The 72089-nt window shown below is 40.9% G+C and overlaps 2 protein-coding genes and 1 pseudogene across 2 annotated transcripts in view; 2 read left to right on the top strand and 1 right to left on the bottom strand.

The window, feature by feature from the left end:
* LOC123742411 (CD209 antigen-like protein C) overlaps window positions 1–9214 on the top strand; it is a 24585-nt gene extending 15371 nt beyond the window's left edge. The window contains exons 5-6 of the mRNA XM_045716408.1: window positions 7861–7955; window positions 8237–9214. Coding sequence (XP_045572364.1) covers window positions 7861–7955; window positions 8237–8402 — 261 coding nt within the window. The 3' untranslated portion in view covers window positions 8403–9214. The remainder of the gene's footprint in view (window positions 1–7860; window positions 7956–8236) is intronic.
* Window positions 9215–34183: 24969 nt separating this feature from the next.
* On the bottom strand, window positions 34184–35987 carry LOC106602239 (ecto-ADP-ribosyltransferase 5-like; annotated as a pseudogene).
* A 16603-nt stretch (window positions 35988–52590) lies between these two features.
* Window positions 52591–67178, top strand: LOC123742409 (CD209 antigen-like protein C). Its single transcript, XM_045716407.1, has 6 exons — window positions 52591–52814; window positions 53080–53181; window positions 53286–53477; window positions 53573–53715; window positions 66002–66096; window positions 66324–67178. The coding sequence occupies exons 1-6, from the start codon at window positions 52673–52675 to the stop codon at window positions 66469–66471; spliced, it is 822 nt and encodes a 273-aa protein (XP_045572363.1). The 5' UTR covers window positions 52591–52672; the 3' UTR covers window positions 66472–67178.
* The last annotated feature ends 4911 nt before the right edge of the window (window positions 67179–72089 follow it).

The raw sequence follows: 72089 nt of genomic DNA, 5'->3' as shown, positions 1-72089 counted from the left end.
AAACATGTCAAACGTTGTATAGCATAAATCATTAGGGCCTTTTTTAACCAGAACATGAATAATATTCAAGGTGGACGAATGCATAGCCTTTTATAACGTATTGGAACGAGGGTACCCAACATGAAGTAGCGCGCCAGGTGTCTAATGGGACATCACCGTTCCATGGCTCTTGTTCGGTCAGATCTCCCTCCAGAAGACTCAAAACACTTTGTAAAGGCTGGTGACATCTAGTGGAAGCAATAGGAAGTGCCAAAATATTCCTAAACCCCTGTGTTTTTCAATGGGATAGGTTTAAAATCAATACAACACATCAGGTATCCACTTCCTGTCAGAAAATGTCTCAGGGTTTTGCCTGCCAAATGAGTTCTGTTATACTCACAGACACCATTCAAACAGTTTTGGAAACTTTAGAGTGTTTTCTATCCATATATAATAAGTATATGCATATTCTAGTTACTGGGTAGGATTAGTAACCAGATTAAATCGGGTACATTTTTTTTATCCAGACGTGCAAATGCTGCCCCCTAGACCCAACAGGTTAAATGCTGAGCTGTAGTCGATGAACAGCATTCTTACATAGGTATTCTTCTTGTCCAGATGGGTTAGGGCAGTGTGATTGCGATTGCGCCGTCTGTGGACCTATTGGGGCGGTAAGCAAATTGGAGTGGGTCTAGGGTGTCAGGTAGGGTGGAGGTGATATGGTCCTTGACTAGTCTCTCAAAGCACTTCATGATGACGGAAGTGAGTGCTACGGGGTGGTAGTCATTCAGCTCAGTTACCTTAGCTTTCTTGGGAACAGGAACAATGATGGCCCTCTTGAAGCAAATAAGTAATATATTATACAACTACTATTAAACTACTACTATTATACTACTACTAATTTACTATGACTTATAATACTACTGTTATACTACTACTACTATACTACTACTACTATTACTTTACTACTAATGCTATACTACTATTACTACGCTACTTCTACTACCACTACTATACTACTCCTACTATTATACTAGTATTATACTACTACTACAACTATTATACTACTACTATATTATTACTACTCCTACTACTATAGTGCTACTATACTAGTATTACTATAATACTACTACTACTACTACTATTACTATAATACTACTGCTACTACTACTACTACTACTACTACAACTATACTACTAGTATGCTACTACTATTATACTACTATTATCATATTACTATTACTATATTACTAGCGTGGAACCCCGTATTATCGGCATATTCAACATTGTTTAAGAAATATTTTACCTTCAACTGTGTTATCCTGTGATCAAGCCATCAATATTTTGTGATTATTGGTGTCGTAAAAATGTTAGCTCACGGGTTAGCAATTAGCTTGTTTGACATTTCAGTGGAGATACTACTACTATCAGCTTTTCGATAAACGGTTTAGCAAAACAATACGGCATACGGTCCCCAGTTATTGGCCACCTTACTATTTTGTTCAATTACAAGACATATACATTACATTTTGTTCAGAAAAGAGACACCAACTTGGTCTCCGAAGTGTTTACTAGATAGTTGACTAGTTGGCTAGCCTTCAGGTTTAAAAGAAAATGAATTACCCATCGACTTTTCATTGCATAGCCCAGTGCACCCTCCTGTGGACTCTTCAAAAGGGTTCTTCACCAACATCATCTTCAGTGTTGTAACCAAATGTCTCATCATTTGTTTTACAGATTAATCTTTTGTTTTGAGAAAGTAGATAAAAGATTAATACTAAAATATAAATGAGTATGAATCATTTACGTAAAATAAAACTTTCATTTCAGTAATGTGCATTGACATACACAATGAATACACTGTTGGAGTTTGTGTTGCAGAAGAAATACACAAGATGGTTTGAATAAATATATATATTATATATAAGACATAATTTAGACGTCATTTTTTTCCTAATAAATAATTGCATATGAAAACAAACAAAACAAACAATTAAATATTGACCTGCATCCCTATAGTGTTACAGAAAGCACAATAAAACCTGCAGTGGAACCAGTGCTGTCAGAAGTCACAGCACACCCATGGCACCTTGGACTCACACTCCTGCGGGGAGATTGCAGGCAGATAACGCTCTCTGCAGCGAGCACTGCAGGTGGTGTCTTGGAAGAAGGAAGAAGCCACTGCTCCAAAACCGCCATAAAAAAGCCAGACTACGGTTTGCAACTGCACATGGGGACAAAGATCATACTTTTTGGAGAAATGTCCTCTGGTCAGATGAAACAATAATAGAACTGTTTGGCCATAGTGACCATTGTTATGTTTGGGACTTCCAAATGGACAGTGACCCCAAGCATACTTCCAAAGTTGTGGAAAAATGGCTTAACCTGTTATGGCTAGGGGGCAGTATTTTCACGGCTGGATAAAAAACGTACCCGATTTAATCTGGTTACTACTCCTGCCCAGTAACTAGAATATGCATATAATTATTGGCTTTGGATAGAAAACACTCCAAAGTTTCTAAAACTGTTTGAATGGTGTCTGTGAGTTTAACAGAACTCAAATGGCAGGTCAAAACCTGAGAGATTCCTTTACAGGAAGTGGCCTGTCTGACCATTTCTTGAACTTCTTTGCCATCTCTATCTTTTACAAAGGATCTCTGCTCTAACGTGACACTTCCTACGTCTTCCATGGGCGCTCAGAGCCCGGGAAAAACCTGAATGTCATCATCCCAGCCCCAGGCTGAAACACATTATCGCCTTTCTCAAGTGGCCGATCAAGGGACTGTGGGCTTAGGCGCGTGCCTTGGCCGCCCCCGTCTTTGTGATTTTTCCTCTGTTTGCCGAAAAGGAGATTCCCGGTCGGAATATTATCGCTTTTTTACGAGATAAATTGCAAAAAAATTCATTTTAAACAGCGGTTGACATGCTTCGAAGTACGGTATTGGAATATTTAGAATTTTTTTGTCACGAATTGCGCCATGCGCACGACCCTGATTTACCATTTCGGATAGTGTCTGGGACGCACGAACATTCGCTATTCGGATATAACAATGGATTATTTTGGACAAAACCAACATTTGTTATTGAAGTAGCAGTCCTGGGAGTGCATTCTGACGAAGACAACAAAAGGTAATCAAACTTTTATAATAGTAAATCTGATTTTGGTGAAGGCTAAACTTGCCGGGTGTCTAAATAGCTAGCCCGTGATGGCTGGGCTATATACTTAGAATATTGCAAAATGTGCTTTCACCAAAAAGCTATTTTAAAATCGGACATATCGAGTGCATAGAGGAGTTCTGTATCTATAATTCTTAAAATAATTGTTATGCTTTTTGTGAACGTTTATCGTGAGTAATTTAGTAAATTGTTAGCAAATTCCCCGGAAGTTTGCGGGGGGTATGCTAGTTCTGAACGTCACATGCTAATGTAAAAAGCTGTTTTTTGATATAAATATGAACTTGATTGAACAAAACATGCATGTATTGTATAACATAATGTCATCTGATGAAGAACATCAAAGGTTAGTGCTGCATTTAGCTGTCTTCTGGGTTTTTGTGACATTATATGCTAGCTTGAAAAATGGGTGTCTGATTATTTCTGGCTTGGTACTCTGCTGACATAATCTAATGTTTTGCTTTCACTGTAAAGCCTTTTTGAAATCGGACAGTGTGGTTAGATAAAGGAGAGTCTTGTCTTTAAAATGCTGTGAAATAGTCATATGTTTGAAAAATTGAAGTTTTTGTATTTTTGAGGAATTTGTAATTCGCGCCACGCCTATCATTGGATATATGAGCAGGTGTTCCGCTAGCGGAACGTCTAGATGTAAGAGGTTAAGGACAACAAAGTCAAGGTATTGGAGTGGCCAACCTGTTGGGGACCCCTTCCCGCTCTGATCCCGGTATTGGGATTTATTGTCAAGAGACCATGGCGGGAAATTCAAAACTGCAAGAATCTAATAATTTCAATTTCTCAAACAATCAACTATTTTTCACCATTTGAAAGATAAACATCTCCTAAATCCAACCACATTGTTCGATTTCAAAGAGGCTTTACGGTGAAAGCATAAAGTTAGGTTACGTTAGGAGAGTACATTGAAAATAGCTGTGTGTAATGTTTTGTCAATTCAAAGACAGGCGTCACCAAAAGCAGATAACCAGCTAAAATTATGCACTAACCTTTGACAATCTCCATCAGATGACACTCCTAGGACATTATGTTATACAATATATGCATTCTTTGTTCCATCAAGTTCATATTTATATCCAAAAACAGCATTTTACAGAGGCGGTGAAAATCAGATTTTTTTTCCCTCAAATGGTTCCGGTGAATCAGTGTTACAATTTACAAAATTACTATTCGAAAACATTGGTAAATTATAATATTGTCATTCAAAGAATTATAGATTAACATCTCGTAAATGCTACCGCATTGCCAGATTTCAAAATAACTTTACTGGGAAATCACACTTTGCAATAAACGGGGTACTATGCTAAGAACAATAGGCTAGGATATACAGGTTAGCACCATCTAATATCAATAATACTATTGTCAATAATCCCTTACCTTTGATTATCTCCATCAGAAGGCACTTCCAGGAATCCCAGGTCCACAACAAATGTGGTTTCTTTCGACAAAGTTCATAATTTATGTACAAATAACTCCAAGTTGTTCCATGTTGTTAGTGCTTCGGTAGGCTACTCAAAAGTAGGGCGGGGGGGGGGGAAAGTCACGACGAAAAGTAAAAAAAAAAATCTATTTACGTTCGTTCAAACATGTCAAACGTTGTTTAGCATCAATCTTTAGGGCCATTTTTAACGTGAAACATCAGTAATATTTCAACCCGACCTCTCCTGTGTCTTGAAAACCGTTTTTTAAAAATGTCTCGCCTCACATGAACTCACATGAACGCCCAGGTGCTTGCAATAATGAAGTGACGACATCCCAGGGACGTCAACTTCTCTTCCTTGTCATCCGGTCCCTGTTCATCATAGACGCTTCAAACAACTTTATAAAGATCGTTGACATCTAGTGGAAGCCGCAGGAAGTGCGAAATGAATCCTTTGTCACTGTGTGATCTATTAGAAATGACTCGAAAATAGTACAGCCACAAAATTCTCATTTCCTGGTTGTATTTTTCTCAGGTTTTTGCCTGCCATATGAGTTTTGTTATACTTATAGACACCATTCAAACAGTTTTAGAAAATTCTGAGTGTTGTCTATCCAAATCTGTTAATAATATGCATATCCTTATCAAAATTGGAGTAATCTGATGGGGGCGTTTCTACTTTGAACCATTAACTTCTTGACACCAATCAGTGTCATCTGATGAAGATTGTTAGTGCATAATTTTAGCTAGTTTTCTGCTTTTGGTGACGCCTGTCTTTGCTTTGAAAATGGTTGTATGTAATGTTTTGTCAATGTCCTGTCCAAACATTTATGCTTTCACCGTAAAGCCTTTTTGAAATCGGACAACGTGGTTAGATTAAGGAGATGTTTATCTTTCAAAGGGTGTAAGATAGTTGTATGTTTGAGAAATTTGAATTATGACATTTAATAGTTTCAAATTTGGCGCTCTGATATTTCACTGGCTGTTGATAGTGTGTACCGGGGGTGGGACGCTAGCGTCCCACGTAGCCCACAGAAGTTAAAGGGAGTGCTCCTATCCGCAGCTTGTTACCTGTAAAAAAAAGACACCTGTCCACAGAAGCAATCAATCAATTAGATTCCAAACTCTCCACCATGGCCAAGACCAAAGAGCTCTCCAAGGATGTCAGGGACAAGATTGTAGACCTACACAAGGCTGGAATGGGCTACAAGAACATCGCCAAGCAGCTTGGTGAGAAGGTGACAACATTTGGTGCGATTATTCGCAAATGGAAGAAACACAAAGAACTGTCAATATCCCTCAGCCTGGGGCTCCATGCAAGATCTCAACTCGTGGAGTTGCAATGATCATGAGAACGGTGAGGAATCAGCCCAGAACTACACGGGAGGATCTTGTCAATGATCTCAAGGCAGCTGGGACCATAGTCACCAAGAAAACAATTGGTAACACACTACGCCGTGAAGGACTGAAATCCTGCAGCTCCCGCAAGGTCCCCTTGCTCAAGAATACATATACATGCCCGTCTGAAGTTTGCCAATGAACATCTGAATGACTCAGAGGACAACTGGTGAAAGTGTTGTGGTCAGATGAGACCAAAATGGAGCTCTTTGACATCAACTCAACTCGCCGTGTTTGGAGGTGGAGGAATGCTGCCTATGACCCCAAGAACACCATCTCCACCATCAAACATGGAGGGGGAAACATTATGCTTTGGGGGTGTTTTTCTGCTAAGGAGACAGGACAACTTCACCGCATCAAAGGGACGATGGACGGGCCATGTACCGTCAAATCTTGGGTGAGAACCTCCTTCCCTCAGCCAGGGCATTGTAAATGGGTCGTGGATGGGTATTCCAGCATGACAATGACCCAAAACACACGGCCAAGGCAACAAAGGTGCGGCTCAAGAAGAAGCACATTAAGGTCCTGGAGTGGCCTAGCCAGTCTCCAGACCTTAATCCCATAGAAAATCTGTGGAGGGAGCTGAAGGTTCGAGTTGCCAAACGTCAGCCTCGAAACCTTAATGACTTGGTGAAGATTTGCAAAGAGGAGTGGGACAAAATCCCTCCTGAGATGTGTGCAAACCTGGTGGCCAACTACAAGAAACGTCTGACCTCTGTGATTGCCAACACGGGTTTTGCCACCAAGTACTAAGTCATGTTTTGCAGAGGGGTCAAATTCTTATTTCCCTCATTAAAATGCAAATCATTTTATAATATTTTTGACATGCGTTTTTCTGGATTTTTTTGTTGTTATTCTGTCTCTCACTGTTCAAATAAACCTACTATTAAAATTATAGACTGCTCATTTCTTTGTAAGTGGGCAAATGTACAAAATCAGCAGGGGATCAAATAGTTTTTTCCCCCACTGTATATTACTTTTTGAAAACTACTTTACTACTACTACTATACTACTGCTACTATTATACCACTAATATTATACTATGACTATTATGTATACTACCATTATACTGCTGCTATTATACTACTACTATTACACTACTACTATTATACTACTAATATTATACTACTACTTTTATACTGCTACTATTATACTGCTACTATTATACTATGACTATTATACTACTACTATTATAATGTGATGTAAAGTACTTAAGTAAAAATACTTGAAAGTACTACTTAAGTAGTTTTTTGAGGTATGTGTACTTTTACTTTCTACTTACCTTTCCAGCAGTGGTGTAAAATGTACCCAATTGTCAAATTAAAGATAACTTAATAGAAAAGGACTGAAGTAAAAGTGAAAGTCACCCAGTAAAATATTACTTCAGTAACAGTCTAAAAGTATTTGATTTTAAATATACTTAAGTATCATAAGTAAAAGTATAAATCATTTCAAATTCCTTATATAAAGCAAACCAGACAGCATAATTTTCTTGTTTTTTTAATTTACGGATAGCCATGGGCATGCTCCAACACTCAGACATAATTTACAAACAAAGCATGTGTTTAGTGAATCAAAGGAAGTAGGGATGGCCAGGGATGTCCTCTTGATAAGTGTGTAAATCTGCCAATTTTCTTGTCCTGCTAAGCATTCAAAATGTAACGAGTACTTTTGGGTGTCAGGGAAAATGTATGGAGTAAAAAGTATATAATTATCTTTAGGAATGTAGTGAAGTAGAAGTACTATTATACTACTACTATTATATTATACTACCACTATTATACTACTACAACTATTATTATACTACTCCTATTATGTATGTCTCTGCCGTGGAGATGAAATAATGGCCATTGTTTTTCTGCCAAAATGATTTTATAGATATTCATTAATGGATTTAAGAAGAATGTCTGGATTGGTACTTATAAAAAAGACGGAATCTGGCAGTGGGTTGACAACACACCGTTTACAACTACGTGAGTGATCGACAGTTCTGAATTACTTTTACTATCTGTTTCTCTGTTGTGTTAATGATCATTTTTACAGTCCGGGAATCTAATCCCCAGTCAGCTCTGTCTCTCTCTCTCTCTCTCTCTCTCTCTCTCTCTCTCTCTCTCTCTCTCTCTCTCTCTCTCTCTCTCTCTCTCTCTCTCTCTCTCTCTCTCTCTCGAATGGTAGAGAGGTGACGAGGTTAACAGACTGATTCTCAATGATGTTTTAGACGATTTTCAACTCTGATTCACTCTGTGGTTTATAGGTATTGGATGGAAGGGGAACCTAATAACTTGAATGACAAGGTGGCTTGTGTTGAGATCTCACAGACAGCAACAGACCCATTGAAGAGTTGGAAGGTCGGACCATGTGTTGAACAACACTGGGTCTGTGAGAAACCAACCAAATGTAATTATTGGTTATCCCCGTGATAGGCTTAAGATGCTTCTCTCTCTCTCTCTCTTTCTCTCTCTCTCTCTCTCTCTCTCTCTCTCGATGTTTACTGGTAGTGTCTAGTAGTTATCATGTTGATGGTTGGAAACAGTGCTGAATGGTTAAGTGATAATTCCACCTAGTGGTTAAAGTGAGATATCAACTCAATAAAGGTAAAATAGTGGTATTATAGACTTGCCAATGGCTCTTTTTCAATGAAACCTTCCTTTATTCTTCCTCGGATCCTCCTTCCTCTGCTCCTCAGAACACTTTGGATAATATGGTCCAAGAGGAGTGACCTTGGACCTTCTCCTCTAATAAGATTGAAAGGAGGAGAGGAAATAGGAGGAGAGGAGATAGGAGGAGAGAAATCTAGGAAAGACTAATTGAGATAGAGCCTTAGTGTCAGAGAGACATAGAGGAGGAAGAAGAAAATTAAGAGAATAATAAGAAAAAAACATTGAATTGTTTTAGATTTAGAAGATAGTATGTATTCATGCAATCTGTAAAATAATTGTATTAATACTTTTTATTAGTATGTAAGTCGCTCTGGACTTCTGCTAAATGACAAAAATTTAAATGTAATGTAATTTGCCATAGGCTTATGCTTGTTTTTTTATTTCTTTTATATCTTGATATTTTTTTTGCATATTAAATTGTTAGCATAAATTGCTTTAATCATAACAACAAAGTAAAGTAATAAAGGACCAATGTTCTTTAACCAGCTTCCTGATTGAATGTGATTGGATTGTCAAAACTGTGTCATTTGCAGTTGGACACACACAGAAAGCAGAATAGTACTGAGAGGGCACACCCGAATGAACGCATGAGCACACAAACAAGTCTGAAGTTCCCTTTTTACAACCTCTGAGAAAGATGCAAATATCGATTCATAGGTCATAATAGTTTATAATGGAGGAAACCATCTTGTTCATGAGAGTCACAACTTTCAGTAGAGTGGTTCTAATAGTTGATAGGCATTATTGTGAGAAGACCGATTTTTGGGACGTCTCATGGTCTGATAAACACCGCTCTAGCTCTGCCACGTTTCACCAGAGATGTGGAAGTGTGATATCGGCGGATTTCTTTATTATGTTAATTAGGTTTCGGCAGGGCAGGACCATTGTAGACCAAGGGTTAAGTAATAAAGGGACATTGTCCCATCAGGTCTACTAGCTTCCTGCTTGTATGTGATTGGATCATTAAAACAGTGTGACATACACACATACACACAAACACATACAAAGTTCCCCTTTTAAACTAATGAGAAAGATGCAAGAATAGATTTCCCCCACACACTTCTGAATAACAGTATATATAGAAAAAAGGCCCCTATATGGCATCAGGCCATTGGTGATGTATGTGATGAAATATGTGGCTGGCCACAGAGTACAAGCCATAACGTGACCTCTTTTTGAAGGCTGGGGTGTCAAAGCCTCAGTAATGCTATATGATCTTTTGTATTTTTTTATGTACCATCATCTTTGAAAAACAAGAGAAAGGACATAAGTATTTTTCCAGCCGAGCCGCCAGAGCCGCCCGCCTGTCCGGAGCCGCCAGAGCCGCCTGCCAGTCCGGAGCCGCCAGAGCCGCCCGCCTGTCCAGAGCCGCCAGAGCCGCCAGAGCCGCCCGCCTGTCCGGAGCCGCCAGAGCCGCCCGCCTGTCCGGAGCCGCCAGAGCCGCCCGCCTGTCCGGAGCCGCCAGAGCCGCCCGCCTGTCCGGAGCCGCCAAAGCCGCCCACCTGTCCAGAGCCGCCCGCCTGTCTGGAGCCGCCAGAGCCGCCCGCCAGTCCGGAGCCGCCAGAGCCACCCGCCAGTCCGGAGCCGCCAGAGCCGCCCGCCAGTCAGGAGCTGTCAGAGCCGCCCGGGTGGGCCTTCTTACGGCGGCAGCTCAAGTGCGGGACGTGGCCTCTGTTCCACCCTTGGCGTCGCCCTCTTAGGTGGCACACCTGGCCGCGCCGAAGGTCTGGTGGGCGACCCTGACTGTGCCAGGCCCTGGTTGCGCCTGGCTGGCGGGCGGCGATGGCTGCGCCCGCCTGTCCGGAGCCGCCAGAGCCGACCGCCTGTCCGGAGCCGCCAGAGCCGCCCGCCTGTCCGGAGCAGTCAGAGCCGCCCGCCAGTCCGGTGAGTCCTGTGCCTATGCCTAGGGCCAGGCCTCTTTCATGTCTCCCCAGCCTGGTGAGTCCTGTGCCTGTGCCCAGGTCCAGGCCTCCTTCATGTCTCCCCAGCCTGAGCCGCCCACCAGCCCGGAGCCGCCAGAGCCGCCCGCCAGACTGGTGAGTCCTGTGCCTGTGCCCAGGGCTAGGCCTTCTTCATATCTCCCCAGCCTGGTGAATCCTGGGTCAGTGCCGCCGGAGCCGCCAGGGATGTCCGCCAGCTGGGCGCAGCCAGGGACGCCCGCCAGCCGGGCGCAAGCAGGGTCGCCCGCCAGCCGGGGGCAGCCATCGCCGCCCGCCAGCCGGGCGCAGCCATCGCCACCCGCCAGCGGGGCGCAGCCATCGCCGCCCGCCAGCCAGGCGCAACCAGGGCCGCCCGCCAGCCGGGCACAGTCAGGGTCGCCCACCAGACCTTCGGCACGGCCAGGTGTGCCACCTAAGAGGGCGACGCCAAGGGTGGAACAGAGGTCACGTCCCGCACTTGAGCCGCTGCCGTAAGAAGGCCCACCCGGACCCTCCCCTTCAGTGTCAGGTTTTGCGGCCGGAGTCCACACCTTGGGGTGGGGGGTACTGTAACGCCCTGGCCATAGAGAGCGGTTTTTGTTCTTTATTTTGGTTAGGCCAGGGTGTTACATTGAGTGGGCGTTCTATGTTCCTTTTTCTATGTTTTTGTATTTGTTTGTTTTGGGCCGTGTGTGGCTCCCAATCAGGCACAGCTGAAGCTCGTTGTTGCTGATTGGGAGTCACACATAAGGAGCATGTTTTTCCTTTGGGTTTTGTGGGTAATTGTTTCTGTTTTGAGTATTTTTCTAACAGGACTGTTTGCTGTCGTTTTTGTTCATTTTTGTAGTGTTCTCTTGTTTTTTTATTAAAATTCTAATGATGAACACATCCTCTGCTGCACCTTGGTCTCTCTCTCACAACAGCCCTTACAGGAATATATTGAGATGCAACTTAAACAACCGATACGTAGACATACATAGGTTCAGAGTGGTCTCTTCGTGGATCATTTGTTAGAGATAAGGTTAACCTGTTGGGTCTAGGGGGCAGCATTTGCACGTCTGGATAAAAAAAATGTACCCGATTTAATCTGGTTACTAATCCTACCCAGTAACTAGAATATGCATATACTTATTATATATGGATAGAAAACACTCTAAAGTTTCCAAAACTGTTTGAATGGTGTCTGTGAGTATAACAGAACTCATTTGGCAGGCAAAACCCTGAGACATTTTCTGACAGGAAGTGGATACCTGATGTGTTGTATTGACTTTAAACCTCTCCCATTGAAAAACACAGGGGTTTAGGAATATTTTGGCACTTCCTATTGCTTCCACTAGATGTCACCAGCCTTTACAAAGTGTTTTGAGTCTTCTGGAGGGAGATCTGACCGAACAAGAGCCATGGAACGGTGATGTCCCATTAGACACCTGGCGCGCTACTTCATGTTGGGTACCCTCGTTCCAATACGTTATAAAAGGCTATGCATTCGTCCACCTTGAATATTATTCATGTTCTGGTTAAAAAGGCCCTAATGATTTATGCTATACAACGTTTGACATGTTTGAACGAACGGAAATATATTTTTTCCCCTCGTTCATGACGAGAAGTCCGGCTGGCTTACATCATGTGCTAACGAGACGGAGATTTTTGGACATAAATGATGAGCTTTTTTGAACAAAACTACATTCGTTATGGACCTGTGATACCTGGAAGTGACATCTGATGAAGAGAATCAAAGGTAATGGATTATTTACATAGTATTTTCGATTTTAGATCTCCCCAACATGACGTCTAGTCTGTATCGCGAACGCGTATTTTTCTGGGCACAGTGCTCAGATTATTGCAAAGTGTGATTTCCCAGTAAGGTTATTTTTAAATCTGGCAAGTTGATTGCGTTCAAAAGATGTAAATCTATAATTCTTTAAATGACAATATAATATTTTACCAATGTTTTCTAATTTTAATTATTTAATTTGTGACGCTGACTTGACTGCCGGTTATTGGAGGGAAACGATTTCCTCAACATCAATGCCATAGTAAAACGCTGTTTTTGTATATAAATATGAACTTGATAGAACTAAAAATGCATGCATTGTCTAACATAATGTCCTAGGAGTGTCATCTGATGGAGATTGTAAAAGGTTAGTGTATCATTTTAGCTGGTTTTATGGTTTTGGTGACCCTGTCTTTGACTTGACAAAACATTACACACAACTCTTGTAAATGTACTGTCCTAACATACTCTAAATTTATGCTTTCGCCGTAAAACCTTTTTGAAATCGTAAAACGTGGTTAGATTAAGGAGATGTTTATCTTTCAAATGGTGTAACATAGTTGTATTTTTGAAAAATTTGAATTTTGACATTTATTTGGATTCAAATTTGCCGCTCTTGAAATGCACCTGCTGTTGATGGAGTGCACCACAGGTGGCACGCTAGCGTCCCACCTAGCCCCAAGAGGTTAAAGCTTTTTTTGACTGTCTAAACGCTGACGGGATTGTTTTCCGTCCAGGTACTACATTTAAAGTAAAACTGCCCTTAAGTTCTGAAAATTCTTTTTTTTCTTCCCGTATGAGAAGAGTTGCTATATTTATTGAATAATCATTTTTATCCATACAGTTAGAGCGTATTAAGGTGGAACTGATCAGTAAGAGTAATGCCATGGTTGACTATAGTGAGGTGTAGGTACACAAGGTCTATTATACCAGGGACAAACCCTGAGGTTGAAATTGCGGACTATAAAGTTAGGCTAGCAATATATTACAGAAGAACGGTGTAGACCCTGTGGGAATCAGGTAGACATACATTCCGACAGACCACGATCGTTAATGTAGGGGACATAGAATCTGGGTATAAAACCTGCCATTGCAGAAATTAATAGAGCAATATTTTCAGGGTGGATGGATAAGATAAGACCCATTTAGAAACCCCCTAAGGAATTCCTGTTATAACTGTGTTTCTCTCACTGTGTGTGTTTGTGTGTGTGTGTGTGTGTGTGTGTGTGTGTGTGTGTGTGTGTGTGTGTGTGTGTGTGTGTGTGTGTGTGTGTGTGTGTGTGTGTGTGTGTGTGTGTGTGTGTGTGTGTGTGTGTGTGTGTGTGACTACAGGAGGCCTTGAGTGCGCGAGGGAGCAAAGAACCAGGCATTCCGTACCCTCCTACTGGAGCCTTGAAGGTCATGGTAGATAAATGGGGTAGGGGTATTCTGGAACAGGTACCTCTATGGGATAGAGAGGGTGGTTTTCCTTTGACAGGGACACTAAGTGTGACGCTGTTAGACGAGATAAGACAGAAATTGGTAGAGAAGGAAGGTCAACTAGGGGAAAAGGATAAAATGGACTGAGTGAAATTCAGGAATTTTGAAAGGTTAGCTGACAAATGAAAGATATGACAGGGCCCATTTCGGGGAAAACCCTTTCAGAATATGGTATTTCAGACTGAGGAAGAAGAAATGAAGCAGAAAGATGAAACAGTGACAAAGAATAGGAAGGATGATGATGACAGACTGCTATTGGTGTTTATTAGCAGACCTGAGTGGCGTATTCATTCGGGCACACCATATCAAAACTTTTTACGTTGGCAAATGAAAACAAGTTTTTCTTATTAGACAGGAACAGTTCCTCCCTGATTCAGTCTTCTTTCTTCCATTTCGTGCATAATGAATACCGCCCAAATACTTTAGCTGTGCTTGGTTGAGCTTGCCTGGCTTAATGGAACCAATAGACTAGCCCCAAACGCTCAAAGTATTTGACAGATTTCAAATAGTTTTTAAACCCAGCTCTGGTTATTAGTTATTTTTTAAAGCATCCAGAGACATTATTAAGATGTATACATCCAATATGTTAATCAGTGATATTGTCACGTCCTGACCAGTGAAAAGGGTCATTTGTCATAGTAGAATGGTCAGTGCGTGGCAGGGGGGTTGTTTTGTGTGTTTTGGGTTTTTTTGGTTCTAGGGATATTTGTTGTAGTTTTCTATTTCTATGTTTCGTTTTCTATGTTTGGCCGAGTATGGTTTCCAATCAGAGGCAGTTGTCTTTCGTTGTATCTGATTGGAAGCCATACATAGCCAGCCTGTTTTCCTTTGGGTTTTGTGGGTGATTATTTTCCGTTTAGTTATTGTACCTGACAGAACTGTTGAGCGTTTATTATTTTGTTGTTTGAAGTGCAATCATTAAAATCTAAAGATGAGCACTATACACGCTGCGCCTTGATCTAATCCTTTCGACGCATGTGACAGACATAGAGTAGTAAGAGACCATATAAGAGGGTGTGTGTCTGGTGTTTGTATTTGTGTTTGTATTTATTAAGAATCCCAATAAGTACTTACCATGGCAGCAGTATTTACTCTTTCTGGGGTTTAGCATAATTAAGGCAGTTCTACAATTTTAACATTACAATACATTCACAAAATAATTCACAACACATTGTGTGCTGTCGTGACGTTGTATTAGTTAATGTGACGACTGTTGCTCATCGAATGACTAAAGGTTACTAATTGCGTGATTAAATGAATCAAGCAATTATTAACTCATTAACCTGGGGCACCATGGGAAAATTTGTTTTATTGAATTTCTATTTCCCAAATTAACTCAAAGAATATCAGAATATTGATTTTACAACAATCGCTAATTAATCAGTTTCCTCTACAGTCTCATTCTGAACGTCGCATAATCCGGGAATCTGCACGGACCCGGGTCCCACCAATGAGTTCGTACCACACCAATCTTAGTTGATTATATATTTACTAGAAAGTTAAAATGATGATAAAAGATACACATACACAAAACACAGTCTAGGCTATTGATTAGAACTTAGTATAACGGGCCAACACACTATGGCGCGTTACCCAAAATGGGGATTTAAAAGAGAGAGAAAAAGAAAAAGTACATGAGAGAAATATACATTTGGGTGCATTTGTCAGCTATGCTTATTTTAACCCTAACCTTGCCCCGAACTGCCGCTCGTATGGGTCAGAATATAATGAAGTAATTACGTGTTGGAGGTCTCAGATGGGAAGCTCCGCGTGGGTCGTTTAGGCTTCTCTCCGGCGCAAATCTCTGGTTGTCCTCACGATGTCAGTGTACTTTTGGCTTAGTGGTCTGGTTCCTCGCCCTTGCTCTGGAAGGGGTCTTCTGAGGACAGACAGCGCTGTAGCTCAGAGCTCACAGCGTAGGAGTGAAACAGCGTAAAACCACGATTCGATGGAGAGTGGAGGCGAAGTGGTCCGGCTTGAATTCACCTGCTTAGACACAGCTATTCATCCGTAGTACTAAGTTCTAATCAATAGCCTAGACTGTGTTTTGTGTTTTGTATGTGTATCTTTTATCATCATTTTAACTTTCTGGTAAATAAATAATCAACTAAGATTGGTGTGGTACGAACTCATTGGTGGGACCCGGGTCCGTGCAGATTCCCGGATTATGCGACGTTCAGAATGAGATTGTAGAGGAAACTGATTAATTAGCGATCGTTGTAAAATCAACATTCTGATATTCTTTGAGTTAATTTGGGAAATAGAAATAACTGCCTTTAGGGCAATTCTCTGGGCGTACCAAGTTACGAGGCAAGGTCTGGATTTTACTCAGATCCAATTGAGACAACTAACTTCACATTTCATCTTTACCAAAACATTCTCTTTGATTTGGACATTTTCCACACAACATACAATGTATAAACATCAAGCATAGGCTAGGAAAACTCTTAAAGTTACGATGTTTTTGTAATAACGAAAACTATTAAATCAAATTCAAATCAAATGTATCTTCTTACATCAGCTGATATCTCAAAGTGCTGTACAGAAACCCAGCCTAAAACCCCAAACAGCAAGCAATGCAGGTGTAGAAGCACGGTGGCTAGGAAAAACTCCCTAGAAAGGCCAAAACCTAGGAAGAAACCTAGAGAGGAACCAGGCTATGAGGGGTGGCCAGTCCTCTTCTGGCTGTGCCGGGTGGAGATTATAACAGCACATGGCCAAGATGTTCAAATGTTCATAAATGACCAGCATGGTCAAATAATAATATTCACAGTTGTCGAGGGTGTAACAAGTCAGCACCTCAAGAGTAAATGTCAGTTGGCTTTTCATAGCCGACCATTGAGAGTATCCCTACCACTCCTGCTGTCTCTAGAGAGTTGAAAACAGCAGGTCTGGGAAAGGTAGCACGTCCGGTGAACAGGTCAGGGTTCCATAGCCACAGGCAGAACAGTTGAAAATGGAGCAGCAGCACGGTTATTAACCTTTAATAACAAAACAAAAATGACATACATTTTCATATTCCATCTATCGTCATGACCACCATTGTGGCTGACAGAAACCATTGTTCTAAAGTCCCTTTATTGCATGTTTAATGTTCTGAGGCTGGTTCTCCATAGTGAGAGGACAAAGGAATTTTGTCTCTGGCCTAAGATTTACCATGGGCGTCAGGGGTCATAAAACCCCCACATCTTCATACCCCTAGATCTCTCCTCCTCTGTTGGGGGTGAGAGATAATCTGTAGGGTTGTGGTCTCCTGTAACCTGACCTGATCAGGACAGTCATGACAGTGCCCTCAGGCCCCTACTCTACTACCACATATCTACAACACAAAATCCATGTGTACGTGTGTATAGTGCGTATGTTAACGTGTGCATGTGTCTGTGTCTATGTTTGTGTTGCTTCACAGTATGTGCATGGAACTTCCCCCAGTAGAACAGGAAGTTACTCAGGAATCAGATAAAAAGGTGAGAAGAAGTGAGAAGAACTATAACCAGCCATGACATTTTGTATTTTATTTTCATTTAACCTTTATTTAACTAGGCAAGTCAGTTAAAAATATGAATTATTATTTACAATGACGCCCTACCAAAAGGGAAAAGGACTCCTGTGGGGACAGGGGCTGGGATACATTTTTTAAAATAAATACAATATAAATATAGGACAAAACACACATCACAACAAGAGAGACAACACAATACTATATAAAGAGAGACCTAAGACAACAACATAGCAAGGCAGCAACACATGACAACACAGCATGGTAGCAACACAACATAACAACAACATGGTAGCAACACAACATGGTAGCAGCACAAAACATGATCCAAACATTTTTGAGCACAGTCAACAGCACAAAGGGCAAGAAGGTAGAGACAACAATACATCACACAAAGCAGCCACAACTGTCAGTAAGAGTGTCCATGTTTGAGTCTTTGGATGAAGAGATTGAGATAAAATGGTCCAGTTTGAGTGTTTGTTGCAGCTCGTTCCAGTAGCTAGCTGTAGCGAACTGAAAAGAGGAGCGACCCAGGGATGTGTGTGCTTTGGGGACCTTTAACAGAATGTGACTGGCAGAACGGGTGATGTATGTGGAGGATGAGGGCTGCAGTAGATATTTCTGATTGGGGGAAGTGAGGCCTAAGAGGGTTTTATAAATAAGCATCAACCAGTGGGTCTTGCGACGGGTAAACAGATATGACCAGTTTACAGAGGAGTATAGAGTGCAGTGATGTGTCCTATAAGGAGCATTGGTGGCAAATCTGATATGGGTAAGACACCAGATAGGACTGCATCAACAGAGGAATGGCCTTGAGAGCTCATTTATCAATACTACTTAACCCATCAGAGTCTAATTCCTGTTTAACCCTTGTGTGGTGTTCGGGTCTTTGGGACTCATTTTCAATGTTTATTAAAAGAAAAATTATATAATTCATTATTTTTACAACCTGAGACACATTGGCCTTGGCTCATTTTCTGTGAATAACATGTCAATTAACACATTTTCACTGAGTGCACACTGTGCACCCCCTACACATTTATATTAAATATGTGGTGTTCGGCTCCACTGGACCTGTGGGTAATAAAAGTGTGTAAAAGTGTGTGTGTAGGTGAAAACAAGTAAACATATTACAAAAAGGTTTGCTGTGTGCCTACACTCTGTCTTCCTCCTCCCTGGGCCTGCTGTTTCAAAATAGCACCAAGAAACTGTCTGTCTCCCTGCCTATCTCCTGCTTCTCTCGCACTCTTTTCCCTTTGTATCAAATCAAATCAAATTTTATTGGTCACATACACATGGTTAGCAGATGTTAATGTGAGTGTAGCGAAATGCTTGTGCTTCTAGTTCCATTAATGCAGTAATATCTAACAAGTTATCTAACAAAATCACAAGAACTACCTTATACACACAAATGTAAAAGGTTGAATAAGAATATGTACAAATAAATATATGGATGAGCGATGGCCGTGTGGCATAGGCAAGATGCAGTAGATGGTATTGAATACAGTATATACAGTGGGCTCCAAAATTACTGGCACCCCTGACTGGCAATGCACCAACAATACTTAAAATAATATAAACAATATAATTATAGAGATAATCTCAAAATACCAACATGTGAGAAATACTGTACTTTATGAATGTTTCAATGGAACACACCAAAATCATACAATCATTTAATAAAATATACATTTCACCAAAATCAAGGTTTCACAATTATTGGCACTCCTCATTTAGTACTTAGTGCAACCACCTCTGGCAAGGATAACAGCATGGAGTCTTTTCCTGTAATGTTTGACAAGGTTAACCTCTTGGGGCTAGGTGGGACGCTAGCGTGCCACCCGTGGTGCACTCCATCAACAGCAGGTGCATTTCAAGAGCGGCAAATTTGAATCCAAATATATGTCAAAATTCAAATTTTTCAAAAATACAACTATGTTACACCATTTGAAAGATAAACATCTCCTTAATCTAACCACGTTTTACGATTTCAAAAAGGTTTTACGGCGAAAGCATAAATTTAGAGTATGTTAGGACAGTACATTTACAAGAGTTGTGTGTAATGTTTTGTCAAGTCAAAGACAGGGTCACCAAAACCATAAAACCAGCTAAAATGATGCACTAACCTTTTACAATCTCCATCAGATGACACTCCTAGGACATTATGTTAGACAATGCATGCATTTTTAGTTCTATCAAGTTCATATTTATATCCAAAAACAGCGTTTTACTATGGCATTGATGTTGAGGAAATCGTTTCCCTCCAATAACCGGCAGTCAAGTCAGCGTCAGAAATTAAATAATTTAAATTAGAAAACATTGGTAAAATATTATATTGTCATTTAAAGAATTATAGATTTACATCTTTTGAACGCAATCAACTTGCCAGATTTAAAAATAACCTTACTGGGAAATCACACTTTGCAATAATCTGAGCACTGCGCCCAGAAAAATACGCGTTGCGATACAGACTAGACGTCATGTTGGGGAGATCTAAAATCGAAAATACTATGTAAATAATCCATTACCTTTGATTCTCTTCATCAGATGTCACTTCCAGGTATCACAGGTCCATAACGAATGTAGTTTTGTTCAAAAAAGCTCATCATTTATGTCCAAAAATCTCCGTCTCGTTAGCACATGATGTAAGCCAGCCGGACTTCTCGTCATGAACGAGGGGGAAAAAATATATTTACGTTCGTTCAAACATGTCAAACGTTGTATAGCATAAATCATTAGGGCCTTTTTAACCAGAACATGAATAATATTCAAGGTGGACGAATGCATACTCTTTTATAACGTATTGGAACGAGGGTACCCAACATCAACTCGCGCGCAAGGTGTCTAATGGGCCATCATCGTTCCATGGCTCTTGTTCGGTCAGATCTCCCTCCAGAAGACTCAAAACACTTTGTAAAGGCTGGTGACATCTAGTGGAAGCAATAGGAAGTGCCAAAATATTCCTAAACCCCTGTGTTTTTCAATGGGATAGGTTTAAAGTCAATACAACACATCAGGTATCCACTTCCTGTCAGAAAATGTCTCAGGGTTTTGCCTGCCAAATGAGTTCTGTTATACTCACAGACACCATTCAAACAGTTTTGGAAACTTTAGAGTGTTTTCTATCCATATATAATAAGTATATGCATATTCTAGTTACTGGGTAGGATTAGTAACCAGATTAAATCGGGTACATTTTTTTTATCCAGACGTGCAAATGCTGCCCCCTAGACCCAACAGGTTAATAAAGTACAGTATTTTTCATGTTGTTATTTTGAGTTTATCTCTATAATTATATTGTTTATATTTTTTGAAGTATTGTTTGTGCATTGCCAGTCAGGGGTGCCAGTAATTTTGTAGCCCACAGTACATATGAGATAAGTAATGTAGAATATGTAAACATTATTAAATTGGCATTATTTAAAATGACTAGTGATATCTTTATTAAGTCAACATATTTAAGTGGCTGTCACAGCTGTCTTCAGAAATGGACCAAAATGCAGCAGAGTTAGTATTCATCCTTCAATTTAATCAGAACGAACACTATACAAGAACAAAAACAAGTAAACTGACAGCCAACAGTCCTGTCAGGTGCAACCACACTAAACAAGAAACAATTACTCACAACCCCAAAGAAAAACACACACTCCTATATAGGACTCCCAGTCAAAGGCAACTCAACACACCTGCCTTCAATTGGGAGTCCTAATCACCAACAACCATTCACACACACACAAAAACCCTGTCACATCCTGACCAAAACGAATCCAATTGCTCCCTCTGCTGGTCAGGATGTGACAGTACCCCCCCCCCTCAAGGTGCAGACCCCGTAATGCACCTTACAAAAAGAAAACACAACAAAAATCCCCAATACCCCAACCAAACCAATAAACAATAACCCCTAAACAATAAGGGAGGGAAGGGAGGGTGGCTGCCATCAACGACGGCACTGTGCTACACCCTCCCTCCCCAACCCACCTATCCTGGAGGTGGCTCAGGTGCGGGACGTAAACCTTGCTCCACCTTCGGCGTCATCCACTTTGGTGGCGCCGATAGCTGCGCCGGGCAGATGGGCCACTCGAGCTGACCCTGGCAGATGGACCACTCGAGCTGACCCTGGCAGACGGACCACTCGGGCTGGGCCGGAGGACAGGCGGGCCACTCGGGCTGGGCCGGAGGACAGGCGGGCCACTCGGGCTGGGCTGGAGGACAGTCGGCCACTCTGGCAGACCCGGGCAGTCGGGCCACTCTGGCAGACCCGGGCAGTCGGGCCACTCTGGCAGACCCGGGCAGTCGGGCCACTCTGGCAGACCCGGGCAGTCGGGCCACTAATGTAAAAAGCTGGTATTGGGATTTATTGTCAAGAGACCATGGCAGGAAATTCAAAACTGCAAGAATCTAATCATTTCAATTTCTCAAACAATCAACTATTTTTCACCATTTGAAAGATAAACATCTCCTAAATCCAACCACATTGTCCGATTTCAAAGAGGCTTTACGGCGAAAGCATAAAGTTAGGTTATGTTAGGAGAGTACATTGAAAATAGCTGTGTGTAATGTTTTGTCAATTCAAAGACAGGTATCACCAAAAGCAGATAACCAGCTAAAATTATGCACTAACCTTTGACAATCTCCATCAGATGACACTCCTAGGACATTATGTTATACAATACATGCATTTTTTGTTCCATCAAGTTCATATTTATATCCAAAAACAGAATTTTACAGAGGTGGTGAAAATCAGATTTTTTTTCCCTCAAATGGTTCCGGTGATCAGTGTTACAATTTACAAAATTACTATTCGAAAACATTGGTAAATTATAATATTGTCATTCAAAGAATTATAGATTAACATCTCGTAAATGCTACCGCATTGCCAGATTTCAAAATAACTTTACTGGGAAATCACACTTTGCAATAAACGGGGTACTATGCTAAGAACAATAGGCTAGGATATACAGGTTAGCACCATCTAATATCAATAATACTATTGTCAATAATCCCTTACCTTTGATTATCTCCATCAGAAGGCACTTCCAGGAATCCCAGGTCCACAACAAATGTGGTTTCTTTCGACAAAGTTCATAATTTATGTACAAATAACTCCAAGTTGTTCCATGTTGTTAGCGCTTCGGTAGGCTACTCAAAAGTAGGGCAGGGGGGGGGAAAGTCACGACGAAAAGTAAAAAAAAAAATCTATTTACGTTCGTTCAAACATGTCAAACGTTGTTTAGCATCAATCTTTAGGGCCATTTTTAACGTGAAACATCAGTAATGTTTCAACCCGACCTCTCCTGTGTCTTGAAAAACGTATTTGAAAATTGTCTCGCGTCACATGATTGAGCAGGTGCAGGCAATAATGGAAGTGACGACATCCCAGGGAGGTCAACTTCCCTTCCTTGTCATCCGGTCTCTGTTGATCATAGACGCTTCAAACAACTTTATAAAGATCACTGACATCTAGTGGAAGCCGTAGGAGTTGCGAAATGAATCCTTTCTCACTGTGGTATCTATTAAACAATGATTAAAAAAAATAGTACAGCCACAAAATTCTTTTTTTCTCTCAGGTTTTCTCAGGTTTTTGCCTGCCATATGAGTTTTGTTATACTTACAGACACCATTCAAACAGTTTTAGAAAATTCTGAGTGTTTTCTATCCAAATCTGGTAATAATATGCATATCCTAGCTTCTGAGTTGGTGTAGGTGGCAGTTAAAAATGGGCACATATTTTCTTCAAAATTCTCAATACTGCCCCCTAGCCCCAACAGGTTAATTAATTTATTCAAATCTGACTTGTGTTTGGGTTGACAAATCACTTACATTTCTAGGACAAAAACACTGAAAAAAAAGAATAAATAAATCACAGAACAGAATGAAGAGGATGTTACACCAAACTGTCTGGTCTACAACATTACATTTTGGAGACACTCTTATCCAGAGCAACTTACAGTAGTGAATGCATACATTTCATACAATTTTAATTTCATACTTTTTTTTCCCATACTGGCCCCATGTCGGAATCAAACCCACAACCCTGGCGTTGCAAACACCATGCGTTGCAAACACCATGCTCTACCAACTGAGCTACAGAGAAGGCTACAAGTGTGCATCACAAATGACATCCTGTTTCACTGTGTAGTGCACGATATATAGAATAGAGTGCCATTAAAGAGACATCCTGTCATCTGCTGTGGGCCACAGACAGAGATCAACTATTAATTAATATCGCCGAGACTTGAATTATTCATTCTTTACTAAATGGTTAAACATATTTATAGATGGTGTTTCCTTTCTGAACTACATTTTGCAATAGTTTCCCACTGGGCAAAAACTGGTTGAATCAACATTGTTTCCACGTGATTTCAAACCAAAAAAATACATTTGATGACGTTGAATCAACGTGGAAAACTGATTGGATTTGCAAAAAGTAATCAACGTAAGGGCTTTTCATATTTTTATCATACAGCTTTTAACCTAAATCCAATGACATGGAGACATTTGTTGTTGATTTTACATTGAATTCACACTTAGTTGACAACTCAACCAAATGTAAATCAAAACTAGAGGTTTAACTGACATCTGTGCCCAGTGGGTTGATGGTAGTCTAACAAAATGCAGATCTTTGTAGTGTTTTCAGTAGTTAATTACTAGTTTGTCATGTAGCGATGTAGCTAACTACTGGAACTACATAACTTTGTTTGCTAAAATGTTTTTATTTTTCAGAAACAGACCTGCTTTATTCTCACTTGAAACAGTTTTTGTGTTTAACCTCTCTTGGGTATGTGGGACGTGACCGTCCCACCTGCGGGACACACTATTCAACAGCCAGTGAAATAGCAGGGTGCCAAATTCAAAACAACAAAAATCGCATAATTCAAATTTCTCAAACATACTACTATTATATCCCATTTTAAAGATACACTTCTCCTTAATCCAACCACATTGTCCGATTTCAAAAAGGCTTTACGGCGAAAGCATAGCATTAGATTATGTTAGCACATCACCATGACAAGAAAAACCACACAGCCATTTTCCAAGCAAAAACCAGAAATACAGCTAAAATTAATCACTAACCTTTGATGATCTTCATCAGATGGCACTCATAGGACTTCATGTTACACAATACATGTATGTATGTTTTGCTCGATAAAGTTCATATTTATATACAAAAAAAAACAGAAATGTTTTGCCTCCCAAAACTTCCGGTGAATGAGCACATCAATTTACAGAAATACTCAGCATAAACGTTGCTAAAATATTAAACTGTAATTCAAAGAATTATAGATACACCTCTCCTTAATGCAACCGCTGTGTCAGATTTCAAAAAAACTTTACAGCGAAAGCACACTTTGCAATAATCTGAGTACAGCATTCAGACACAAAACCAAACCTGCCATTTTGTGGAGTCAATAAAACTCAGAAATAATATTATAAATCTTCACTTACCTTTGATTATCTTCATCAGAATGCACTCCCAGGAATCCCAGGTCCACAATAAATGTTTGTTTTGTTTGATAAAGTCCATCATTTATGTCCAAATACCTCCTTTTTGTTCACGCGTTCAGTCCACTACTCCAAATGCAAAAACCACGCAAAAATGTCACGACGAAAGTCAAAAATACGTTCTATTTACGTTCGTAGAAATATGTCAAATGATGTATAGCATCAATCTTTAGGATGTTTTTAACATAAATCTTCAGTAATATTCCAACCGGACAATTCCAATGTCTTCAGAAAAGAAAAGGAACACAGCTCACACTCACGTCAGCGCGTGCCTCGTTCGCTCAATATTCACAGGAGAAGCCTCAAACAAGGTTCTAAAGACTGTTGACATCTAGTGGAAGCCTTAGGAAGTGCAAAATGAAGCCTAAGTCACTGTATAGGCAATAGGCAATCACTTGAAAAAACTACAACCCTCAGATTTCCCACTTCCTGGTTGGATTTTTCTCAGGTTTTTGCCTGCCATATGAGTTCTGTTATACTCACAGGCATCATTCAAACAGTTTTAGAAACTTCAGAGTGTTTTCTATCCAAATCTACTACTAATATGCATATCCTACCTTCTGAACCTGAGTAGCAGGCAGTTTAATTTGGGCACGCCTTTCATCCAGACTTCAGTCACCCAAGTCATAGACTGTTCTCTCTACTAGCGCATGGCAAGTGGTACAGAAGCTCCAAGTCTGTGTCCAGAAGGCTCCCTAACAGCTTCTACCCCCAAGCCATAAGACTGCTGAACAATTAATTAAATGGCCACCCGGACAGTTTATATTGTCCCCCCCCTTTGTTTTTACACTGCTGCTACTCGCTGTTTATTATTTATGCATAGTCATTTTACCTCTACCTACATGTACAAATTACATCCACTAACCTGTACCCCCACACATTGACCCGGTACCGGCACCCCCTGTATATAGCCTCGTTATTGTTATTTTGTTTTTTACTTTACTTTATTTAGTATATATTTCTTGAACTGCATTGTTGGTAAAGGACTTGTAAAGTAAGCATTTCACGGTAAGGTTGTATTCGGCGCATGTGACAAAACATTTTTGGGGGGATTTGATGTGTACTTGTTCACTTCCCTTAATGGATTTGAAAGGAAAATACTGTTATATGGGAATTCACTGTAGCGCCCATACATACAACAACCCAATGCTTTTAGATTTGTTGGAAGGAGTGCACACTTAAGGAGAACGAAAATAATTTTGGAATGCAACTGAGACCTGAAAATGTGAAAACCAATATGGTGGACACTGTGTGTGTTGTCTGTAGGTAAAGGAAGAGAGGGACATGGTGGGAGAAAGATAGAGAGAGAGAGAAAGAGAGAGAGAGCGATAGACACTTATGAATCAAGTAAGTAATTAATACTCACATGTAATTTACATCTTTATCTTTCTCAACAACAGAAATTCGTCCAAAATATCTTGGTATGATTTATAATGTTCTGATTACCACAGTGTCTGACTGTCTGTTTCTCTGTGTTATTTTCCCTCTTGGAACTGGGGGAGAAACCAGCCTGATAATTATGTTGGTCCTATAATACAGATAGGAGAGGAGGACTGTGCTCAGATTAAACCTTTTCACAAGTGAGTTCCAAATATCTCTAAGGGTCGCCCCAGTGTGAGTTGTTTTATGCACAGTGATGTCAAAACGCACTCACTGTTCCAAAATGTGATTATTACGCAACAGGACAGTTGACACATGCTGCCTGTTAATTATCAATAGATTATGTTTCAACTTGTCAATTTCAAATTATTTTCTAACAAGTTGTATTTTCTAACAACACTTTGAATTGAGGTGTATTCCGCCTCATTAATTCACATAGAAGTAGCCCATTTCAGCCTTGCGGACAATTTATGTTTGAGGCTTTACTGAGCCGATAAACTCCCACTGCACTTCACTCATGTTTGCACAGATCAAGTATGCCTATATTTGCGCAGCCTTGCAAGAATTTAAACATTTTCTTGCTGGCGCTCGCTTTGCCTTTCTCGTTGTTTTCCTTACAAATAATAACTTTGGACATGTATGCGTTCCTATCAAAGTAAGTTCCTTATATCTGTATATCATGTTGTCGTTTCTACTGTAGGCGCATACAGTATGTATGTATGTATGTATGTATGTATGTATGTATGTATGTATGTATGTATGTATGTATGTATGTATGTATGTATGTTAATTTTTTTATTACATTTTTTTTTCACAGTTTGTCACGTCCTGACCAGTAAAAGGGGTTATTTGTCATTGTAGTTTGGTCAGGGCGTGGCAGGGGGTGTTTGTTTTGTGTGTTTTGGGTTTTTTGGTTCTAGGGGTATTTGTTGTTTTTGGTTTAGGTTCTATGTTTTCTATTTCTATGTTTAAATCTAGTTTTCTATTTCTATGTTGGGGTTTTGGCAATGACCTCCAATTAGAGGCAGCTGGTTGTTGTTGTCTCTAATTGGAGGCCATATTTAGTTGTGTTTGTTTCACTTGTGTTTTGTGGGTGGTTATTTTCTGTATAGCCTGGGAGCCTTATGGAACGGTTTTCTTCGTTTGTTTATTTTGTTTAAGTGTTTTCTTTAAATAAATTAAGAAGATGAGCACTTTACCCGCTGCGCCTTGGTCCTATCCTTACGACGCCTATGACATAACCACCCACCAAAAAAGGACCAAGCAGCGGGGATTGTAGCACCGAGGAGAAGGATGGACGTGGGAGGCAGAACGACGTTTCTGGGAGAGGAAATTAAGGGAGCTATATGAGGCCGAGAGGCATCCCCCCCAAAAACAATTTGGGGGGGAACACGGGGAGTTGGGCAGAGTCAGAGTGGAGACCTGAGCCAACTCCCCATGCTTATTATGGGGAGCGACGGATCAAGCAAGCACCTTGTTACGCAGAAATGCGCACGGTGTCGCCCATATGCACGCACAGTCCGGTGCGGCCAGTAAGGGCTCCGCAGCGTTACCGGGCGAGAGTTGGCCGGCAGCCAGGAAGAAGTGCGCCGGCACAACGGATCTGGTCTCCAGTGCGTCTCCTCAGCCCAGTTTACCTTGCGCCAGCTCTACACACGGCAGCCCTCATTCCCCAGCACAGCCCAGTTCGCCCTGTGCCAGTGCTCCGCCCGTGCCGGGCTACAGTGACCATCCAGCCAGGACAGTGTGTGTCAGCCCTGGGCCTCCAGTGACGCTCCTCAGCCCAGAGTCTCCAGCGACACCGCGCAGCCCAGAGTCTTCTGAACGGGAGCTATGCCCAGAGCCAGAGCCACCTCCATAGTGGGAGGATTGGGAAGGGGGCCGTCGTTGACGGTGGCCACCCTCCCTTCCCTCCCTTTAAGTTTGGGGTTGTTTTTGTGGGGTTTTTGTTTTTGAGGTGCATTCGGGGTCTGCACCTTTTTTGGGGGGGGGTACTGTCATGTCCTGACCAGTAAAAGGGGTTATTTGTCATTGTAGTTTGGTCAGGGCGTGGCAGGGGGTGTTTGTTTTGGTGTTTTTGGTTTAGGTTCTATGTTTTCTATTTCTATGTTTAAATCTAGTTTTCTATTTCTATGTTGGGGGTTTTAGCAATGACCTCCAATTAGAGGCAGCTGGTTGTCGTTGTCTCTAATTGGAGGCCATATTTAGTTGTGTTTGTTTCACTTGTGTTTTGTGGGTGGTTATTTTCTGTATAGCCTGGGAGCCTTATGGAACTGTTTTCGTCGTTTGTTTATTTTGTTTAAGTGTTTTCTTTAAATAAATTAAGAAGATGAGCAGTTTACCCACTGCGCCTTGGTCCTATCCTTACGACGCCTATGACACAGTTATTTAACCAGGTAGGCCAGTTGATAACAAGTTCTCATTTACAACTGCGACCTGGCCAAGATAAAGCAAAGCAGTGCGACAAAAAAACAACACAGAGTTACAAGTGGGATAAACAAAAGCACAGTCAATAATACAATAGAAAAATCTATATACAGTGTGTGCAAATTGAGTAAGGAGGTAAGACAATAAAGAGGCCATAGTAGCGAAGTAATTACAATTAAGCAAATTAACACTGGAGTAATAGATGTGCAGATGATGATGTGCAAGTAGAAATACTGGTGTACAAAAGAGCAAAAAAAGTAAATGAAAACAATATGGGGATGAGATAGGTAGTTAGTTGGATGGGCTATTTACAGATGGGCTGCGTACCGCTGCAGCCCTCCACCTTTATCCGGGCTTGGGACCGGCAAAAGTGACCATAAAGAGACACTCTGGCGGAGTTACTTAATTATTATTTTTTTGTTTAGTTTTCTTAATTTGGTTTGGTTAACCTTATGGTCCACTTAGGAGCCTACAACAAGTCACAGTAAAACATGAATGTTTTTAACCATAACATTTTTTACATTTTTTTTGTACACAATCAACTGTCAATGACAATGTGAGAAAATTATGGTAACTAGTCTGGCCCTAATTCAGGTTAATTGTGTTTTTGAATGTAAGCCAGGGCGGGATCAGCCAGAGGCGGCTTACCAGCTTACCGCATGTGCGACTGCAGTCTGGAGGGGTGAACATCTTCTGCTCTGACTGCAGCTGGGAGTGACTGCTGTGCGAGGACTGGGCCACCTGTGAGTGCTTTGGGACGGGGGCAGCACCCGCTGCTCGTTGAGAAGAGTAAGAACGATAGGTGCTTTCACGTCAGAGTCTCCAAAAGTCTCCAATAACACCAGAAAAAGTCACTAGATGTGTCGCTAGTCGCTTTTTTGAAAATGTGTTGCTAGAGGGGTCTGAATGCTCGCTAAATATAGCGACAAAGTCACCAAGCTGGCAACACTGTAATCGACACACAAGTTAACTTCGCTATGTTAGTACATACATTTACACACTTTATTCTTACCTCCCGTCAGTAACAGTTTATGGTATAAAGAATATACAGACAAGCGTTCATGTTTAATATAAGCAACGTTTATTGTATTTGTCACGTCCTGACGATAGAAAGCTTTTATTTTCTATAGTAGCCTGTGTAGGTCAGTGCATGACAGGGGTTTTTCCAGTTGTTATTTTCTATGTGGGGTTCTAGTTTAGTTTTTCTATGTTTGGTGATTGGTATGATTCCCAATTAGAGGCAGCTGGTAATCATTGTCTCTAGTTGGGGTTCATACTTAAGTAGCTTGTTTTTCACTTGGGGGTTATGGGATATTGTTTATGTATAGTTGCATTGTATTCATGGCTTGTCTATTCTTTATTTGTTTTGTATTTGCATTACGTTTCACTTTATAATAAATGATGTGGAACGCGACTCACGCTGTGCCTTGGTCCGATCATTCTAATGAACGTGACATTATTTATCAATGTTATTGATGAGCGTGTTGTTTGGTTCTGTTTCCTCTCTCTCCGTCTCTGTAGCTTCCGGGTATGCTGGGATAAGGACCAGAGCTACGGCAATCGGCCTGGCTTTGTAGTGCCTGTTCCGAATGGCTCGTTCATGTGAATGGGCATATTGGAAGACACCATGTCAGTAGGGATGGGATTTTGTAAATGTGATATATTGGTATATTGCATCATGAGAAACGGATTGCAAAGGTACAATGTCCCATCATGTATGCTCTCTCTCCGGCGCTCTAGGGCACCATGCTCCAGCATCTCAGCCAGATTGACAGGTTTCCTGCGCCTCAGCAGAGGTGACCGGTCCGCTCCTGATCCCCAGGATTGTCATTTTGGTAGGCGTCCTGTGGCTGGAGCCGCGCATCAGGGAGGGGGTACTGTCACGTGTGCTCCCTCTCCGGCCTCTAGGTCACCAGGCTGCTCATTATGGCGCACGCCTGTCACCATCGTTACGCGCACCTGCGCGTCGTCAGACTCACCTGGACTCCATCACTTCCCTGATTCCCTTCCCTATATATGTCACTCCTTTGGTTCCTTCCCCAGGTGTTATTGTTTCAGTTTCCTGTCTGTGCGTTTTTAGTGTTTCTTGTTTTGGATTATGTTTCTTTTTTTTAAACACTCACTTTTGATGGCAGTACTGTTGTTTTTCTTTCAGATTCACTATGCAAATAAACACCCATACAGAGAAGTACTTTTGTGGCTCCGCCATCTTTTTATTTGAGGTTAGGTTTTTCAGTTTAGCCTTCTGGCCTACTCTACATGACAGGAGGGAATCAGTAACATAATGGTGAATATAAACACAATATTGATGGAGGGAATCAGTAACATAATGGTGAATATAAACACAATATTGATGGAGGGAATCAGTAACATAATTTTGAATATAAACACAATATTGATGGAGGGAATCAGTAACATAATTTTGAATATAAACACAATATTGATGGAGGTGGAGGGAATCAGTAACATAATGGTGAATATAAACACAATATTGATGGAGGGAATCAGTAACATAATGGTGAACGTAAACACAAGATTGATGGGGTGGAGGGAATCAGTAACATGATGGTGAATATAAACACAATATTGATGGGGTGGAGGGAATCAGTAATACAATGGTGAACGTAAACACAATATTGATGGAGGGAATCAGTAACATAATGGTGAATATAAACACAATATCGATGGGGTGGTGGGAACACAGTGCACATGCTAACAAATGTCAACATATCACAAATTTCCATTAGATTACATTTCAACAAATTTCTATACAACTTCCAGAAATTCAATCTTGATCTTAATCTGAGCAAACAATGCAGGTTAAACTTTTTTAACAGGATCATTACAATGGAAAGGAGTGTCATGGTTCCAGATTACTTCTCGTTGGACATTGGTGGGAGGGAATCAGTAGTATAATGGTGAATATGAATGTATTCATTTATATTAACTCATGAAATGATCAAGACATGTCAACAATGTAAAGAGGAAAACACTAACCATTACAGGTTTAACTGGATCATTATAAGAGAAATAGAGTAATCTGAACTTTCCTTCTGGTACATTGGTGGGGGTTGTGGAAGGATTAGTGATATACAGAAAAGATGGACATAATACAGAGCATTAAGTAGCCTGTAGCTGATGCTCTGCTGAATGAAAAACAGCTGCTTCTCAAGATTGATTTTGCTCCATTTGGCAACTTGACACCACAGTTTATTTTTAACATTTTGAATAGAACAGAATATAATAAAATAGAACATCTTCATTGTTTATTAAAATATATCACAATAGCTAAATATGGAATGATACCAGTCAGTCAGTCATCAGGGTGACTTTATGCATGACTTCTCACTGCTGTTTAGCTCTTTCCTAACCTCAGTCACAGACCTGTTTGTGCTGTCTTGACAATTGTATGCTATTTTCACGCCAAACAATAACTATCACGTTTGAAGTTAAGACCCAGGTACAGACAGTGTCGAAGTAACAAAAGTTTATTAAATCGGACACGGGCAGGCAAAGTTACAGGACGACAGGCAGGCTCAGGGTCTGGTCAGGCAGAGGTCGGTAATCCAGAGTAGTGGGGCAAAGGTACAGGACGGCAGGCAGATTCAGGGGCAGGCAGAAAGGTCAAAACTGGTAAAAAATTGAAATACAGGACCTATAGACAAGACAGGTGCAAGGGGAAAACCGCTGGTAGGTATGATGAACAAAACAAACTGGTAATGGACAAACAGAGATCACAGGTATAAATACACAGGGGATAATGGGGTAGATGGGCGACAACTGGAGGGGGGTGGAGACAATCACAAAGACAGACAGATCAGGGTGTGACAATAACATTGGAGGTGGCAAGACAGCACACACATATCTGGGACTCAGGCTAGCTGTTTCCAACTAACAGGTATCTTTTTCTGGTATTTTCAACTCAGAACCCACACTAAAGTTTGAGGCCCTCTTGAAGGTGTGACATAGTCATCATCACACTGAGTTTAGTGCAACCCACAACCACAACACAAACAACCTGACTACGATAAATGTCATTCAGTAACTGTGCAGGTGTTATCATTACTGTATAAGATATTCATTATCATTCCCATCTCATAAATATATTGTGTTTTATAGTAGTGTCAAAGCACCAGTTTAGTCAGTACATAGTTATGACAGTTCACTGCCACCCTATGGCCTCTGTTGTCTCTGGTAGTCAACATGATGGCTGTTGAAAGCTTCTTGATAACTGAGTCCCTTCCCATCTCTCTTCCAACCCCACTCATGACGTTGGACATGTTTCAGGCTGACTACATTGAAGTTGCCTTCCAGATCTCACAACTCCTGGATAGGTGTTTAACATATCATCGAACCAGTTCAAATGATATAGCAAACCAATGCCCATTGGTTGCTGTGTGCAGCCTGACTGCAAAATAGTCGGCTTGCAACGAGACCGCTCTCTCCTCATTGAGCTTGATAGATTGAGCAGTGCTGAGCTCAGGTTTTTAACACATCCGTTAACCATATCATGTGGTATAGGAATCTATTGCCCATTGGTTGCTGCGTGCAACTCAACTGCAATATAGTTGGCCTGGAATGAGACAGCTCTCTCCTCGTTGTGGCTGATAGATTGAGCACTACTGAGCTCTGACCTCACAGACACAGGAAACTACTAACCCTGCTACTGCTCTCCATCCCTCCCTGCATCAAGTTTATTTCGAAGCCATTAATAAGTGTAATTTATTTCTCAACTATTTATTTATCTTTGTCGAAATCTTTGAATTGTCGGGTTCACCTAGGGGTCCTGAAAAGGGTTGTACCAAAATGTTTGATGTATTTGAAAAATGGATTATGCTTATGTTTTATTAATAGAAGGGGAGGGGTTATAAGACCCCTCCCTCCTTACATTTATAGGGTTTTAGACTACAGATGAACAATATATATATTCATTGTAGAAGTTTAGTATTGTTCTACAGTTGTATTTTTGTTTTCTCTCTCTTTCTGCCTCTTTAGAAAGAGCCCCTCTTAGAAATGTGTGACTTAGACAGAACTCTGCAGGGGAGTGAAGGAGATAAGACTAGGCAAACATTCCACAATAAATCAACTTTGGGGGAGGACACATTTACTGCTAAGTGTTTAGCTAACAATAAAGGCCCTGTTTATACAGCTTTGTAGGCTGGTTTTTGGTCCCAGGAGTAGAGGATGATGATGTAAGCAGTGACATCACCAGGGCGCGACTTAGGGTTTAATAAAACAACTGGAGACCTTTTGTTGGATGCAGAACTTACTCAGCAACATGCGTGCTATGTTCCTGTTTGTCAACTTCTGTCTGCAATTGCATTAATAAAGGTTTTTGAATTATTTAATTAAAGATATTGTCATAATGCTAATTTCACCAATGAACCAATGATTGACAAGGAAGGACGTAAGGAACGAAACCTAACACAATCTTTGTTTAAATCTAAATATCTTTGTAGCCACTTCTAATTATAAAACTGGGGAAAAAAATCTTCAAGTGAGCTGAGATTGATATCTTTATAACAGATGTACAGAAAGTGGATAAACAGGACAGGAGATGTCATATTGCTGAATGCTTTTCTTTATTGGTTTTAACAAAAGCTGCAGTGCACATGACAACAAATGCCAATTCACTGGCAGAAGAAATGTTAACAATCTAAGCAAACAATGTGGCCAACATTTATAACAGGACAGATCTGACAATCATATTTCCTGCATTTGTGGGAGGGAGCAACAATGGATGGGGAAGCCAAGGGTTACAATACAATCTACAATACAACACAAAATGTCATAATTTGACAGAATGCTGAAAAGCTGTGTTGCTGTTTTGATTTTATTCTCCTTGGAGTGGTTTATTAAACAAACGGCAATTCAGGTAACTTTTTTCTTTCTTAGTACTCTCCAGTTTGTAAACGACGTCACACCAGAGGTCTTTCTTGTCTGTTCTCTTCAGCACCTCTGTAATTTTGAACACCTCGTAGGGGGGAATCAGCACCTCCTTCTCATGAGCCATCTGAGATGCGTACACCCCCAGTGGGGCACCAAGGTAGGTGGTGATCTCAAAACAGGAGCGATTTCCAAAGTGTTTAGTGATATTCTTGTCTAAAGAGCTCGACGTGAACTGTCCGAATCGCATTTCATCATATTGGACACCCTCGAAAGAGTCTTTAGATCCACGGAAGGTTTGGAAAGTCTTGTTCTTGTTGTTCTTGTTCTTGTTCAGCATTCGTCAGGCATTGGTCAAAAAGAAGTGCAGGGAGTGGTACTTGAACGCAGTTTTGTAGCTCTCCTTTTGGGTACGAGTGGCAGCGTTGAATGACTTGTAAATGTTGGATGTTGCATTCACATACACCTGGATTGCCAGGGAATAGTTTTTAGACAATTTTCCTTTTATTTTGTAATGGTCCTCAGCAGCGGTCCATGCCTGGTTGAAATCTTTGTTCTCTCGTCTCTCTTTTGGCAGGTAAAGGTCTAGCACCTTCCTGAGCATCTTATCCTCACAGCCCTTGTAGGAGTCATCAACAGAGTCTGGAGCCATGTTTAAGGGGAAGTTGGATTTTGGATCATGCAGAGGGAGACGAACCTTTAGTGAACGGAAGAGAGAAAAAGAGAAACAGGTGTGAAACAAGAAAATGCAGATAATATTATTATGATGAGAGACAGCTGTAAGTCTGTTAGTTATATATTTAGAGTTTAAGATGTTGGGGTGGGTGGGAGGTGCTGAGTTGACATGGAATTGTTTTAAGATGGTCATACTATGCATCATTTATTATAATTAATAATAATAATTTGATGAAAAATGTAATGTTTTTGGCCTTTCCTTCTAACTCCATAGAAACACATTGGATAAGACATTCATCAATGGCAGAAAGGACAGTCAAAAAATGAATCAGAAAAAACAAGGTTTTGAAGAGTCTGTCCTAAAGCTAGGAGATATAAGAAAACTCAGGAAATGTATATATATATTTCTTTACACATACATAACGTCTTTTGGGGGGTAGGCACAAAACTACCTTCATACTTCGATTCATTTTTTAAAATCGGTATCTGTTACCTTCAGACGAGTCCCGTGACACTTAACTTTGTCCATACTAAAATTTAGCCTGTTATTTTCCTCTTTGACTTTCTCTCTCTCTCAAAATAGTGTAGTAGCTTACCACCTTGGAGTCCACACCCAAAATCCAAGCCTGGACGAAATACATCACAGTAAAGGTTAGGATCTTGTGCCTTGCCATGATATCAAAATGTACTGGTCCAATGGCAACTTGTAATGGAGATGAATAGTCTTTTAAGATACAGAATCAGCTTTCAAATGTTAAACTTTCAGGGGGACTTGTTATAACAGTGCTCTTGTGGTTATTTTCACAGTCCCTCCTCTCTTGCTGAGAACAGGCAAATACAGATACAAGTACCCCTCAAACACCATAGCACAGTGAACACATGCACGCACACATGCGCGCACACACACACACACACACACACACACACACACACACACACACACACACACACACACACACACACACACACACACACACACACACACACACACACACACACACACACACACACAGAAACCCCCACACACGTACACATACAACCACAAATGACTTGTGAGAATTGTTTGTTCACACCTATTTGATGCTGATCTATGTGTGAACATGACCAACACCAGCAACACCACTGCTGATACTGAATAAAGGTTCCCATAGTAACAGTACAGAAAGACCCTGAAACCTCATCATCATCCTTCTCCTCTAACCAGGGACTGATTCTGGTCTGGAATACTAATAGCCAATATACCACTAATAAATCAATCACCCAGAATAATGGAAAGCAGCACTAAAGTGAAGCTTGAGGCCCCCAGTCCATGGTTTCCCAACCCTCTTCTCAGGGACCACCAGACGTTTCACATTTTTGTTTGAGACCTAATCTGCAAACCTGATTCATTCTACTAACAATCAACCCCTTGACTATTTGATGCAGGTGTGCCTGTCTGGTGGTCCCATTGGAGAGGGTTGGAAAGTACTGCACCTACAGCTTGTGGAGTTCAATACTGCCCTCTTCTGGCTGCCGTGCAGAACGAAACGTGTCAAATAACTAAAGGCCTCTGGGTAAATTAGTGTGTGTTTGGTTTTAAGTGTTCTCTCATGCCAGTGTCCAAGGTATGATTTTATACGGTATCCCAATATTCTAATACTGCTGGTTATGGCTGTTTCCGTTCCTTTGTTATGACTGAGATGTGTGAGGCCTGGTAGGTTGATAGCATTCCATCACATTGCATTCATATGGTGAGGTCTTTCAGATCTTTGATGGCAACAAAGCAAAGGAGACAAGTAAAGGAGACAAGTAAAGGAAGGGAACAGATTGAGACTAATTGGAGGTGGCCTTACTGTTTGGGAACATAGCTGCTGACTGTGTAAAGTTTATGCTGGAGTCCAGCCACTATATAGATACTGTAGCACCTAATCCAGCAAACATATCTGTAGAGGTTTGCTGGATCGCTTTAACCTCTTAATCAATCAATCACCCAGAATAATGGAAAGCAGCAGTACAGTGGAGATTGAGGCCCCCAGTCCAGGGTCTCCCAACCCTCTTCTCAGGGACCATCAGACATTTCCCATTTTGGTTTTAGCACTAAACTGGCACACCTGATTCAGTCTACTAACCATCTTGACTAATTTATGCAGGTGTGCCTGTCTGGTGAACCCAGTGGAGAGGGTTGGAAAGTACTGCACCTACAGTGTAGTAGAAAACCCTGGTCCTGGAGTGCCGCAGAAAGGTTTGTCTTGTCAGAGCTTAGTCTGCCAATCATTCCTCTAGCTTGTGGAGTTAAATACTGCCCTCTACTGGCTGCTGTGCAGAATGAGCTGTGTCAGGTAACTAAAGGCCTCTGGGTAAATTAGTGTGTGTTTGGTTTTCAGTGGTCCTAATCTGACACACCTGATTCAGTCTAGTAACAATCAACCCCTTAACTATTTGATACAGGTGTGCCTGTCTGGTGAACCCAGAGGAGAGGGTTGGGAAGTACTGCAATTTGTAGGCAACCGTGGTCCTGGAGGGGCGCAGGCACGTTATGTTTTGAATTTATCCGACCTGGAAGAACAGGTGTGTTGAATTTAGGCAATCACTGAACTGACCCCTACTGTGTGAGACTGGATTTGAATAACCATAGCCTAAACTTTCTCTGTCAATCATGCCTTTAGCTGATTAAGTGAAATGCTTCCCTCTTCTGGTAACTGTGAACAATGCTCCATGTCACTGCAGCCTACCTAAACCGAAGCATCTGTCAACCATCTATTTAAAACATTTGTTTCCCCAGAATCCAACTCCTAAATAAGTGTGTGGCCCATTTGCAGGTGTGAGACAGTCATATGAATATGAAACCCCTTTATCAGATCAATTAAAAAAAGGTCAATGACCAAAATATATCCTTGATTGTTGTACTATTTGATGTTTATTGTCAACCTGCCTCTTAGACAAACCACCTAGACTGTGTCTGACATCTGTCTTGACTACTACTGACTAAAACTACTGTGTTCTAATCATACTACATACTATTTAGAATGTAGTCTGGCGAGCCGGCCGGATCTCTTACATTAATATTACGCTACATGTTTATCTGTCTGGTTATTACGATTGTCACGTCCTGACCCTGGTAAGAGGTCATTTTTTTCCTTTATGGAGTGGTCAGGGTGTGACAGGTGGTTGTTTTGGGTGGTTTGGGGTTTTCTGTTTCTATGTGGGGGTTTTCTAGTTTTCTATTTCTATGTTTTGTTTTCTATGTTTTGGCCTGGTATGGTTTCCAATCAGAGGCAGCTGTCTATCATTGTCTCTGAATGGAAGCCATACTTAGGCAGCCTGTTTTTCATGTGTGGGTTGTTGTTTTCCGTTTTAGTAGTTTGTAAACCTGACGGAACTGTTGGCTGTCATTTTGTTTCTTTCTGTAAAGTGTTCTATTTCTTCATTATTCTTCGAGATGAACACTAAACACGCTGCGCCTTGGTCTACTCCATTTGACACTTGTGACAACGATGCTATTTACAATGTACAGTCTAGTAAAAATGGATGCAATAAGCAACAAATACTAGACTCACCCATACTGAGAATTTGTCTTCTACAGTCTATCCACTTATCTTACTTTCAGCTGATTATCATCTGGGTCTGAAGTGACAATTCTCTTCCTCAATAGCATGTAGTGAAGAACACCAGATTAAAAACTGAAATGATTATGACTCAATAGTAGAAATGTCACATATTATAAAACATATTTTTAGCATATCCATCAGCCTACTAGTTACTATGGGGAGTTGGACGTGGCCAGTGTGTTTAGTCTTATGGTAGAACAACATACCAGACAGAACCCTACATATAGTCCTTTCTCTCTATTAACCTACGGCCTATGGTGTTCCTACACGTTATCAATGTGTGTCGGTTATGCTTGACTGAGTCTCTCAAACCAGTTTTTCTAGGTGAACAACGTACTTAATGAAACAGAAAGAATATCACTTGCATGAAAAGGCTAGCATGGTATTTAGGATTGATACTGTAGCTGTATCATTTATCTTTGTTTTGTCTCCTCCTCCCACTCTCTCTGCTGGTTGTGATTGGTGGATTGAGCAGTACGGAGCTCAGGGGCTGATCTAGGATCCCTTGTCCATATAATCTTATTCATTATGATCTAAAAGGCCAAACTGATCGTAGATCAGCACTCCTTCTCTGAGAGGCGTACGGCCCCTGACCTCACAGACACAGGAAGCAACTTGCCCTTCTCAGTGCTCTCTCACCCAACCCTCTCACTCAGCCTCAGAGAGTCCTCCAAGTTTTATTTTCTCCTCACTTTTGTTATTCTTACAACCCGTTACGAACTGACCTTAGGTTCAATTGAGTCAGCTTGTCTGGTATAATTCATTACAGATTAGACATGACGGGACACGTACAATCCTTTCAAGACTCGCATGGTGTGAAACGTAATACAACTGTAGGATTTTGTAAACCATGTGATGTGAAGCAAGCTTTAAAGCCAGTACTGACGTGTCATTTCTTTGTACAGCCATTAGGCATGACAGTCAAGAACATAAGGTGATTTTAAGGATATTGAAAATGGTGTAATGTGAAAGAAGCTTTATCATGTTAGCCACAATGTCACTCAGATGTGTATGTGATGATAGTGGCTGGTTCTCTTTGGCTTCATCTCGGCAACAGAACCAATTATTGCGTGAGCGCTGGCCTCTGGACAGTTACTGGTGTTGGTTGTGGGGGATTGAGATGTTGGACTAGTGGTGGAATCAGGAAGGACCATCTTTGGTAACACCCCTCCCTCCTTTCTTTGCAAGTCTCGTGCAACGTATGGCCGAAAAATCCCTCCCCTTCCAAAACTCAAAAACTGCCAGGTGTACTGTAGATAGCCGTGGTCAAGGTGTACATGACAGCAAATGTCAAGAAATTATTACACATGACTAAGACATTTAATCTCAACAATTTTAATACAGTAGCAGTCAATGCAGCTTAAAACAAGCCTTAACAGGGGTTGCATTTCAGGGCGAATACATTGCAGACTGTCACGCCCTGACCTGAGAGAGACGGTTTATTTCTCTATTTTGTTAGGTCAGGGTGTGGGGTGGGCATTCCATGTTTTGTATTTCTTTGTTTTGTCCCGAGTATGGTTCCTAATCAGAGGCAGCTGTCTATCGTTGTCTCTGATTAGGAATCATACTTAGGCAGCCTTTTCCCACCTGTGTTTGTGGATAGTTGTTTTTTGTTTTGTAGCTGTAGCTGACAGAACTGTGCGCTTTCGTTTCATTTTGGTATTTTTGTTTGAGTGTTTGTTTGATTTAAATAAAACATCATGAACACGTACCACGCTGCATCTTGGTCCCCTCTCTACAACGATCGTTACAGAACTACCCACCACAACTGGATCAAGCAGCGTGCCCTGGAGGAGATGGATTCCTGGTCTCTGGAGGAGTTGCGAGAGAGGATAGATTGGACTTGGGGGCAAGTATTGGAAAGATACAGAAGCCTGCCGGGGAAGCACGAGAGGCAGCCCCCAAAATTTTTTGGGGGGGCACACGGGTAGATTGGTGGAGTCAGGGTTGAGACCTGAGCCAACTCCCCGTGCGTATCATGGTGAGCATATGCCTGCTCCTCATACTCTCCCTCCAGTGTGCCTCCACAGCCCAGTACGCCCTGTGCCTGCTCCTCGCACTCTCCCTCCAGTGAGTCTATTCAGCCTGGTACGCCCTGTGCCTGCTCCATGTACCAGGCTGTCAGAACGTCTCCTCAGTCCGGTGAGACCCGTTTCGGCTCCGCGAAAGAAGCCTCCAGTGATGAGCCATGGTCCGAAGCCTCCAGTGATGAGCCATGGTCCGAAGCCTCCAGTGATGATCCATGGCACGAAGCCTCCAGTGATGATCCATGGCACGAAGCCTCCAGTGATGATCCATGGCCCGGAGCCTGTAGGGATGATCCATGGCACCAAGCCTCCAGTGATGATCCATGGCCCGGAGCCTGTATGGATAATCCATGGCAAGAAGCCTGTAGGGATGATCCATGGCCCGGAGCCTGTAGAGATGATCCATGGCACGAAGCCTCCAGTGATAATCCATGGCACAAAGCCTGCAGTGATGATCCATGGCATGGAGCCTGTAGCGACGGTCCCCAGTCCGGAACCTCCTGAGACGGCCTGCAGCCCGGAACCTCCTGAGACGGCCTGCAGCCCGGAACCTCCTGAGACGGCCTGCAGCCCGGAACCTCCTGAGACGGCCTGCAGCCCGGAACCTCCTGAGACGGCCTGCAGCCCGGTACCTCCTGAGACGGCCTGCAGCCCAGAGTCTTCAGCGGCGGTCGGCAGTTCAGAGCCTCCGGTGATGATCCACGGTCTGGTTCCTCCGGCGACACAGAAGCGTGGGGATCAGCGGGCGGAGTGGGAGCTACGCCCCGAACCAGAGCCGCCGCCAAGAATAGATGCCCACCCGGACCCTCCCCTATAGTTTCAGGCTTGCGGCCGGGAGTCCGCACCTTTGGGGGGGTACTGTCACGCCCTGACCTGAGAGAGACGGTTTATTTCTCTATTTTTTTAGGTCAGGGTGTCGGGTGGGCATTCTATGTTTTGTATTTCTTTGTTTTGGGCCGAGTATGGTTCCTAATCAGAGGCAGCTGTCTATCGTTGTCTCTGATTAGGAATCATACTTAGGCAGCCTTTTCCCACCTGTGTTTGTGGGTAGTTGTTTTGTGTTTTTGCACCTGACAGAACTGTGCGCTTTTGTTTTCCCTTTGTTATTTTTGTTTTAAGTGTTTGTTTGTTTAAAAAAATTATCATGAACACGTGCCACGCTGCATTTTGGTCCCCTCTCTACGATGATCATTACACAGACGTTGCATTTTATCAAAGAAATGATTGTTTTGCCACGTCATCGACAGCGTAGTGGGCATCAGATTGCTAAATGATGTGGCTATTTGATATGTTAAAGGCCAATCCAGGCATGAGATTAAACATGTGTCTGCAATGTAGCTGACCTGGAACACAGCCAGGATCTTTACACTGTAAAGCTGGGGCTGTCACAGTTCCTGAGTTATTTTGAGTGTTTCCTTGGGTTGTCACTGGAGGGCACCCTTGCCTTGTTTTCTAGTTCCCAGGTTACCCTGATTGTTCTCATTAGTTTCACCTGTGTTTAATTACCTTTTCTGTTCACCTGGTTGCCTGGCTATTTTGGTTCCTCAGTTGGCCTGCTGCATTGCTGAGGTCTTATGTTTTGTTTCGTGCACTCTGGTGCTGTTGCCTTGTTTCTGCCTGGATTTTAAGTAAAGATCTGGATTTACCCTTACCTCTGCTTGCTGTGTTTCTCTGTGACTGGGTTTGAGTTCGTACAAGTATCATTGTAACAGGGGCAGCTGTGTCAGATCAGGCTACTTCTCATCGTACGTTGGTAATGATCAGAAATATACAGTAGTTTCAACATAATATAGAGTATTATATAGCCTGTATCTGATGCTCTGACGTTTGATTCTCCTCCACTCAAAATCAATTTGCAATTCAGATCACTGTCTACTCCCTTGCTCTTTAGTGTGTAGACGACTTCACACAACAGGTTATTGACTGGTGACTTTGTCTGGATGTTGGTGACTTCAAAATTTTTAAAGCTTCTCTCTCTTCAGGAAAGGCTGAATAAGAAGTTAGCTCAGCGCCAAAGCAAGTGTGGATCTCAAAGCAAGACACATTCCCAAAGTTGGTTAACTTAACTAGGGTAGAGGGCAGCATTTGGAATTTTGGATGAAAAGCGTGCCCAAAGTAAACTGCCTGCTACTCAGGCCCAGAAGCTAGGATATGCATATAATTGGTAGATTTGGATAGAAAACTCTTAAGTTTCCGAAACTGTTAAAATAATGTCTGAGTATAACAGAACTGATATGGCAGGCAAAAACCTGAGGAAAATCCATCCAGGAAGTGCTATTATTTTAAAGGTTGTTTTTCCATTGAAAGCCTATCCACCATTCAAAGACTTATGACCCAGTTCACGATTCCTATGGCTTCCACTACATGTGGCCAGTCTTTAGGCATTGTTCCAGACTTTTACTCTGAAAAATGAGGGAGAAACACCACTTTCAATGAGAGGACAGTGGAAATTTCCAGACATGAGTCCTGCGCATGACCGGGAGCCTTTCTTGTTTTTCCTTTTCTATTGACGACGCTATTGTCCGGTTGAAATATGATCTATTATTTATGACAAAAACAACCTGAGGATTGATTATAAACATTGTTTGACATGTTTCTACGAACTTTTATGGTACTTTTTGGATTTTTCGTCTGTCTGTTGTGACCGCACTTTGTTCCAATGGATTACTGAACAAAACGCACCAACAAAAAAAAAAAACGGAGGTTTTTGAATATAAAGAGGGACTTTATTGAACAAAACTAACATTTATTCGGTAACTGGGAGTCTTGTGAGTGTAACCATATGAAGATCATCAAAGGTAAGTGATTAATTTTATCGCTATTTTTTTTTGTTACTCCTCTACTTGGCTGGTTACTGTTTGTAATGATTTGTCTGCTGGGCGCTGTTCTCAGATAATCGCATGGTTTGCTTTTGCTGTAAAGTCTTTTTGAAATCTGACACCGTGGTTGGATTAACAAGAAGTTCATCTTTAAACCGATGTATAACACTTGTATGTTTTATGAATTTTTATAATGAGTATTTCTGTTTTTGAATTTGGCGCTCTACAATTTCACTGGATGTTGGCCAGGTGGGACGGTAGCGTCCCACACCCCCTAGAGAGGTTAAGTCGGATCTTAAAGAGCTTGTGGCGAAGGTGCCGAAACAGATCTCGTAGTTGAGAACACTCAGATTAAACTTCTTGTTGGTTCTGTGAAAGGTTTACCTTACATGTCTCTTGTCTTTCTCTAAGAATCTGAATGGCATCAGTCAGGTAGAAATGCAATGCATGGTACTTGAATGACTTTGTCATATATGCAGAATCTTGAACTGCTTTGTTAAATTCCACGTAGATTGATTTGGAATTTGGTCTGGGTTTGTTTTTCATATACAAATAGATAGCAATGGAATGCTCTGTATTCAAACTGTCTCCACGTGGTATAGCGTGTGCACAACATTCTGTAGACTTGACCTTTTGTGAAAGTTTGAAAAAATTGCATAATTTAGAAAGAGAGCAAGGGCGAATTCCATTTCTTACACAAGCACACGCTGACACATTCAGATATACTACATAAGCACCCTAGTGGTCATCTGTTTATTCACCCACACCCGCCCGCAATTACTAATAACCCATCCGCAACCGCCTGACTGTATGTGAAAATCTGACCCCCACGCTCAGTATTTATTTGACACAGGGTGCATGATTTTGTTTCACTTGATTTAGATATGTTTCTGCTAATAATTTCCAACATTTTGGTCATCTATTTGTTAGACAACTTGTCAATAATTAGATACATGTAGCATCTCTTTTGTATTTACATGTATATGTTGCCCTAGAAGAATAAATAAACCCTTGCTCAACAGAATAATGTAATAGATCAATACAATGAACCTCACCGATGTCAACTAGCATTTTCTCTGTCATCTTTCACAGAGCAAATACGTTTAGGGACAGTGGAGAAAATACAATAACGCAACAAAAAATTCAAACTTTTTCTGTGCAAAATTTCCAAATTAAATCAGTTTGACCTGTTGTAAGGAAAAATAAAGCTGTGAAAACGACCCAAGGTGTTTCTGATGAGATTTCAGTTCGGCTTTGATGCATATCTTATGTGGTTAAAATACGATCAGCTTTTATGTTGCTTTTACGATGACGACAGCACCTCTACAGATAGTATCGAACTGAGCATTGCATTCTGTCAAAATGCAGAAATAAATAAATCATATTTCTCCACTCCTGTTCCCAAGTCCAAGCTTTGCCTACATTTGGTGTATCATTTTACTGCAATAAGTGTTTCATTCTGCAGGAGTTGATATTAAGGCTATATGAGGGGTTATAGACCTACAGTCAGTGTCCAGATTTCAGTTTCTATTTAACCCATCTAAACAGTAGGCTACAGTTCCCCTTGATGTGCCATAGGCCTATTTGAAGTCCCATCTTGTGACTGTCAAATTTATGTAGCACCTCACAATCATCACATATAATATAACATACCATAACACTGCTATCATACTCTTTCACCACTTCACCAAATATTTTACAAACATTACTTTTCTGGCCATGCTTTCGTTTCATTTTCAACTCTCCTTTCACAGCTTTTGTCTTATTGAATTAATCTTCGAAAATGTAATTTCTGCCTCCATGGATTGACGTTAAGTTTTTCGGACAAAAAAAACAAAACAAAACCCGACAAGGTAATAAAAAAGAAGACAATGTAAAAAAAAAAAGCTAAAACAAGGTGGAGAAACTGTCCGCTGGTGACTCACCGAGGAAAGAGCCAGTATCTCTGGCTTCTCATTAAATGTGGAGACCTGCTATTTTATCAAATCATTTCTCTGTAATTATCATTACCTGATTAAACTAATTACGTAAATTAAATTTACTAGGAAGTCGTGGCAACACGTAAGAATTTGTTTATATAGAGTGGCTATCTCCTGAATCCACTCTTAAAGATCTGAGATATTTTATATCAATAGCAATGAATCAGTCATTAATTATTCTTATTACCTTTGTCAGTCTCATCTGAACGTTGTAGATTGTTGGTTATCTGCACGAACCCAGCCTCTACTATGAATCATCCATACACCAATTGGCTCAATTATTTATTTACTAACTAATTAAACAATTACACAATATACAATACATAACATTATACAGTAAAATACCGTCCCTAGTGGACTAAACAAGACAAAACAGTTTGGTTATAACACAGTAAATTCAGAGAGAAGAGAAGGGGGTTTTGGAAGGAAGATTAAGGAACATTGGTCTTTATCAGACCTGGGAAGCTATTCTCACATAAGTACATATGCCACTAACTATTGCTCATTCGAAAAAGCAGTGTTTACGTGAAGTTGGTGATGTGAGGCTCTGGTTTGCCCAGTCGATGTCACCCTGTCACTTGTGGAATCTTCCGGGTCGTCGTGTGAAGTTCACGTGGTCTGAGAGGTTCATCTCACTCTGGAGATTCGTTCACGTTGGTCAGTGTTCTCGTACTAGATTTGCTACCTTTCCAGCTGCAGTCTGTTAGGCTGTCATCTAGAAGAAAAAGAAACACACAACTATTAAGGCGAGGTGCTGGCTAGCAGAGTAGAAAACTTGAAAATAAGGGAGAGGAGCTCAGATGCAAAAATGTAATATCCAACGTTTCGACAGCCAAACTGTCTTCATCAGGGTATGATCACAAACACTGCGAGATGACTTATGGTGCGAGATGGTTTATATAGTGTCAAAAGACACATAAGTGTCTGTAATCATGGCCAAGTGTTGCCTAATATCATTGGTTAATTCCAAATATAAAGAATGGCATACAAAGAACAGCATACAAAAAACAAATGGATAAAATATGATCATAGATTAATTTTAGACTACACAAGCTTACAAACAATTACAATGGCAAAGTCACAATAATCACAAGAATGGCTTAAGATCAAAGTCTATGTTGAGACCAAAGGGAGCAAGGGTCTTTAAATTAAAGATCCAGGCAGCCTCTCGTTTTAACAATAAATTATCAAGGTCACCCCCTTTCCTAGGGAGGGTGACATGTTCGATGCCAATATAACGCAGAGACGAAATCAAGTGGTTTGCTTCCAAAAAGTGGGCCGCAACTGGTTAAGTCAAGTTTTTGCACCTAATGGTGCTGCGATGCTCTGAGATACGTACTTTTAATTCACGCTTTGTTTTACCCACATAATTTTTACCACAAGGACAAGTTATGAGATAAATAACTGCCTTAGTGGAGCCCGTAATAACACCTTTGATTGGGATCGATTTCCCTGTTTGTGGGTGTTTGAAGGATCTGCATTTATAAGTGCCATTGCTTTGAGCACAGCCATTACACTTGTAATTTCCATCCAGTAGGGGTGCAAAGAGACGTTGTTCAGGAATATCTTGGGGTGGTAAATCAGAGTGTACCAATTGGTCTCTGTGATTTCTGCCCCGCGAGAATACGACCAAGGGAAGGTCCGAAAACACATTACCGAGATTATCATCGTATTTTAGAACGTGCCAATGTTTGTGAACGATTTGTTGGATATTACATTTTTGCATCTGAGCTCCCAGAGTGTGCGGCTCTCCCTTATTTTCAAGGCTGTCATCTAGGACTCACTTCATTTCATGTATAGAGAAAGCTCCCACGTTTCCTGTCCTGTATGGTTGACATTAGAATTAGCCCTTTTAAACGTGAGTACAAATCCTCACGGTATTCAGAACTGACGTGACTTTGGGTCACAGGGCTTTTATAGAAACGTAGAAAAGGGGTTGGTTCATAATTTCCAATCGATGCCTATTCACTTGGGTGTGGCTACTGTCTTAGTTAAACTTTACAGGGAAGGCGATTTTCTAATTTCAAAAGTTAACATCACATTTCATCATTTCTCAAATAGTTTCATCTTTACTCATTCATTTTATAAAATTATTAGATGCAAACCTCATAACTTCGACACCTGTATAAACAGAGTTAGGGTAATGTGGCTGTATTGTCTTTCATGAGGTCACAAACATGAAACGAAACGGATCGTGTCGTAGCTGGTTTCCCTGTGACCATTTACACATTCTCCAAAATAGGAATATTGTTCAATTCTCAAATTCTGGGATGTAGTAGAATTGGGTGGGAGAATCCCTTACTGTGAAACTCTCTCTCTATGCTGCATGGTCAGGGAGAGAGGAGTCTGTGTGGTATTTACTGCCCCCTTCCCCCTCCCCTCCTAACAGAAGAGGGTGGGGTGGTTGTTCACGTCTCTGCTAGCCAATTCACTGAAAGGGCTAGCAGAGATTTCAAAAAAGCTTCATGGGGAAAGCACACTGCAATAATCTGAGTACGGGGCTCAGAAAAATACATCAGGCAATACAGATACCCGCCATTTTGGAGTCATCTAAAATCATAAATAGCATTATAAATATTCACTTACCTTTGATGATCTTCACCAGAAGTCCCTTCCAGGAATCCCAGGTCCACAATAAATGTTGTTTTGTTCGATAAAGTCCATAATTGATGTCCAAATACCTCGTTGTTTGGGCGTTCAGTAAGCTACTCCAAATGTAGGAAGCGCGATGAAAATTTCACTATGAAAAGTAAAAACAAGTTATATTTACGTTCGTAGAAACATGTCAAACATTGTATAGCATCAATCTTTAGGGCCTTTTTAACATAGAACTTCAATAATATTCCAACCGGACGATTCCAATGTCTTGAAAAACATTATGGAACACAGCTACCTCATCACGTGAATGCGCGCCAATGAACTCATGTCATTTTCTGAGTCACCAACTTCCCGGCCTTCTTGTTCGCTCTATGTTCACTGCAAAAGCCTGAAACAAGGTTCTAAAGACTGTTGACATCTAGTGGAAGCCTTAGGAAGTGTAAAATGAACCCTAAGTCACTGTGTGTTAGACAGGCAATGACTTGAAAAGACTACAAGCATCAGATTTCCCACTTCCTGGTTGGATTTTTCTTAGGTTTTTGCCTTCCATATGAGTTTTGTTATACTCACAGACATCATTCAAACAGTTTTGGAAACTTCAGAGTGTTTTCTATCCAAGTCTACTAATAATATGCAAATATTTTACTCTGGGCCCGAGTATTAGGCAGTTTACTCTGGGCACGCTTTTCATCCGAAATCGAAAATACTGCCCCCTATACCTTAAAAAGTTAACCCAAAGTTCTTCTCCTTATACTTGTGTAGAATAACAATACATTTTCCCTTCTGATCAAATCTTACACAATTAGTCATTTGAGGTGTGTGTGTGTGCATGTGTGTGTGGACATAGATGTTCTGTCCCCACAAGAACAGAGTATAGACTTTTTTTGACCAACTGGGGACATTTTGTTGGTCCCCACAATGTAAAATGCTATTTCTAAGGGGTTTAGGGTTAATTCGCGTTAGGGTAAGACTTAGGGTTAGGAGCTAGTGTTAGTTTTAGGGTTAGGATTTAGTTTTAGGGTTAGGGGTTAAAGAAAATAGGATTTTGAATGGGACTGAATTGTATGTCCCCACAAAGTTAACTGCGCAAGACTGTGTGTGGGCTTTGGATCATCACAACTAACGACAGACATTGTCAAATAGAGCATCAACGCCCTGACATCATCAGGAAGAGGAGATGAACCAGAACTGTGCCTGTCAGGACTACAGGTGTGTGTGTGTGTCTCAACGTCATGAGCAAAAGTTACTTTCACAGTGCCAATATGAAGGTTGTATTTGAATGGCCGCATTTGAAATGTGGTTGCCTGTTTTGGTAACTCTGCCAGATCTGGTTAGTTAGCCAGTGGACTGAAAACTTTATTTCCCATAGAGTTCCAGTATTGATCCTAATGTGTGGTCTGACTGGTGTGTACGTGTTGTAATTCCCAGCTGGCCTCATGGCGGCGCCACCCTCCTCTGAGATCTTTGTGTTCACTGATGCTCCTGCTAAAGACACTGCACTGTAGAGCACACAAACACACAAACAATAGTACACAAGTATAAACACCATGGGATCACGCAGCCGTCATACTGCTCAGGAAGGAGATGGTTTCTGTCTCCTAGAGATGAATGTACTTTGGTGTGAAAAGTGCAAATCAATCCCAGAACAACAGCAAAGGACCTTGTGAAGATGCTGGAGGAAACGGGTACAAAAGTATCTATATCCACAGTAAAACGAGTCCTATACTGACATAACCTGAAAGGCCGCTCAGCAAGGAAGAAGCCACTGCTCCAAAACTGCAATAAAAAAGCCAGACTACGGTTTGCAACTGCACATTGGGACAAAGATCATACTTTTTGGAGAAATGTCCTCTGGTCTGATGAAACAAAAATGTAAATGTTTGGCCATAATGACCATCGTTATATTTGGGGGGAAAAGGGGGAGGCTTGCAAGCTGAAGAACACCATCGCAACCGTGAAGAACGTGGGTGGCAGCATCATGTTGTGGGGGGGCTTTGCTGCAGGAGGGTCTGGTGCACTTCATAAAATAGATGGCTTCATGAGGAAGGAAAATTAAGTGGATATATTGAAGCAACATCTCAAGACAGTCAGGAAGTTAAAGCTTGGTCGCAAATGGGTCTTCCAAATGGACAATAACCCCAAGCATACTTTCAAAGTTGTGGCAAATGGCTTAAGGACAACAAAGTCAAGGTATTGGAGTGGCCATCACAAAGCCCTGACCTCAATCCTATAGAACATTTGTGGGCAGAACTGAAAAAGCGTGTGCGAGCAAGGAGGCCTACAAACCTCACTCAGTTACACCAGCTCTGTCAGGAGGAATGGGCCAAAATTCACCCAACTTATTGTGGGAAGCTTGTGGAAGGCTACCCAAAACATTTGACCAAAGTTAAACAATTTGAAGGCAATGCTACCAAACACGAATTGAGTGTGTGTAAACTTCTGACCCACTGGGAATGTGATGGAAGAAATTAAAGCTGACATAAATTATTCTCTCTACTATTATTCTGACATTTCACATTCTTAAAATAAAGTGCTGATCCTAACTGACCTAAGACAGGGAATTTTTACTAGTATTAAATGTCAGGAATTGGGAAAAACTGAGATTAAATGTATTGTTTTAAGGTGTATGTAAACTTACGACTTCAACTGTCCTTTCCTTACTCTTACTCCCATCCTTTTATTACTTTTACTTTGCTTTACTTACATCCTTTATTCTGTCATCAACCTCTCTCTACCTCTCTTCTCTCTACCCCTCCTCTCTCTACCTCTCCTTCCTCTACCTGTAGTTAGTACTACATCCACCCAGGTCTCTGTCACCAACACTACAGCTGTACCTGTAGTTAGTACTACATCCACCCAGGTCTCTGTCACCAACACTACAGCTGTACCTGTAGTTAGTACTACATCCACCCAGGTCTCTGTCACCAACACTACAGCTGTACCTATAGTTAGTACTACATACACCCAGGTCTCTGTCACCAACACTACAGCTGTACCTGTAGTTAGTACTACATCCACCCAGGTCTCTGTCACCAACACTACAGCTGTACCTGTAGTTAGTACTACATCCACCCAGGTCTCTGTCACCAACACTACAGCTGTACCTGTAGTTAGCACTACATCCACCCAGGTCTCTGTCACCAACACTACAGCTGTACCTATAGTTAGTACTATATCCACCCAGGTCTCTTTCACCAACACTACAGCTGTACCTGTAGTTAGTACTACATCCACCCAGGTCTCTGTCACCAACACAACAGTTGTACCTTTAGTTAGTACTACATACACCCAGGTCTCTGTCACCAACACTACAGCTGTACCTGTAGTTAGTACTACATCCACCCAGATCTCTGTCATGAACACTACAGCTGTACCTGTAGTTAGTACTACATCCACCCAGATCTCTGTCATGAACACTACAGCTGTACCTGTAGTTAGTACTACATCCACCCAGGTCTCTGTCACCAACACTACAGCTTTACCTGTAGTTAGTACTACATCCACCCAGGTCTCTGTCACCAACACTACAGCTGTACCTGTAGTTAGCACTATGTCCACTAGAGGGCCACCTTTGACTCTGTCCCTGTATCTAAGGATCTGTGTGATTTACATTTACGTCATTTAGCAGACGCTCTTATCCAGAGCGACTTACAAATTGGATGCTTTCTCTCCTGATTGTGGAACAGAGTAGAGCTTTAGAGTTGTATAATAGTTAATGTAGGTAGCTGTCATGTGGAACAGTGGAATCAGTGCAATGAGTTTTGTCATTAGACGTAAACGGTATGTATATGTTATGTTTGTACTGAAAGACCGGGTGGAAATATGAACTTTTTATCATAATACATGTGAAGAGTTTTTATTCTTAAATCTGTCAAATTGAAACTATGGAGATATTATCAGAACTTCTGCTTTTCATTCTGAGTATCTCTTCACAGTCAGCATAGATAGAACCCTATATGGTACAGATCTATAATCAGGTTTCCCTCCCCAAAGCCTAACTTTAGGCATTCGTGGTGGAAATTCAAAACAGACCTAAGATCAGTGTCTTGTGGCAACTTCCCCCTGCACTGCCGGTCAAAGAGTGCAAGACATAATTGTCTCTCCATTTGAAGGCTGGGGGTGCTGTAAACTTAGTCAGGATAAATGTAGGGTATATGTGAATTTATCCAAAATTGGGACCCTGTGAATTCACACATACATCATATAGCACGATATTGAGTCATATCATGTAGTATATTATCACTTCAGTTGAATCATATGTTGAAAACTGATGAACACTGTGGGAAACAAACATATTCAGATTAGAAACTAAGGCTGGTGCAAGTCACGTGGTGACCAGTTTCCCCTTCACTGTGGTTGAAAGTTTAAAAAAAAGTGTCACTACAGTAAATAACACAGACGCAGGACAGTGCAGCTACAGACATAATTTAGAGCTGTGGTTAGAATTTGAAGTTACTGTATTTGAGCACAAGTGTGTTAAGATGTCAGAGGGAGTCCATGAAATCCCAAATGAATTTCAAGACGATGAGCCTGATGCAATGAAGAACACAGACATTGATGACCAATTATATGCCAACGTAAGAGCCTTCAAGCCCAGTCCAAGAGATGGAGTTGTTGCTTCAGGTAAGATCTACACACACACACACACACACACACACACACACACACACACACACACACACACACACACACACACACACACACACACACACACACACACACACACACACACACACACACACACACACACACACACACACACACACACACACACACAGCAGGTGAGATTACCCTGTATAACTATAGATTTAATTGTCCCAATCCTGGATGAAATAGCAAAACACATTATCAAAGATGACTTTACTTATTTTAATAATTTGTGATTTAGTGCATTTTCAGTGGTGGAAGAGACCCTCTGGAGTTGCTGCAGTGTGTCTGGGGCTGCTGTGTGTTCTCCTATTGGCTGGGATCATAGGCCTGGCTATCTACTGTAAGTTTAGTATGTTGTCACTGAGACTGAAGTAGCCTACTTAATCATCCTTAATCATCAATGGTGTAGTAATTACATTGTTGATTAACTCTTCCTTTTTACAGATGGAGTCATTTGTCATCACGACACAACAGAGAGAGACCAGCTACAGACCAGTTACAACAACATGACTGAAGAAAGAGACCAGCTACAGGCCAGTTACAACAACATGACTGAAGAAAGAGACCAGCTACAGGCCAGTTACAACAACCTGACTGAAGAAAGAGACCAGCTACAGACCAGGGTTTGGTTCCATGGTGAGTGGAGTTCATTTATTTAATTTAGTACATAGAAGATATGTAGTATCTTTGTAGACTTTTGAAAGCCTGCTGTTCTGTTGTGTTTATCTGAGAGAAACCATGTCTATCTGGATGGTGGAAGTTTGGCACCAGCTGCTATTATCTATCTTCCACGGTGAACACAGCTGGGGCCGGTCAGAAGGAGTGCAGAACAATGGGAGGAGAGTTGGTTGTTTTAAACAGCAGAGAAGAACAGGTAATAGATAATACATTATTAATACTACAATACTACTGTTTCTTTATTATCATCTACTTCTCTGATTAGTATTCAACATGTATAACCAACTGCATCGCCAATGTTCATGTCACCGTCAATTTATAAAATACATTTCCTGTCAGAAACAAAAGTTTGCATGAGATTATATAAACTTAGCAAGAAAAGAAACGTCCTCTCACAGTCAACTGCATTTATTTTCAGCAAATGTAAGATGTGTAAATATTTGTATGAACATAACAAGATTCAACAACTGAGACATAAACTCAACAAGTTCCACAGACATGTGACAAACAGAAATGGAATAATGTGTCACTGAACAAAGGGGGGGGGTCAAAATCAAAAGTAACAGTCAGTATCTGGTGTGGCCACCAGCTGCATTAACTTCTTTGGGGTAGGGGGCAGTATTTTCACGTCCGGATGAAAAGCGTGTCCAGAGTAAACTGCCTGCTACTCAGGCACAGAAGCTAGGATATGCATATTATTAGTAGATTTGGATAGAAAACACTCAGAAGTTTCTAAAACTGTTTGAATGATGTCTGTGAGTATAACAGAACTCATATAGAGGCAAAAACCTGAGACAAATTCAACCAGGAAGTGGGAAATCTGAGGTTGTAGTTTTTCAAGTGATTGCCTATCCAATATACAGTGTCTGTGTGGTCATATTGCACTTCCTACGGCTTCCACTAGATGTCAACAGTCTTTAGAACGTTGTTTCATGCTTCTACTGTAAATGAGGAGAGAATAAGAGCTGTTTGAACCAGGTGGCTGGCAAAATGCCATGAGCTCAGTCACGCGCACAGCCGTGAGAGAGAGCTGAGTTCCTTTTCATTTCTAAAGACAAAGGAATTGTCCGGTTGGAATATTATTGAAGATTTATGATAAAAACATCCTAAAGATTGATTCTATACATCGTTTGAGATGTTTCTACAAACTGAAATGCAACTTTTTTGACTTTTCGTCTGGACTTAGTTCATGCGCCTTTTGCATTTAGAATAGTGAATTGGACGTGCGAACAAAAAGGAAGTATTTGGACATAAATATGGACTTTATCGAAACAAAACAAACATTTATTGTGGAACTGGGATTCCTGGGAGTGCATTCTGATGAAGATCATCAAAGGTAAGTGAATATTTATAATGCTATTTCTGACTTTTGTTGACTCCACAACATGGCAGGTATCTGTATGGCTTGTTTTGGTGGCTGAGCGCTGTACTCAGATTATTGCATGGTGTGCTTTCAACGTAAATCTTTTTTGAAATCTGACACAGCAGTTGCATTAAGGAGAATTGTATCTATAATCCTATGCATAACCCTTGTATCTTTCATCAAAGTTTATGATGAGTGTTTCTGTAAATTGATGTGGCTCTCTGCAATATCACCGGATGTTTTTTAGAGGCAACACATAACACGCCAATGTAAACTGAGATTTTGTATATAAATATGAACTTTATCGAACAAAACATACATTTATTGTGTAACATGAAGTCCTATGAGTGCCATCTGATGAAGATCATCAAAGGTTAGTGATTAATTTTATCTCTATTTCTGCTTTTTGTGACTCCTCTCTTTGGCTGGAAAATGGCTGTTTTTTTGTGACTAGGTGCTAACCTAACATAATCATATGGTATGCTTTCGCCGTAAAGCCTTTTGAAATCAGACACTATGGCTGGATTAACAAGAAGTTTATCTTTAAAATGGTGTATAATACTTGTATGTTTGAAGAATTTTAATTATGAGATTTTTGTTGTTTTGAATTTGGCGCCCTGTAATTTCACTGGCTGGCGTCCCACTGGCTGGCTGGCGTCCCACATTTCACTCGCTAGCGTCCCACATACTCCAGAGAGGTTTTAAGTACTGCAGTTCATTTCCTCCTCGTGGACTGCACCAGATTTGCCCGTTCTTGCTGTGAGATGTTACCCCACTCTTCCACCAAGGCACCTGCAAGTTCCCGGACATTTCTGGGGGGAATGGCCCTAGCCCTCACCCTCCAATCCAACAGGTCCCAGAGATGCTCAATGGGATTGAGATCCAGGCTCTTTGCTGGCCATGGCAGAACACTGACATTCCTGTCTTGCAGGAAATCAGGCACAGAATGAGCAGTATGGCTGGTGGCACTGTCATGTTGGAGGGTCATGTCAGGATGAGCCGACAGGAAGGGTACCACATGAGGGAGGAGGATGTCTTCCCTGTAATGCACAGCGTTGAGATTGCCTGCAATGACATCAAGCTCAGTCCGATGATGCTGTGACACACCGCCCCAGACCATGACGGACCCTTCACCTCCAAATCGATCCCGCACCAGAGTACAGGCCTCGGTGCAATGCTCATTCCTTCGACGATATGCGCAAATCCGACCATCACCCCTGGTGAGACAAAACTGCGACTCGTCACTGAAGAGCACTTTTTGACAGTCTCGTGTGGTCCAGTGACGGTGGGTTTGTGCCGATAGGCTATGTTGTTGCTGGTGATGTTCACACAGATGAGCAGGGACCCTGGGCATCTTTCTTTTGGTGTTTTTCAGAGTCAGCAGAAAGGCCTCTTTAGTGTCCAAAGTTTTCATAACTGTGACCTTAATTGCCTACCGTCTTTAAGCTGTTAGTGTCTTAACGACTGTTCCACAGGTGCATGTTCATAAATTTTTATGGTTCATAAAAACAAGCATGGGAAACAGTGTTTAAACCCCTCACAATGAGGATCTGTGAAGTTATTTGGATTTTCACGAATTATCTTTGAAAGACAGGGTTCTGAAAGAGGGACGTTTCTTTTTTTGCTGAGTTTATATACCTATACTATAAAATCAAATCAAATTTTATTTGTCACATACACATGGTTAGCAGATGTTAATGTGAGTGTAGCGAAATGCTTGTGCTTCTAGTTCCGACCATGCAGTAATATCTAACAAGTAATCTAACCTAACAATTTCACAACAACTACCTTATACACACAAGTGTAAAGGAATGAATAAGAATATGTACATAAAAATGTATAAATGAGTGAAGGCCGAACGGCATAGGCAAGATGCAGTAGATGGTATAGAGTACAGTATATACATATGAGATGAGTAATATAGGGTATGTAAACATTATATAAAGTGGCATTGTTTAAAGTGGCTAGTGATACTTTTATTACATCAGTTTTTCCATTATTAAAGTGGCTAGAGTTGAGTTAGTATGTTGGCAGCAGCCACTCAATGTTAGTGATGGATGTTTAACAGTCTGATGGCCTTGAGATAGAAGCTGTTTTTCAGTCTCTCGGTCCCCGCTTTGATGCACCTGTACTGACCTCGCCTTCTGGATGATAGCGGGGTGAACAGGCAGTGGCTCGGGTGGTTGTTATCCTTGATGATCTTTTTGGCCTTCCTGTGACATCGAGTGGTGTCGGTGTCCTGGAGGGCAGGTAGTTTGCCACGCTGTCTGTGTGGTTGGACCATTTCAGTTTGTCCGTGATGTGTACGCCGAGGAACTTAAAACTTTCCAACCTCTCCACTACTGTCCCGTCTATGTGGATAGGGGGCTGCTCCCTCTGCTGTTTCCTGAAGTCCACGATCATCTCCTTTGTTTTGTTGACATTGAATGTTAGGTTATTTTCCTGACACCACACTCCGAGGGCCCTCACCTCCTCCCTGTAGGCCGTCTCGTCGTTGTTGGTATTCAAATCTACCACTGTATTGTCATCTGCAAACTTGATGATTGAGTTGGAGGCGTGCATGGCCACGCAGTCATGGGTGAACAGGGAGTACAGGAGAGGGATGAGAACGCACCCTTGTGGGGCCCCAGTGTTGAGGATGAGCGGGGTGGAGATGTTGTAACCTACCGTCACCATCTGGGGGCGGCCCGTCAGGAAGACCAGGACCCAGTTGCACAGGGCAGGGTCGAGACCCAGGGTCTCGAGCTTAATGACGAGTTTGGAGGGTACTATGGTGTTAAATGCTGAGCTGTAGTCGATGAACAGCATTCTTACATAGGTTTTCCTCTTCTCCAGATGGGTTAGGGCAGTGTGCAGTGTGATTGCTATTGCGCCGTCTGTGGACCTATTGGGGCGGTAAGAAAATTGGAGTGGGTCTAGCGTGTCAGGTAGGGTGGAGGTGATATGGTCCTTGACTAGTCTCTCAAAGCAGTTCATGATGACGGAAGTGAGTGCTACGGGGCGGTAGTCATTCAGCTCAGTAACCTTAGCTTTCTTGGGAACAGGAACAATGGTGGCCCTCTTGAAGCAAATAAGTAATATATTATTCAACTACTATTATACTACTACTATTGTACTACTACTATTTTACTATGACTTATAATACTACTGTCATACTACTACTACTACTATACTACTACTACTACTACTACTATACTACTAATGCTATACTACTATTACTACGATACTTCAACTACTACTACCACTGCTATACTACTCCTACTATTATACTAGTATTATTATACTACTATTATACTACTACTACAACTATTATACTACTACTATATAATTACTACTCCTACTGCTATAGTGCTACTATACTATTACTATAATACTAATATTACTATAATACTACTTCTACTGCTACTACTACTACTACAACTATACTACTAGTATGCTACTACTATTATACTACTATTATCATATTACTACTACTATACTACTAGCGTGGAACCCTGTATAACTTATAATACTACTGTTATACTACTACTACTATACTACTACTACTATTACTATACTACTAATGCTATACTACTATTACTACGATACTACTACTACTACTTCTACTACTACTACCACTACTATACTACTCCTACTATTATACTAGTATTATTATAGTACTATTATACTACTACAACTATTATACTACTACTATATTATTACTACTCCTACAACTACTACTATAGTGCTACTATTACTATAATACTACTATTACTATAATACTACTACTACTACTACTACTACTACTATAATACTAGTATGCTACTACTATTATACTACTACTATCATATTACTACTACTATACTACTAGCGTGGAACCCAGTATTATCGCCATATTCAACATTGTTTAAGAAATATTTTACCTTCAATTGTGTTATCCTGTGATCAAGCCATCAATATTTTGTGATTATTGGTGTCGTAAAAATGTTAGCTAACAGGTTAGCAATTAGCTTGTTTGACATTTCAGTGGAAATACTACTACTATCAGCTTTTCGATAAGCGGTTTAGCAAAAAAATACGGCATACGGTCCCCAGTTATTGGCCACCTTACTATTTTGTTCAATTACAAGACATATACATTACATTTTGTTCAGATTAGAGACACCAACTTGGTCTCCGAAGTGTTTACTAGATAGTTGACTGGTTGGCTAGCCTTCAAGTTTAAAAGAAAATTAATTACCCATCGACTTTTCATTGCATAGCCCAGTGCACCCTCCTGTGGACTCTTCGAAAGGGTTCTTCACCAACATCATCTTCAGCGTTGTAACCAAATAATGTCTCATAATTTGTTTTACAGATTCATCTTTTGTTTTGAGAAGGTAGATAAAAGATTACTACTAAAATATAAATGAGTATTAATCATTTACATAAAATAAAACTTTAATTTCAGTAATGTGCATTGACATACACAATGAAAACACTGTTGGAGTTTGTGTTGCAGAGATACACTTGGAAAGTAAAGGAAGAAATACACAAGATGGGCTGAATAAATATATTATATATAAGACGTAATTTAGACGTCATTTTTTTCCTAATAAATAATTGCATATGAAAACAAACAAAACAAACAATTAAATATTGACCTGCATCCCTATAGTGTTACAGAAAGCACAATAAAACCTGCAGTGGAACCAGTGCTGTCAGAAGTCACAGCACACCCATGGCACCTCGGACTCACACTCCTGCGGGAGCTTGCAGGCAGATAACGCTCTCTGCAGCGAGCACTGCAGGTGGTGTCTTGTTTTATTTTTTTTTAAAACATTAAATTGATTAACATGGTTGGCAAATGTAGAGGTACTGCAGCAATACTAGTAATTGACACAACTGAGAGAGAAAAACAACCAGATGATGAAGTACCTGCGGGTGGAGCCATGGGTGGTGTGACAGAGGTGGCTACTGGAGCTGTTCTCTTCCTTTTCTGTGCTGCAGAGAGAAAAAGTAGTGTTAGACAGAGCATGTTTCATGAAAACAATTTTCAACTTTTTACATCAATACCTCTGGAGGAAGCTGCAGAAGTTCTGGAGGAGGTGGACATGCCTTGAGGGCTGGTGCTATGGACTGTAGATATGTAAAGAGAGAAATGTTTAAACATTGAAGTTTTATAAAAAACATAACAAACAGTATTTTCTTTGTAATTTAACGTGCGTTTACCTGTAGAGGTGGCAGTATTCAAACTGCAGGGGGCCGGGACACCAGGTGAGGCTGCTATGGTGGTGTAACTAGGGAAGATGGAGGAGGCAGTTGGTCCAGAGAAGGTCGCTTCGGTGGTGACAGACAGGGGGGTGGTGTGCATCATGGTGGTGGATGAAACCACTGACAATGGCTTGGAAAGGCTAGTGTTTGTGGTGGTGGGGTTGAGGGGCCGACAATGGTGTGACTGAGAGAGAAGGCACTTGGCCTACTTCTGCAGCTGGATGCTCCGGCGGCTCCTACAGTGTTGCACACTGGGAGGCATTGACGGTGGTGACGCAGCTGCCAGGAGGGATTCCTGTGGGGCGTCCAACACAGGAGATGGCATCAATGGTCTCATCCATAGCTGCCATCTCCTGTGCCCTCTGTGTTCTTGGGGCTGCCGATTGTCTTTCTCCTCTGCCTTGGCCCTCTCCTTCTCACCCCTCGCCTGTCACTGGAGAGGGGTGAGAATTCCTCCCCGGTGAGGTATCCCCCCTGTTGAGGCATGTGCCGACCACTGGGAGTCTTCTGTATCGGTACAGCCGATACTTCAGGACAGTTAGGATGTGCCCCAGGTTCTTCTCTATCAGCCCCTCTATTAGGGGGTGCTCTTCTAGGGCTGGGACTGGAGCAGGGGCTGGGGGTCCTCCTGTGGGCGCTGGGGAGGAGGTGCTGGTGGATGACACAGTGCTGCTATACCCGGAGAGGCGGTGGTGGGACACGGTAGAGACCAAGACGGCATTAAATGGGACCTTTCAATGGCTGAAGGGTCAAAAAGGAAGAGGCCACACTTCTTAAACCCTTCCACCACATAGCGCATGTCCTTGCGGGTAGCGGAATACTCTGGCAAATTCTGATTTGTTTACCATGTAGGAGTGGTCAACATGGCTGAGGTCTCCAGCTGCCTTGGAGAACTCAGCCTTTATAGGGCCAAACTATGCTACGTCCAGAGGCTACAGGGCATGAGTGCAGTGTGGTGGAAGACAAATAAGTATTCCCTTAGTGCTGCCGTGATCACCTCCGGGTCCATGTGGATCTTGTGCCCATCGAAGCGAAGAAGGAGAGGGCGCTCCTTCACTATATGCTTAACCTCTCTGGGGTATGTGGGACGCTAGCAACACACTATTCAACAGCCAGTGAAATAGCAGGGCGGCAAATTCAAAACAACAAAAATCTCATAATTCAAATTTCTCAAACTTACAACTATTATATCCCATTTTAAAGATACACTTCTCATTAATCCAACCACATTGTCCGATTTCAAAAAGGCTTAATGGCGAAAGCATAACATTAGATTGTGTTAGGACAGGGCCGAGACAAGAAAAACCACACAGCCATTTTCCAAGCAAGGAGAGGCGTCACAAAAACTAGAAATACAGCTAAAATGAATCACTAACCTTTGATGATCTTCATCAGATGGCACTCATAGGACTTCATGTTACACAATACATGTATGTTTTGCTCGATAAAGTTCATATTTATATCCAAAAACACAATTTTACATTGACGTGTAATGTTCAGAAATGTTTTGCCTCCCAAAACTTCAGGTGAATGAGCACATACATTTACAGAAATACTCATCATAAACGTTGATAAAATATTCAACAGTTATTCAAAGAATTATAGATACACTTCTCCTTAGGGCAACCGCTGTGTCAGATTTCAAAAAAGCTTTTTGGCGAAAGCAAATTTTGCAATAATCTGAGTACAGCGCTCAGATATCAAAACAAGCCATACAGATACCCGCCATTTTGGAGTCAATAGAAATGACAAAAATTACATTATAAATATTCACTTACCTTTCATGATCTTCATCAGAATGTACTCCCAGGAATCCGAGTTCCACAATAAATGTTTGTTTTGTTCAATAAAGTCCATCATTTATGTCCAAATACCTCCTTTTTGTTTGCGCATTTAGTCCACTACTCCAAATGCAGGAAGCGCGCGCAAAATGTCACAACGAAAAGTCTAAAAAAGTTGTATTTACGTTAGTAGAAAAATGTCAATCGATGTATAGAATCAATCTTTAGGATGTTTTTATCATAAATCTTCCATAATATTCCAACCGGACAATTCCAATGTCTTCAAAAATGAAAAGGAACACAGCTAACTTCCACGTGAGTGCGCGCCACTGAGCTCATGTCATTTTCTCACTCATCTACTTCCAGGAGCTCTTATTCTCTCCCTATTCGCAGTAGAAGCATGAAACAACGTTCTAAAGACTGTTGACATCTAGTGGAAGCCTTAGGAAGTGCAAAATGAACCCTAAGTCACTGTATACTGTATAGGCAATCACTTGAAAAACTACAAACCTCAGATTTTCACACTTCCTGGTTGGATTTTCCTCAGGTTTTTGCCTGCCATATGAGTTCTGTTATACTCACAGAAATCATTCAAACAGTTTTAGAAACGTCAGAGTGTTTTCTATCCAAATCTTCTAATAATATGCATATCCTACCTTCTGAGCCTGAGTAGCAGGCAGTTTACTACGGGCAAACCTTTCATCCGGACGTCAAAATACTGCCCCCTACCCTAGAGAAGTTAAGGAAGTGCTTCCTGAACAGGTCTCCGTCAATGTAGCCACTGTTTGACCATCCATAAAAGGCTTGGGGTGGCCTCCCAGTGTGTAGTGGCTGCTGGGAAAACACTTGGGGAAGAGGATAAACGGGGGGGGCGTCATCTCTCTCTGTCTCGTCCTCTCTCTCTGAAGCAGGCTAGCTCGGCGATGTGCTCCTTGGTCCCCAGAGCCTGCTGGTACACGTGTTTCACGCCCCAGGGGGCCATCACTTTGTGCCTGCTCTGACCATTACGAAATCCAGGCTCATCACACTTATAGATTTGTCTGGGTTTCTCCCTCAACCCACTCTCCTCCAAGTGCTTCTCATAAGAAGTGAAGAAGGTATCCATGGTCGGATGTGTGGCACGCTCAGCTCTTACCCTGTCCAGGGTGTCCAGCCTCCTCATGCTCAGATTCTTGTGCCTCCTCCTGAACATTTCCCAACACCTCTTCCCCAGTGGTGGGATTGTCTTCCCTGGGTGCCGAAACCTAGAATAGAATGTCAATTCTCCATCCAGGATGTAAATGTTTATTTTGGCATCACAATACACATACATATTTACATCACACACATTGAGAACAGTCAGTCCAGCATTCTACAAACATAAACCCATAGAACACCAGATACCTGCAGTTTTAATCAGCCTCTGTCTGGTGAAGGGGAACCCATGGCTGGAGCAGCAAGTCGGTTAGGACATCTGCCTTGTGCATGAAAAAGGAATCTTTTCAGCAATTGTTTACAGACAGATTATTTCAATTATAATTCACTGTATCACAATTCCAGTGGGTCAGAAGTTTACATACACTAAGTTGACTGTGCCTTTGAACAGCTTGGAAAATTCCAGAAAATGATGTAATGGCTTTAGTAGCTTCTGATAGGCTAATTGACATCATTTGAGTCAACTGGAGGTGTACCTGTTGATGTATTTCAAGGCCTACCTTGAAACTCAGTGCCTCTTTGCTTGACATCATGGGAAAATCTAAAGAAATCAGCCAAGACCTCAGAAAAGAATTGTAGACCTCCACAAGTCTGGTTCATCCTTGGGAGCAATTTACGAATGCCTGAAAGGACCAGGTTCATCTGTACAAACAATAGTACGCAAGTATAAACACCATGGGACAACGCAGCCGTCATACCGCTCAAAAAGGAGACGGTTTCTGTCTCCTAGAGATGAACGTACTTTGGTGCGAAAAGTGCAAATCAATCCCAGAACAACAGCAAAGGACCTTGTGAAGATGCTGGAGGAAACAGGTACAAAACTATCTATATTCACAGTAAAACGAGTCCTATATCGAGATAACCTGAAAAGCTGCTCAGCAAGGAAGAAGCCACTGCTCCAAAACCGCCATAAAAAAGCCAGACTACGGTTTGCAACTGCACATGGGGACAAAGATTGTACTTCTTGGAGAAATGTCTTCTGGTCTGATGAAACAAAAATAGAACTGTTTGGCCATAGTGACCATTGTTATGTTTGGGACATCCAAATGGACAGTGACCCCAAGCATACTTCCAAAGTTGTGGCAAAATGGCTTAAGGACCACAAAGTCAAGGTATTGGAGTGGCCATCACAAAGCCCTGACCTCAATCCTATAGAACATTTGTGGGCAGAACTGAAAAAGCGTGTGCGAGCAAGGAGGCCTACAAACCTCACTCCGTTACACCAGCTCTGTCAGGAGGAATGGGTCAAAATTCACCCAACTTATTGTGGGAAGCTTGTGGAAGGCTACACAAAATGTTTGACCCAAGTTAAACAATTTGGAGGCAATGCTACCAAATACTAATTGAGCGTATGTAAACGTCTGACCCACTGGGAATGTGATGAAAGAAATAAAAGCCTTCTCTCCACTATTATTCTGAAATTTCACATTCTTAAAATAAAGTGGAGATCCTAACTGACCTAAGGCAGGGAATTTTTGCTAGGATTAAATGTCTGGAATTGTGAAAAACTGAGTTTAAATGTATTTGGCTGAGGTGTATGTATGTAAACTTCCGACTTCAACTGTACATTGTTACATTTGACATAATGCTGCCTCTATGTAGTTGTTGTAAGATGAAACACAGCCTACAGTGATAGGTGTCAAGAAGTTAATGGTTCAAAGTAGAAACGCCCCCGTCAGATGACTCCAATTTTGATACGGTAAAGCTTGACAATGTTCAACTGTTTTTGTGATATGTGTTATCTAACACTTACAATTCATTTATTTTTTGGTTACTAAGCAGTTTTATCAACATTTAGTAACCAAGCTAGCAACATTAGCAAAACCGTTAGCCATTTTTCAGAGATGAAAATTTGGATGTTAAATTATGTGCGGTCTGTTGCGCAGTCATATTTTACAGCATACAGCGTCTCCCTCAAAATGTGTGTGTATATATATATATATACACACATATATTACTTTTTTGAAAACTACTTTACTACTACTAATATAATACTACTACTGCTATACTACTGCTACTATTATACCACTAATATTATGCTATGACTTTTATATACACTACCATTATACTGCTACTATTATACTACTACTATTACACTACTATTATTATACTACTAATATTATACTACTACTTTTATACCACTACTATTATACTGCTACTATTATACTGCTACTATTATACTATGACTATTATACTACTACTATTATAATGTGATGTAAAGTACTTAAGTAAAAATACTTGAAAGTACTACTTAAGTAGTTTTTTGGGGTATGTGTACTTTTACTTTCTACTTACTTTTCCAGCAGTGGTGGAAAATGTACCCAATTGTCAGAGTAAAGATAACTTAATAGAAAAGGACTGAAGTAAAAGTGAAAGTCACCCAGTAAAATACTACTTCAGTAACAGTCTAAAAGTATTTGACTTTAAATATACTTAAGTATCATAAGTAAAAGTATCAATAATTTCAAATTCCTTATATAAAGCAAACCAGACAGCATCATTTTCTTGTTTTTTTATTTATTTACGGAAAGCCATGGGCATGTTCCAACACTCAGACATAATTTACAAACAAAGCATGTGTTTAGTGAGTCTGCCAAATCAAAGGCAGTAGGGATGGCCAGGGATGTTATCTTGATAAGTGTGTAAATCAGACAATTTTCTTGTCCTGCTAAGCATTCAAAATGTAACAAGTACTTTTGGGTGTCAGGGAAAATGTATGTAGTAAAAACTATATAATTATCTTTAGGAATGTGGTGAAGTAAAAGTACTATTATACTACGACTATTATAATAATACTATTATACTATCTCCATTATACTACTACTACTATTATTATACTACTACTATTATGTATGTCTCTGCCGTGGAGATTAAATAATGGCCATTGTTTTTCTGCCAAAATGATTTTATAGATATTCGTTAATGGATTTAAGAAGAATGTATGGATTGGTACTTATAAAAAAGACGGAATCTGGCAGTGGGTTGACAACACACCGTTTACAACTACGTGAGTGATTGACAGTTCTGAATTAATTTTACTATCTGTTTCTCTGTTGTTGTAATGATCATTTTTACAGTCCGGGAATCTCATCCCCAGTCAGCTGTCTCTCTCTCTCTCTCTCTCTCTCTCTCTCTCTCGAATGGTAGCAATTAAGCCTGGTGACGAGGTTAACAGACTGATTCTCTATGATGTTTTAGACGATTTCCAACTCTGATTCACTCTGTGGTTTATAGCTATTGGATGGAAGGGGAACCTAATAACTTGAATGACAAGGTGGCTTGTGTTGAGATCTCACAGACAGCAACAGACCCATTGAAGAGTTGGAAGGACGGACCATGTGTTGAACAACACTGGGTCTGTGAGAAACCAATCACACTGTAATTATTGGTTATCCCCGTAATAGGCTTAAGATGCTTTTCTCTCTCTCTCTTTCTCTCTCTCTCTCTCTCTCTCTCTCTCTCTCTCGATGTTTACTGGTAGTGTCTAGTAGTTATCATGTTGATGGTTGGAAACAGTGCTGAATGGTTAAGTGATAATTCCACCTAGTGGTTAAAGTGAGATATCAACTCATCATAAAGGTAAATTATTATAGACTTGTCAATGGCTCTTCTCAATGAATCCTTCCTTTATTCTTCCTCGCATCCTTCCTCCTCTGCTCCTCAAAACACTTTGGATAATATGGTCCAAAAGGAGTGACCTTGGACCTTCTCCTCTAATAAGGTTGAAAGGAGGAGAGGAGATAGGAGGAGAGAAATCTAGGAAAGACTAATTGAGACAGAGCCTTAGTGTCAGAGAGACATAGAGGAGGAAAAAGAAAATTAAGAGAATAATAAGAAAAAAACATTGAATTGTTTTAGATTTAGAGGATAGTATGTAGACATGCAATCTGTAAAATAATTGTATTAATACTTTTTATTAGTATGTAAGTCGCTCTGGATGAGGGCTTCTGCTAAATGACAAAAATGTAAATTTAATGTAATTTGCCATTGGCTTATGCTTGTTTTTTATTTATTTTATATCTAGATTTATTTTTTTGCATGTTAAATTATTAGCATAAATGGCTTTAATCATAACAACAAAGTAAAGTAATAAAGGAACAATGTTCTTTAACCAGCTTCCTGATTGAATGTGATTGGATTGTTAAAACTGTGTCATTTGCAGTTGGACACAAACAGAATGCAGAACAGTACTGAGAGGGCACACCCGAATGAATGCATGAGCACACAAACAAGTTTGAAGTTCCTTTTTTACAACCTCTGAAAAAGATGCAAATATCGATTCATAGGTCATAATAATTTATAACGGAGGAAACCATCTTGTTCATGAGAGTCTCAACTTTCAATAGAGTGGTTATAATAGTTTATAATGGAGGAAACCATTGTGTTCTTTAGAGAGTCTCAGCTTTCAATAGAGTGGTCATAATAGTTCATAGGCGTTTTTGTGAGAAGACCGATTTTTGGGACATCTCATGGTCTGAAAAACACCGCTCTTGCTCGGCCACGTTTCCCCAGAGATGTGGAAGTGTGATATCGGCGGATGAGATCGATTGAGACGCAGCCCATGCAAATAAACACATATCTCTAGTTAAAACAAACAGGGATTTCTTCATTATGTTAATTAGATTTCGGCAGGGCATGACCATTGTAGACCAAGGGTTAAGTAATAAAGGGAAAACGTCCTAGCAGGTCAACTAGCTTCCTGCTTGAATGTGATTGGATCATTAAAACAGTGTGACCTGCAGTTGGACACACACACACACACACACACACATACACACAAACACATACAAAGTTCCGCTTTTAACCTGTTGTGGGTAGGGGGCAGTATTGACACGGCCGGATAAAAAACGTACCCGATTTAATCTGGTTATTACTACTGCCCAGAAACTAGAATATGCATATAATTATTGGCTTTGGATAGAAAACACCCTAAAGTTTCTAAAACTGTTTGAATGGTGTCTGTGAGTATAACAGAACTCATATGGCAGGCAAAAACCTGAGAAGATTCCTTACAGGAAGTGCCCTCTCTGACAAGATCTTGTTCTTCTTGTCTCTGTTTATTGAAGAATGAGGATCTTTGCTGTACCGTGACACTTCCTACGACTCCCATAGGCTCTCAGAGCCCGGGAAAAAGCTGAATGATATCGAGGAAGCCCCAGGCTGAAACACGTTTGTGCGTTTGGCAAGTGGTCTATCAGAGGACAATGGGCTTAGGCGCGTGCACGAGTCGACCCCGTGCTTATTTTCTTTCGTCTTTTTACCTAAACGCAGATTCCCGGTTGGAATATTATCGCTTTTTTACGAGAAAAATAGCATAAAAATAGATTTTAAACAGCGGTTGACATGCTTCGAAGTACGGTAATGGAATATTTAGACATTTTTTGTCACGAAATGTGCTGTGCTCGTAACCCTTATTTACCCTTTCGGATAGTGTCTTGAACGCACAAACAAAACGCCGCTATTTGGATATAACAATGGATTATTTGGGACCAAACCAACATTTGTTATTGAAGTAGAAGTCCTGGGAGTGCATTCTGACGAAGAACACCAAAGCTAATCAAACTTTTCTAATAGTAAATCGGAGTTTGGCGAAGGCTAAACTTGCTGGGTGTCTAAATAGCTAGCCCTGTGATGCCGGGCTATCTACTTAGAATATTGCAAAATGTGCTTTCACCGAAAAGCTATTTTAAAATCGGATATATCGAGTGCATAGAGGAGTTCTGTATCTATAATTATTAAAATAATTGTTATGCTTTTTGTGAACGTTTATCGTGAGTAATTTAGTAAAAAAAATTAAATTCACCGGAAGTTTGCGGGGGGTATGCTAGTTCTGAACGTCACATGCTAATGTAAAAAGCTGTTTTTTGATATAAATATGAACTTGATTGAACAAAACATGCATGTATTGTATAACATAATGTCCTAGGGTTGTCATCTGATGAAGATCATCAAAGGTTAGTGCTGCATTTAGCTGTCTTCTGGGTTTTTGTGACATTATATGCTAGCTTGAAAAATGGGTGTATGATTATTTCTGGCTGGGTACTCTGCTGACATAATCTAATGTTTTGCTTTCGTTGTAAAACCTTTTTGAAATCGGACAGTGTGGTTAGATTAACGAGAGTCTTGTCTTTAAAATGCTGTAAAATAGTCATATGTTTGAGAAATTGAAGTAATAGCATTTCTAAGGTATTTGAATAACGCGCCACAGGATTCCACTGGCTGTTACGTAGGTGGGACGATTTCGTCCCGCCGACCCTAGAGAGGTTAAACTAATTGGAAAGATGCAAGAATAGATTTCCCCCACACACTTCTGAATAACAGTATATATTGAAAAAAGGCCCCTATATGTCATCAGGCCATTGGTGATGTATGTGATGAAATATGTGGCTGGCCATAGAGTACAAGCCATAACGTGACCTCTGTTTAAAGGCTGGGGAGTCAAAGCCTCAGTAATGCTATATGATCTATGTGCAAATTCAATGTGTCCAATTTTTTATCTGCTAAAATATATGATTACTTCAAATCTATTTTGAATCATACTGAATGTTTCAAATGGACTTGCGCGGTGGGACACAAACATGTTTCTATTAAAACAGTGTGACCTGGACACACACAGAGGGCAGAACAGTACTGAGAGGGCACACATACACACAAAAAAAACTATGCTAATGAAAGGTGATAATGACTCACAACCTTCACTAAACAAGAGACAACGTGTAGGTGACCAATGGAAACACAATGCACCAGTGGACCTGCTACATACCCACACACTCATCATGGTGTCTATCTGGTGTTATATCTCTTCCTGGAGGTTGCTGTCTGCTCAAACCCCTGGTTAAGGTGTGAAGTCCTCCCTACATCTATAACACTGTACGTTCTCAGACACAACAGACTGTTAAACTAAAGAAGCTGTTTAACAGGATATACAACTTAATATACTGTCTGTTGTACTGTGTGCAGATCCATAAAGTACCACAGTATATTTTAAGGGGGTAATTAGAATTAGCCTTTATATGGAGCAGTCTGAGGAGATTCATGCTAATGTTGACAGGAAGAACTGAGGTCAAGATACTGTGAACAGGAGCATAGATAAACAACCTGAATCTCAGAACACTGGTAAATACACCGTAGTCATAGAGACACACCCATGGAAGTTTAAACCAATAGTTATTATTCTTCCAATTGCCACACAAACAATATAGCTTATGTTAATGTCATGAGGCTGGCTGATGCTCCATGCCCCAAGGTTTCAAAAGTCAACTGAGTAAAAGAAACTGTAACAAACAGATTACTAATATTCAAAAACAGAATACATTGTGTCATCCAAATGAAGGTACCTTACTTCACAAAGGAAAACTTTTGAAATGACATACTTGTGGAAATTAATACATAAAATGCTAAATACTTAATCTCCTAAATGAAACGTTGTTCCTTTAAGACGAGAGGTTAAATGTTCTGAAAGTTCGAGGCTCTGTATTTCAGGATGTACACTAACTGCAGAAACATTCATTATCATGTTCTTGACGTCCTATGTACATTGAGGGAAAAAAGTATTTGATCCCCTGCTGATTTTGTATGTTTGCCCACTGACAAAGAAATGATCAATCTATAATTTTAATAATGGTAGGTTTATTTGAACAGTGAGAGACAGAATAACAACAAAAAAATCCAGAAAAACGCATGTCAAAAATGTTATAAAATGATTTGCATTTTAATGAGGGAAATAAGTATTTGACCCCTCTGCAAAACATGACTTAGTAGTTGGTGGCAAAACCCTTGTTGGCAATCACAGAGGTCAGACGTTTCCTGTAGTTGGCCACCAGATTTGCACACATCTCAGGAGGGATTTTGTCCCACTCCTCTTTGCAGATCTTCTCCAAGTCATTAACCTCTCTGGGCCAGTGGGACGCTTGCATCCCACCTATTCAACAGCCAGTGTAATCCCGTGGCGCGATATTAAAATACCTTAGAAATGCTATTACTTCAATTTCTCAAACATATGACTATTTTACATCATTTTAAAGACAAGACTCTCGTTAATCTAACCACACTGTCCGATTTCAAAAAGGCTTTACAACGAAAGCAAAACATTAGATTATGTCAGCAGAGTACCCAGCCAGAAATAATCAGACACCCATTTTTCAAGCTAGCATATAATGTCACATAAACCCAAACCACAGCTAAATGCAGCACTAACCTTTGATGATCTTCATCAGATGACAATCCTAGGACATTGTCATACAATACATGCATGTTTTGTTCAATCAAGTTCATATTTAGATCAAAAACCAGCTTTTTACATTAGCATGTGACTAGCATGTGACTAGCATTCCCACCGAACACTTCCGGTGAATTTACTAAATTACTCACGATAAACGTTCACAAAAAACATAACAATTATTTTAAGAATTATAGATACAGAACTCCTTTATGCACTCGCTATGTCCGATTTTAAAATAGCTTTTCGGTGAAAGCACATTTTGCAATATTCTGAGTAGATAGCCCGGCCATCACAGGCTAGCTATTTTGACACCCACCAAGTGTGGTACTCACCAAACTCAGATTTACTATTAGAAAAGTTTGATTACCTTTGCTGTTCATCGTCAGAATGCACTCCCAGGACATCTACTTCAATAACAAATGTTGGTTTGGTTCCAAATAATCCATAGTTATATCCAAATAGCGGCGTTTTGTTCGGCGCGTTCAAGACACTATCCGAAGGGTAAAGAAGGGTGACGCGCCCGACGCGTTTCGTGACAAAAAAGTTCAAAATATTCCATTACCGTACTTCGAAGCATGTCAAACGCTGTTTAAAATACATTTTTATGCTATTTTTCTCGTAAAAAAAGCGATAATATTCCGACCGGGAGTCGTTGTTTTCGTTCAAAGAGAGAGAAAGTAAACATGGTGTCGGCTCGTGCACGCGCCTCCAGTCCTCAGGTCGACCACTTACCAAATGCGCTAATGTTTTTCAGCCATGGCCTGCAAAGCCACCATTCA

Source organism: Salmo salar, chromosome ssa04 (assembly GCF_905237065.1).
Source record: "Salmo salar chromosome ssa04, Ssal_v3.1, whole genome shotgun sequence".
Lineage (NCBI taxonomy): Eukaryota > Metazoa > Chordata > Actinopteri > Salmoniformes > Salmonidae > Salmo > Salmo salar.
Note: the sequence above shows the minus strand (reverse complement) of the source record. Positions and strands in the feature narration are given on the sequence as shown.

Coding starts and splice junctions, on each gene's coding strand:
- LOC123742409 (XM_045716407.1), top strand. CDS start 52,673: ATGTCAGAGGGAGTCCATGAAATCCCAAATGAATTTCAAGACGATGAG. Junction 53,182..53,285: donor CATAGGCCTGGCTATCTACT/GTAAGTTTAGTA, acceptor TCCTTTTTACAG/ATGGAGTCATTTGTCATCAC. Junction 53,478..53,572: donor GACCAGGGTTTGGTTCCATG/GTGAGTGGAGTT, acceptor TGTTTATCTGAG/AGAAACCATGTCTATCTGGA.